The 72,089-nt window shown below is 44.4% G+C and overlaps 4 protein-coding genes and 1 pseudogene across 7 annotated transcripts; 3 read left to right on the top strand and 2 right to left on the bottom strand.

Annotated features, from left to right (window-relative positions):
• Positions 1-1,373: 1,373 nt before the first annotated feature.
• Positions 1,374-10,268, bottom strand: LOC306924041 (protein mono-ADP-ribosyltransferase PARP6-like; annotated as a pseudogene). Its single transcript has 19 exons — positions 10,246-10,268; positions 9,623-9,683; positions 8,940-9,030; positions 8,714-8,780; positions 8,479-8,631; positions 8,198-8,339; positions 7,918-8,049; positions 6,518-6,613; positions 5,842-5,934; positions 5,335-5,402; positions 5,175-5,223; positions 3,595-3,607; positions 3,226-3,283; positions 3,003-3,075; positions 2,596-2,665; positions 2,417-2,496; positions 2,241-2,304; positions 1,622-1,706; positions 1,374-1,509 (listed from the first exon to the last, which is right to left on the bottom strand). The product of its transcript is annotated as a protein mono-ADP-ribosyltransferase PARP6-like (transcript).
• A 3,131-nt stretch (positions 10,269-13,399) lies between these two features.
• Positions 13,400-16,712, top strand: LOC306924040 (protein transport protein Sec16A-like; the record flags this gene model as incomplete). The annotated part of the gene is made up of 3 exons (XM_079502383.1): positions 13,400-13,439; positions 15,105-16,041; positions 16,625-16,712. 3 exons carry the CDS (start codon positions 13,400-13,402, stop codon positions 16,710-16,712), a joined length of 1,065 nt encoding a protein of 354 aa, XP_079358509.1.
• A 747-nt stretch (positions 16,713-17,459) lies between these two features.
• LOC306924039 (protein transport protein Sec16A-like) lies at positions 17,460-24,787 on the top strand (the record flags this gene model as incomplete). Its single annotated transcript, XM_079502382.1, has 3 exons — positions 17,460-17,559; positions 17,937-18,052; positions 22,013-24,787. 3 exons carry the CDS (start codon positions 17,460-17,462, stop codon positions 24,785-24,787), a joined length of 2,991 nt encoding a protein of 996 aa, XP_079358508.1.
• A 5,690-nt stretch (positions 24,788-30,477) lies between these two features.
• LOC306922687 (pyruvate kinase PKM-like) lies at positions 30,478-41,232 on the top strand. Its single transcript, XM_079500462.1, has 11 exons — positions 30,478-30,547; positions 32,595-32,773; positions 33,019-33,110; positions 35,147-35,278; positions 35,481-35,667; positions 35,761-36,031; positions 36,381-36,531; positions 37,120-37,272; positions 38,074-38,240; positions 39,444-39,625; positions 40,582-41,232. Exons 2-11 carry the CDS (start codon positions 32,623-32,625, stop codon positions 40,686-40,688), a joined length of 1,593 nt encoding a protein of 530 aa, XP_079356588.1. The 5' UTR covers positions 30,478-30,547; positions 32,595-32,622; the 3' UTR covers positions 40,689-41,232.
• Positions 41,233-46,258: 5,026 nt separating this feature from the next.
• On the bottom strand, positions 46,259-68,761 carry LOC306922843 (potassium/sodium hyperpolarization-activated cyclic nucleotide-gated channel 3-like). 3 transcript variants are annotated; one of them, XM_079500706.1, is made up of 9 exons: positions 66,708-66,823; positions 65,678-66,441; positions 55,993-56,416; positions 54,421-54,582; positions 52,730-52,948; positions 51,423-51,569; positions 50,787-51,027; positions 49,035-49,199; positions 46,259-48,028 (listed from the first exon to the last, which is right to left on the bottom strand). In XM_079500706.1, exons 1-9 carry the CDS (start codon positions 66,798-66,800, stop codon positions 46,584-46,586), a joined length of 3,660 nt encoding a protein of 1,219 aa, XP_079356832.1. In that variant the 5' UTR covers positions 66,801-66,823; the 3' UTR covers positions 46,259-46,583. The 3 variants fall into 3 exon arrangements, with proteins under 3 accessions (XP_079356832.1, XP_079356834.1, XP_079356833.1); XM_079500708.1 differs by lacking the exons at positions 65,678-66,441; positions 66,708-66,823 and adding an exon at positions 68,633-68,761; XM_079500707.1 differs by having other exon boundaries at positions 65,678-66,832.
• Positions 68,762-72,089: the final 3,328 nt, after the last annotated feature.

Genomic DNA, 72,089 nt, shown 5'->3' with positions numbered 1-72,089 from the left:
TGAAACCAAACCAGGGAGGTTGAGATATGTGGCTGACACACAACACCCTGAGCTACTGGGGCACCTATCCCTAGCTCTGGTCCATAGCCTTCTACTGCTTCTACGATTCTGCCCTGCAGTATAAGGCTATGGGACTTTCGGTTTTAAATCTTAAATCGAAATCAGACCAGCCTCTCCTCTTTAGCGTATTTTAAAAGAACGTTTTTGCTACTCACCAAAACAAAGGCGGGTTGTGTCATTAGAAAACCTACTTTCCTTAGTGGATGCACTCTGAGCCCCCCACCACACGTATAAACGGCACTTTTTGGCCAGAAAGGGATTTATTTTCACCGGAGGAAAAATATTCTCTATGAGGCAGTTCTCTGGGCAATATCGGTAGAGGGCGCATTGGAGTAACTAAAAGTATTTTTTTTCCGGTGGAAACAAAACCCCTTTTTGGCCAAAAAGTACCGTTTATACGTGTGGTGGGGGGCTCAGAGTGCGTCCACTAAGGAAAGTAGGCTTTCTATTGACACAACCCGTCTTTGTATTGGTGAGTAGGTCAAACGTTCGTGAGATTTCCACTAAAGAGGAGAGGCTGGTCTGATTTCGATTTGAGATTTAAAACCGAAAGTCCCATAGCCTTATACTGCAGGGCAGAATCGTAGAAGCAGTAGAAGGCTATGGACCAGAGCTAACCTATCCCCATGATTTGGAAGTAGAACCTGCTCACAGAGATATAGCCTAGACTTTATTGATCATATGACAATGTTTATATCCATGGTGGATCTTAGACCACAATTAAAGCCTAGAGCTATGGGTTCTACTTCCAAATTAGAAAAGCATCTAAACCCTGACAAAAGAAAACCTTTGTATAAATCCTACACATACTGTATGAAAGGTTGTACAACTGTGACTAGACAATGTTACAGAATAAACCACATGCACATTACAAAACAAGATACAAAAGCTAAGACAGAAGCAGCATTTTCATGACTGTCAAATGATAGTAGCTTGAGAGTTGCCTCTTGTGATTGATTGGCCTAATTATAGAAATTGCATTACAAGGACGGACACTCGGACAGTCAAGGCATGCCAGAGAGAGAGAGATGAGCATAATGAACAGCCTCTCTGGCCAGTGTTTGCATGATCGTTTGAATTGGTAATCATGCAAAATGTAAATCACAACATGAGTCATGGACAAATATCATAAGTGTGTGTTTGTGTGCGTGCGTGTGCATGTGCATGTGCATGTGCATGTGCATGTGCATGTGCATGTGCATGTGCATGTGCATGTGCATGTGCATGTGCATGTGCATGTGCATGTGCATACCAGGAGATAGAAGAAGATGCATAGTTGCATACGTGCATGCTGGCATGTGTCTGGCCGCGTGAGTGTTCATGTGTATGTGTGTCTGTCCATACATATTTTCTCAGCAAGGCCTCGTTGCAATAACTCGCATAATCTCCCTCTCTATCCTGGAGTCCTGAGTGTTGACACTGGTGTCTCCTATCCGCCCGTTCTCATACCTGAGAGAGACAAGAGCAGAAGGCATTGAACGAGAGACGCTGATTGGTCCGTTATCTGATGGAAGTGGCGGATATTATTGTTTACTCTGCTGCTGTCATGTTGTGTACTTACACAAAGAAGAACCGCGTACACACGTGGTCAGATATCGGGCACATCCATATGTTCCCATGTTTTTGAAGATCCTTTGAAGTTATAACTGTTAATGATATGAATGACACATTTCATGAGACAAAGCCATGGAAGTGCAATTAAGCAGTGCGGTTTGTGGCACGACATTGTGATGTTTAATTTCTAGTCATACAACAAAGATACAGTTTACAATTCAGTAAAATATGGTTCCAAAATGCAGCCATAACTATTAACATGGATAATGTGTTTAGAAACAAGTCATTGAATTCCCTTTAACCACTTCGACTATACCCCCCCCTCCCCCCTCCCCCCCAAAAAATACATATATATGTAACGTGTTCTGAGCTTGTGAATCTGCTATTTTTGAGTGGTGCAAACCACTCCAATAACCAGCTTTGTCTGTATCTATGTATCTATGTATGTGTGTACCTGTACGTGGGGCCACGTACAGATGAGCATGGTTGCTATGGTTAGTGTGTGACGTAGTGTGTGAACAGTTGCACCACTCAGTTCACACGGGTGTGATTTTTTTTATAACATACCCAAAATAGGGATGCCAGGGTTGAAGTGGTTGGTTAAGCCAAGGAGTGTCATTACTTACCCTCACAGAGTGCAATGCAGTTCAGATTCTTGTTCTGAATAAATCTGGCTTGTCCCGGGCGCTCCTAGATTGAATGCAAGACTAGATCGGTGAGGCAGCTGAGGCTGAGATCAGACATTGTTGTGTAGGACAGTGTAGGATTTTGAGTGTACGATAGGAGCAAGCACACACTGTACCTGCTCAATTGTGTTGTTTCGGTTATATGTGTTAATAAGTTCTTCTTTGGAAGGAATTTGGTGTTGACCTTTACCCATATCTGAGAATAGTGGGGGGAAAGGCATTTACAAACTGTGAATTAACAGAAATACTCAGTTTCAGGGATTGTAGCAAAACGCTTGTGTGTGTGCATTCTTACCCGAATATCCAAAGGATATGCTGGAGATGGGGCTTAAATAGATGCCTTTTCCATATGCAGCCCCATTAAGCTTAAATAAGAAAGAATACAGGAGTGAATGATAAGTGCATGAATCATCTTTAAATTGAGAAAATTCAGGGTTAAAAAGCGTAACTGAACACAAATTATTTAATCTGTTCAAATCATCATCATAAATATGTTTGTGCCTGTCAATTGCTGGTTAAGATGCTTGCCTCTGAAACATCATGTGATTTCAAGCGAGTAAACCGCCTACTTTCCTTAAGACAAAAAACAAAAACAAAAAAACAAAGAAACCTGAACACCATATCTATTAAGCTGACCCTTAGGCTGTGAATACATTTGTACTTTTCATACCCAGGCTGTGAATACATTTGTCATTTTCATACCTGCAACTTTGTGTAGGAGGCATTAACTAGCCCATTTCTGAGTATCGAATGCCAATTTTCAATGTGGGAGCCACTAAAGAAAGAAACAGAAACAAATGAAAGACTGAACAGCAAAATAGGGATTGCATTATTTGAATATGTGTGGAGTGTAGGGGACAGGTAAGGTTAAGATTATACATACATACTGTATACAATATGTGTCACAAACAAGAATTTGACTCACTGAAACGCAAAGGTGCTGCCATAAAGTTTTTTGGCAGTTTGGAATCGAACTCCAGTTGCTATCGTACACAGAGAAATTGATATTATTAACACTTGCACAGGCATATACTTAAGCCACTTCTAACTAGGGGATGCAACAGTTATAATCGAACTAACCAATTTAATCAATTATTAAAAAAGGTATTGATAATCAATTTTAATAAAGTAAAAAGATTTTAATTTAAAGATGGAATGCTGTGATTGTAATTTTGTTAGTTAGTTTAGTTCGGGTTTAGTATATTGTCTTTTTGTTTCTTCCTTGGTTAGGGATACTTAGTTAGGGGTTAATCTTTTGTTTTCTAGGTAGACTATTTTTTATTGTAAACCACACCCTGAAGCCAGTTCTCTTTTTGAAACCCAAAAAAACAAGAATTGAAATTGTCTCTGCTACTGAAACTGTCTCCTCCTTTATTATGTTGTGACCCCCTATAATAGACAGGGGGCCAGTTCTGGCCAGTATGCCTGTTTTTCAGGTGGGTGGTGAATGGTGATCCACCTGAACTGAAGCCGCACCCAAAGCTGTTGTTGTATGATAAAGGTTAGGGGAGGGGTTGATATTGTGATGTCACTATAACGTGCTGTATTTCAATAGACATATTTCAATATTCTATAATAATCGTGGCAGCTCTATACTGTTATGCCGATGACACACAACTGTTTCTATCCTTCCCCCCCTCTGCCACCCAGGTGGAAGAGCGCATCACTGCTTGCCTGGCTGACATCTCACAGTGGATGTCCTCCAACCACCTCAAGCTGAACCCAGACAAGACTGAGCTTCTCTTCTTCCCAGCTAAGTCCTGCCCGATGCGGGAGCTAACTATTTCTGTAGACAACGCCCTGGTAACGTCTGTCCCAACAGCCAGGAACCTTGGTGTTGTCCTGGACAGTCAGCTCTCGTTCAAAACTCACATCACAGCTGTCACTCGATCCTGTAGGTTCACACTCTATAACATACGACGAATTAGACCGTTCCTCACCCAGGAATCATCCCAGCTCCTAATCCAGACAACAGTCCTGTCAAAACTTGACTATTGTAACTCTCTCCTTACCGGCCTACCGGCATGTGCACTGAAGCCTCTCCAACTGATCCAAAATGCCGCAGCTCGCTTGGTCTTCAACCAGCCAAAATTCTCACATGTCTCCCCCCTGCTCCGCTCCCTGCACTGGCTCCCGGTCGCTGCCCGCACAGAATACAAAACTCTGATGTTGGCATTTAAAGCAACCAAAGGTATGGCTCCCCCATATCTTGCCAGCATGATTGAACCCTACAAACCCTCCCGCGCACTCAGATCAGCCAATGCAGGGAAGCTGGAAGTACCCTCACTAAAAACGCCGGGACAACGCTCCACACGTCCCAAACTCTTCTCCCTTCTGGCCCCAAAACTGTGGAATGCACTTCCCGTTGCAATCAGAACTGCAGCATCACTCCCGATCTTCCGCCGTAGTCTGAAAACCCACCTTTTCAGACTCCATCATGGCCCATAGCACTTACCCTACCCCCCTTAGACAGCACTTCTTAGACTTATATAGCATTTGAAACAGACTTATAGCATGTCATGAAGACAGCACAATAAGTGCATTGTATGTAGTCATAGCACTTCATAGTATATATGTACAGCATAGTATAGCATATATGTATAGTTTATATGTATAGTGTCATTATATAGATATGTTCTAGTTATAGTTTATATGTATAGTGTCATTATATAGATATGTTCTAGTCACGTTCTTAGCTTACGCATGTTTCGCGATAAATGCATTTTACATATGTGATGTATTCCCATGCTTTTTGTTCTTGCTTAATGTAAGTCGCTCTGGATTAAGAGCGTCTGCTAAATGCCTAAATTGTAAATTGTAAATTGTATACAGCTAAGAAGGATCGCTACAAGCCTACAATCTATTCTTCCATACCCTGTCGAGTGGAAGCTTGACAATGTGGGATCTGTTGCTGGCTATAATCCTGTTATCAAACATACAAACACATGGCTCAGAAGCTAGTCAACATAACACCTATAATGGCATAAAGGTTTGATACAGTATGTGTACTACTGTAGCCCCATGGAGAGCTTACCATTGTAACAAAGCGTGTGCAAGGGGATCTGCCATGTCCATCTGTTTCTTTATTTCTGAATATGAACCCTGGAAAAGACAACATTTCCTTTCTGATTATTTCCACCAGAATTAATGATGTGAGACTGTGAATAATGAAGTCAGATCATGACCTGTGACGTCTTCTGGATCAACATGACACTGTCCAATAAATTATGCAGCCTATCGAAGCTCTTTCTCTGTGACAAGATAAAGATTGAAAGAAATATAAAAAAATAACTCCACATTGCATGAGACATTAGCAATGAAGTGGCAAGAATGCAGATTAGGCCAGTGTGATTACCCTGGGGCTGAAGGCCAGTGTCTTTGGGTCGCATGGATTGACCACGCACCTGTAAATCAAGGATCTCTTCATTGCAGTTGCATAGTGTGTGTGTGTGTGTGTGCGTGCGTGCGTGCGTGCGTGCGTGCGTGCGTGCGTGCGTGCGTGCGTGCGTGCGTACGTGCGTGCGCGCGTGCGTGTGTGTACCTCTGCACCGGTGGCCACGTCCTCCGTAGCACCAGACATAACACCCAATGTATAGAAGGAAAACACGCAGAGTTCCCTGGTGCAAACCGCTGGCTGGAAACATACAGAGGAGAATCATACAATTTACAATTTAGGCATTTAGCAGACGCTCTTAATCCAGAGCGATTTACATTAGGCAAGAACAAAAGCATGGGAATACATCACATATATAAAATGCATTTATCATGAAACATGCGTAAGCTAAGAACGTAACTAGAACATATCTATATATAATGACACTATACATATAATTATAAACTATACATATACTATGCTATACATATGTACTATGAAGTGCTATGACTACATACAATGCAATTATTGTGCTGTCTACATGACATGCTATAAGTCTGTTTCAAATGCTATCTAAGTCTAAAAAGTGCTATCTAAGGGGGTAGGATAAGTGCTATGGGCCATGATGGAGTCTGAAAAGGTGGGTTTTCAGACTACGGCGGAAGATTGGGAGTGATGCTGCAGTTCTGATTGCAACGGGGAGTGCATTCCACAGTTTTGGGGCCAGAAGGGAGAAGAGTTTGGAGCGTTGTCCATCATAATGGCAATGCAATGACAAACACTATATGGCAATACAGCCTACTATAGCAGGCTATGAAACCTATCTTGCTATCTGGCAGTGTACCTTTAACATAGGGCCATTCTGAAATACATGTCGCTCATCACAGACCACGCAGTATTCATTCAGGGTCGGGATCCTCTGCTCAGCATACTTCATTATCTAAAATAAACAAACAACAATATTGTCACAGGACACTGGAAAAAATAAGTAAGCGCCAGCACTCAATAAATGTCCTTTTCACATGTTTCGGCCAAATGGGCCTTCCTCAGACAACAGGAAGTGAGGTATGTAGTAGGCAATTATAAGCTTTTAGCTTCAGCCTACACCTTTTCGGGCCACACAAGTGTCTGTATAATGTATTATGTATTGTTGTCTCCACCAGGCCGAAGGCATGGGGAGAGAGTATGTTTTGCACTCCGTCCGTGTGTGTGTCCGTCCGTCCTTCCGTCCGTCTGTGTACAGCTAATCTCCGGCACCTTTACCCGATCGATGCCAAACTTTGCACACACACTCCCTGGATGCCAACGATGAACCTCTGCCCCGCATTTTCCAGAACGGCCTGTTATAGCGCCACCATGAGGCAGCTTTTCACATTTTTTACCTAAAACTGCACCGATCTGCGTGAAACGTTGCATGCACACTCCCTAGAGGCCAAGGACAAACCTTTGACCTGCATTTTCCGCATCTGCCTTTTATAGCACCACCAGGAGGCCGACTTTTGTAAAACACATTTTTTGATATTACTCCTCCAGATTCTGTCCAAAAATCTCACAAATCGTTACACAGTATCTCTATGGTCATGTGCTCAAGTCGGATCTGTCCGATATTTCATATTCCATCCTAATTGGCTATAATTGGCTTTCACAGTTTGCAAGATTCCCCCGTTTTGAACAAAAGCCTCAAATCATGAACGCAGCATGCAATTTACGTGAAATCTTTCACACATTTTCTTACTAGGCTGAGGAATATGTCCCACCCTTTTCACATTGGCCTGTTATAGCGCCACCAACAGGTTGATTTTTGCAAAACACATTTTTGGAACAAAATGCCTCAAATCATCCAATTGCCATCAAAGGCAAACATTTAGTTTATATTACTCCTAAACATTTTGCCAAACATCTCACACAGTCCTATCCTCCTGGTGGAGACCTGTGCCCAGAAGGGCACTTTTTCTAGTTATACATGTGAAAGGTCCGAAATGAACTAAACTAAACTAAACTATGATACATTTATTGAGTGCTGGCGCTTTCTTCTTTTTTCCATTTTGTATTACTGAGCCTTGCACCTACAGTATAAGGATATTCCATTAAACTTGGAGTGTTGTGGTTTGTCTGCTTTGGCAGTCTTTTTCTCACAGAACACTGGACCCATATAGATACCAGAGACATTTGCAACCCAAAGCACCCTTTTAATGTGTGCACTACTTCATATATATTTTTACCAGCATTTTATACATCCTTTACCTGTGCCAAGAAGCCATGCTGGAGGCTGGGGGGTGTCTTACAGTGTACAATGGCATGGGAGGAGAAAATTAACTCAAACAATTGTTTAGTTGTAATCTGTGCCTAGGACTTAACCGGAGGCACCAGCAACCTCTGGAGAGAGAGAGAGAGAGACCCCTTTTACAATATCATCCACTTTCATCAGTTATCCAGGAGCTGTGAATTTAGTCTACATAAAATGTAACTGTATTATTAGTATTGCCTTGACTGCCGCGCACGCCACGAAGAAGTGGGGTCTTACCTTTCCATTGGGGGTGTAGGCGAAGAGTTCTCCCTTGGGATTCTTGATGGTGTAGAAGGTTGTCCGATTCATTAGACGGTTCACTTTTAGCTCAGAAGAAACAATCTTACTCTTTAGATAAGGGTCCAGGAGCCCATTAGACCTGGTTCACAGCAAGTGAAGGAATGGTCTATTGGATTTGGACCCAACACACGCACGCACGCACGCACGCACGCACGCACGCACGCACGCACGCACGCACACACACACACACACACACAGAAAAATAAAGCGTTTCCTACTTTGACATATGTGGCCAGATGCCGAGTCTCGTGCGGAACTTCTTGATGGTTCCTGCAGGCCTGAACCAGCTGTGTGTGGTCTTCTGTTGGACAGCTACCACCCTCTCATTGGACAGATCTTTCCACTCCTGGGCTATGAACGTCTTGAGGATACTTGAGGGAACATTTGTATTTCATTAGTTGTACTGCCACCTCCATGTTAAGAGATTAGTATTTCAATGAAATGAACGCTCACTTCTGCAGCTGTTGTCCGACGCTGAAACCATCTATGTTGGACGGCTGGAATACCTCCACTGATGGTACTGTATGGACGACGGTACCGTTAAGAAATTAAAATATATCTCTTTTGTCAGTGCAGCAGAGAGATATACAGAAAATGGAATGTACATAATGAAAATCCAGACTCCCTATTTTACTGTGTAAAGATGTACTTTACACAACTGGTTGTAACTGTAGCTCACCAGGACCGTCCAAGTACCGGGATGGAGAGAAGTGCAGACGGATGACTATGGGTTCTGCTGGGAGGATCTTCCAGGCCCTGCACACGTCCTGCTGTGGACATACAGGAGGGGCCAAACACGGTGTTCATTTAAACACTTTCAACCCTGCATCCCTATTTTTGGCATATCATTATAGCTGAACATTTTCAAATATTTTCAAAAAATCCTTGACATTTATTGTGTTCTCTGTGACAATAATAATAATAATAATAATGAATTGCATTTTTATAGCGCCTTTCCAAGTGCTCAAAGCGCTTTACAATGGTTAATTCATTCATACATTGGGAGGTGAAGCGGCGAACAGTCAACGCCAGCGTCCTCACTTCCCACATTCACACACCAATGGTGGCAAGCTCACACCGACCAACTCATTGGAGGCAATGTAGGGTTCAGTGTCTTGCCCAAGGACACTTCGACATGTGGACAGGAGGAGCCGGGATTCGAACCGCCGACCCAGGGATCATTGGACGACCAGCTCTGCCTCCTGAGCCACAGCCGCCCAATACACAACAAGACACGTACGATGAAAACACTAACAGCACAGCGCCGTAGCCAAATTACACATGTATATCTACCAAAAATGTTTTAATTCAATTGAATGTTCAGTTACTGTTTGGACTGAAATATGTGTTAAGTTAGCTCACATCCAAGAAGTTGACGCTAATATGCATGTCAACGTCCACGTCATCGATCATCCTGTACTCCCTGCAGCAGTGAAAGAGGAGTGAGAGAAAACATCAATGAGGTGGAGAAAAGAGATATATGCCTAATTAATGCTCCGTAATATTTAAAAATCACACCTGTGTGAACTGAGTGGTGTAAGGTTTTATATAGCATGATCAGCTGTGGTCTGACGTAATGTCTGACGTAATGAAATAAGGTAAGGTATTATGTAGCCTGATCAGCTCTGATCTGACGTAATGAAATCACACCCGGATGTGATTTCACAACTGGCTTTTTCTGCGCAGAGAAAATGACCACGGTTGCTACGGTCATCCAGTTCACCCGGGTGTGATTTAATTACGTCAGAAATTATTTTGAACATAGCAACCATGGTCATTTTTTTATGCACACAAAAGCCAGTTGTAGGAGTGGTTTACACCACTCAAAAATCACACCTGTGTGAAGTGAGGGGCGCTCTTATCATCGTACATCATCATGCATCATCTCATACTGGCCAATCAGAATGCCTGTTGCCTGTCGCCACACATTTACGTCATATTTGGTGGACATTTGACCTAATTTCTCCTTTCATTGTCCATGTTACTGGGGGGACAAGATGACGTACATTTTCCCTTCATTGCCAATGGCATTTAATGTTTGTGTTGCAGACATTTGACCTAATTGTCTCCACCAGGCCGAAGGCATGGGGAGAGAGTATGTTTTGCACTCCGTCCGTGTGTGTGTGTGTGTGTGTGTCCGTCCTTCCGTCCGTCCGTTACCAGCTAATCTCCGGCACCGTTAACCCGGTCGATGCCAAACTTTGCACACACACTCCCTGGATGCCAACGATGAACCTCTGCCCCACATTTTCGAGAACGGCCTGTTATAGCGCCACCATGAGGCAGCTTTTCACATTCTTTACCTAAAACTGCACTGATCTGCGTGAAACGTTGCATGCACACTCCCTAGAGGCCAAGGACAAACCTTTGACCTGCATTTTCCACATCTGCCTTTTATAGCGCCACCAGGAGGCCGACTTTTGTAAAACACATTTTTTGATATTACTCCTCCAGATTCTGTCCAAAAATCTCACACATCGTTACACAGTATCTCTATGGTCATGTGCTCAAGTCGGATCTGTCCGATATTTCATATTCCATCCTAATTGGCTATAATTGGCTTTCACAGTTTGCAAGATTGCCCCGTTTTGAACAAAAGCCTCAAATCATGAACGCTGCCTGCAATTTACGTGAAATATTTCACACATTTTCTTACTAGGCTGAGGAATATATCCCACCATTTTCACATTGGCCTGTTATAGCGCCACCAACAGGTTGATTTTTGCAAAACACATTTTTGGAACAAAATGCCTCAAATCATCCAATTGCCATCAAAGGCGTATGAAGAAATGGCACCCTTTTCACATTGGCCTATTATAGCGCCACCAGGAGGCCACAACCTGACCTGCCCTGGTCAGGGGCACTTTTTCTAGTTTCTCCTTTCATTGTCGATGGCAAATATGAGACGTGTGGTGACAAGATGACGTAAATTTCCTTTCATTGTCAATGGCATTTAATGTTTGTGTTGTTTGTTGCGGACATTTAGTGGGGACAAACGCTGTATAGGAGGGGCTAGCGCCCCTCACAAATGAACTGTGAGATATTAAATGGTAAATGGTGCATTTATATAGCTCCTTTATCCAAGGCACTTTACAGAGATTGTGCATTACATTCACCCATTCACACACACATTCATACACTGATGGCAGCGGAAACCATGCAAGGCACCAACTAGCACATCGGGAGCAATTAGGGGTAAAAAATTTTACTTGGATACAGACACTCCTCTGTGTCACTGTCTTCTTCAGACTGGCTGTCACTCCAACACTGGGCTCTCCATCTCCTGTTGATCTGTTACAATCACAAGCAGTAATTTTATTATTCTTTTTTTCCCCAGAGGTGTTAAACAAGCTATATCTGTCTTTACAGTCTTGCCTTTGGATCAATCACAACCCACACGCCAAGTAGAGTGATGCTGACACTGGCACAGAATTCAATGAATAAAACCGCTATCATGGAATGTACTTTAATTATTACTGTAGCTGCAACAAGGACTACCCTTTCACAATATCCGCATCCATTGTAAAAGAAGGATATAAGATTGAAGTACCAGGGGTTTCATTGACATACAATACTGTACATGCAGTACACTGACACACATTGAGCATGAAACTGTCTGTTCTGTCAATTCCAATTATGGCTGTTATGGAAGAAAATAACAGGCTGTGCTAACTGAGACTTAACATAAAAAGTAATATTGGCTACATTTCTTGTCATTTCATCTATGAACATTTATTGGACAGCATGTGTCTGTGTAAAACACGCAAAACTAACATTTAAAGTCGTACCTTTTGTAGAGGGAAATTATCAAATTAGCATGTTGAAACAAGTTACGGTTACTGCTGCTGTGACCTGGTCCTGGCTGCCAGTGTGGGTGTGTGGCTGGCTCTGGCTGAAGATCAGTAGCACAGTGCATGCTTCCTCTAGACACCCAAGTCACACGATTGGCTGATCAGCTGATCAGAGAGGACACACTGGGGTGAAATAGGGGTATATACGTAGGTTAGGTGAATGAAGATGAATCAAGATAACCCGTCCTGTGGTCACACATGGTTTGGTTCGATGTACTTTGTAAACTGCAATGTTAACCTATGACCAAACTGTATGAATTAGGAATGCATTTTTGAGGGGCGTTATAGCCCCTCCTATATTCAGCTATTAGTGTAGATTTTCGTCTCACACAAACATTCAATTCCCATTGACAATGAATGGATGATGTACGATGATAAGAGTGGCCCTCACTTTACAGGGGTGTGGTTTTTATTTATTTATGAGAGATATAGTCAGAACAATGCCCTCGACACTGTTGTGTTGTGATGGATGTAGTGGTCATAGCACTTGTCAAACATCCCACTGGGACCATCTGCTATACTATTGAAAACGCAAGGATGTAATGGAAAGACACAGACTACTCTTCTCCGAGTTGACTCTTGACCGCACTCCGAAACCTATTGATCCGTTATGAAGGCAGGTTATAAAGGATGGTGATATGGAGGACGTTTGATACACGTCTGTCTGTCTGTCTGTCTGTCTGTCTGTCTGTCTGTCTGTCTGTCTGTCTGTCTGTCTGTCTGTCTGTCTGTCTGTCTGTCTGTCTGTCTGTCTGTCTGTCTGTCTGTCTGTCTGTCTGTCTGTCTATATTGACAATATATAAGGTCACAACACCAACTTTGATGAGGCAGTATTGTTTTGTTTTCAAAATATAAGGTTTTCTTAATTTCATGAAAAATGTATATTTTATGTATATTTTGGAGTTAGGTGGTTTCTTCCTGACAGCAGAGATATTTATATATAATACATTAGAATAGAAAAGAGCAGAATACAAACAGGTACTGCATGTACATAGCCTGACTTCTTGGCCAGACTCATTTATTTTGCCACCGGCAGATTCGCGTCTGGCCACTGTGAGGCTACTGCATACACAGGTACAGTATCTCCCTATAAATGGCTTATGTATCACAGAGGGGGCCAGAGGGAGAGTGGTGCCCATTTTCTTGCAGTATTCTCTGACACAGAATCAAATGTTTTATGGTTACGATTCACCAGGAGACTGGATGGCTTAATAAAATAACTAATGTGAAATCCCTACAGGAAAAAGGAATGGGATTTGTATCTGTTGAACCAGAGCCGGTAAACATAATGGCCATCACTGTGGAGATCCGATTGTCCAGAGCCACAGGTTCGACCGCCATGCGCTTATTTGGTCATGCTCATGAATGGGACTGACCGACTTTAAACTTGGTGCACCTCTAGAATTATTATCTATAAGTGCACCATGTCTGTCTGTCTGTCTGTCTGTCTGTCTGTCTGTCTGTCTGTCTGTCTGTCTGTCTGTCTGTCTGTCTGTCTGTCTGTCTGTCTGTGTGTACGGCTGTAATGCACATCACTCGAGAACCGTTATTCCCCCTTCAAATTCGACACACACGTTCCACACCCCCACAGGGAGTGCAGTGCCCGGTGTCGAGTCGGTCGGACCCACGGTTGTCCAGAACCACCACAAAAGGCCTCTGTGCCCTTGACAGCCACAGGACTTGCACGCTCTGCTTGCGCAAGTAATAACGGGGTGGGGCATCCATTTCCAACTTGCATCATTCCAAGTAGGCCAGTGCCCAACGGGCACCGCTGTAATATCTATAAAAGCACCAAGTCTCTGTGCCTATACGTACATAAGTGTGTACGTCTGTAATCCACATAACTCGAGAACCGTTTGCCCCACCGACTTCAAATTCGACACACGTGTTCCACACCCCCACAGGGAGTGCAGTGCCCGGTGTCGAGTCTGTCGGATAGCCGGTTGTCCAGAACCAGCACAAAAGCCTCTGCCCGGACTCTGGACCCGATCACCCCTAATATATTTCCATATATGGAGCTGGCCTGTTCTGACATCAGAATGATTGTTCTGACTAGACTCCATATTTGGGCATGCCTGACAAAGAACTCCATATATGGGCATAAAAGGGACACAGACATAATGGGTGGGGCATTCATTTCCAACTTGCATCGCTCCAAGTGGGCCAGTGCCCAACTAGCACCGCTCTAGTATATCTATAAATGCCACAAATCTCTGCATGTGTGTGTGTGTATAGGTCCTTCAAGTATAAATACACTGAACCAATCACCTTCTCACACTATTGGGTACTGCACTGCCCAAATATGGAGATGACTGACATCATAGACGCCATGGATGACTGACATTACTAGTCTTTAAGTTCTCTGATAACAGGTCAGCGCTATGCTGCCATATTCTTTTACAGCCAGAGTTGTTCAACTCTGTGTACACAATACCACACCATGGATGCTGCCCTACATCAGTTCAGACCTATTTCTGGCCTACTAGTGACCCCCCACCACTCAACACTCCCCGCCCGTCCACAAGCCACTTTCCACGCTCAGAAACCCGAAAGGTCGGCCAGCTTTCAAAGCTCGGATCAAAATCCACCGCAGCAGCATAGTTCCCACTTTCAGGATCAGAATTATTTTGATCAGAATTCAGCCCCTGAGGACTCCTGGTTCAGCCAACCCCCACAGGACCACCATCAAATGGGGGCTGGCACAGACTCTTGTCATGTCGATGCCGATGTATCTACTGCCGGTCCTGTGCCAACCACAGCCCCATGCTCACAGGAGTCGTCTGGTACTCTCTCCATGTTCTTCAAAGATGATGATGTACAAAATAAGGAAACATTGGTTGGAGAGGGACGCAAAGCTGTAAATGGTATTCAGGGATCCTCTCAGGTTCACAGCCACCCTCAACCATGTCCACAGGCCCACAGTGGCCACACAGACACTCCTTTGATAGGTAATCCACCCACACCTTACATCAACAATGGTAATTTTGTGTCAGGAAACAGCCAGAATCCCCTTGAGACCCAGTTTGAGCATGAAAATGGAGAGGGTGTGCCCAACCAGGGAGTGTTTCCTTGCTTACCACACGGTAGCCCTACTGCTGCCTCAGCGCATGTAGTACATCGATACGAGGCTGGGCCTAACCTGGAGTATATCCCAAGACCAATGAGATCTACCAATGTGTCTTCAAGCTGTAGCAATGTGAGCCATGGGAGTGGAACTGGCTCTCAACAACGGCACCATCTTTCTGAGGATCCAAACTTTTCTTTTGCCGGGGGATATGATATAGGCACTTCGTCAGCTGGGGGTGATGTGGGCACTCGTCCGAGTTCCCAGGAACAGATATACCATAGCCAGCCACCGACATTAAGTCCTCCCAAGCCAACTGGTATTATTCAGGCGCCTGCTAACACTTCTTTTGAACCTATATGTTCACATGCTGTTGAAGATGAGGCAAGAATGGTAGCAGATGCAGATTCTATTCCTGACAACCTGGAGCAGCAGCAGCCCTCCGATAATCTAGAAATCATCCATGGTCCAGGACAACCCATACCTGATGCAGATGGAGGTGGGGAGCCTCAGCTGACACCACCTGTTGTTCATTACCACTCCCGACCTTCATCCCATGCTTATGGATCGGATCATCCCCGTGAGAACCCTCACATTACACATTGGGCTCAGAATGACCCATCTACCGTAGGAGCTAGCATCCTTCTAGCCCCAGCTGCTCACAATGTTCCTGACCCCATTCAAGAGCTTACCGCCGAGGTCATCCAAACACAAGAGGATGGCCTTCGGGACCTCCACTCCCAACAGAGAGCCCAATCAACATACCAGCACCACTCAGCGAACCTAAAAGACCTGCCAAATGTGAGTGAAGGGGAAATGCCCGACTCTCAAGGCCACTGTGGCTTTGTATCTCTACTGGGATCAGAGTCACTCCACCAACCTTTTCCAATTGCTCAGCCAGTGTCCAATTACAGCACAATTCCCCCCAGCAGCTTTGTTCAACCAGTTAGTCTAAACATGCTTTGGGAGACCACTTCACCTGTGAGACCACTCGTATTTATCCCTGAACCATTGAGCTGCAATTCATCTGCCTCTGGTCAGAGCACAATCAACCTGGTTCAAGAAAACACAGAAGTGGTTAAATCAGAAATAACATATTTTCCGTCTCAGCCTTTGTCTAAGGTCCAGTCAATGGGTAGCCATTCTGCCCTTTCCATCAATTCACAGGCTTCTCCTGTAACTACTCCCATCTTGACTCATAGTCAAACATTAAATGATGAAGTACTTGCTTTCTCAACACACAAATCACAGAACCAAAACCAGGCCTCTGTCCATTTGTCCTATCTTCAAGGGTCATCACAGGCTAGTAATGCACCTGAATCTTACATGCAGGTCACCAACGATGCTCAACAGGGAGTAGTTAGACTTGAAGGAGAATCCCCTAACGTTAGCCAGCCCACGGCCACTTCTGAGACTGCATGCACCCCATTACCTTTAAACACCCATCAGCTTCCTGCTGATGTTCCTCCTGTTCCGGTCAGTGGAGGACCACCTCCTCCTGGACAGTTTCCCCCTCCAGCACAACGGCCTGCAGTAGGGAATCACTCTACTTCTGCTTACCTTCTTGGGCTTCGGGGGCCAGTGCTTTCACAGCTCATCCAACCAACTCCTTCAGAACATCCTGGACCACCTTTCTCTCCTAGCAGTATTCCTGGTGATATGGAGCAGCCCTCTGGTAACATAGAAAATATCCACAGTCCAGGACAACCCATACCTGCTGCGGATGGTGGTGGGGTGCAACAGCTGACACACCCCGTGGTTCATTACCAGAACCACACCCGACCTTCATCCCATGATTATGGGCACCATCGCCCCTGTGAGAACCCTGATAATACACACTGGGCTCAGAATGACCCGCCTAGCTTAGAATCTAGCATTCTCCTAGCCCCTTCTGGTCACCCTGCTCTTGCTCCTGTTCAAGAGCCCAGCGCTGATGTCATCCTACCCCAAGAGAATGGCCCTTTGCACCTCCAGGAGACCACTTCACTTGTGAGACCACCCTCAAATCAATCAAAACATTCATCATCAAATTGTGAACTACCTGATTTCTCTATACACCAAACAAATTCATCCTGTCTTCAAGGGTCACCACAGGCTAATAATACACCTGAATTTGACCTGCAAGTCACCACAGATACCCAACAGGGAGTAGTGAGACTTGAACAGCAATCTCCTTGCCAGATCACAACCACTTCAACCCCACAGACACCTGAACCTGCATTCATCCCATCAGCTTCAAACACAAATCGGTTTCCAACTGATCCCCTCAAGGTGCCAGAAATGCATGGTCATGTTCCTCCTGCTCTGGTCAGTGGAGGAACACCTGCTGGCCAGTATCCCCCTCCAGCACAAAGGCCTGCTGAAGAGAATCACTCTACTGCCGCGTACCCTCCTGGCCGTCAGGGGCCGGTGCTTTCACCATGCTTTCACCAACCATCTCCTTCAGAACCCCCTGGGCTGGTACCCCCCTCTGTTGGTAGTCAAGACATCGAGGGTGGTGCGGATTCAATTCCTGGCAAGCTGGAGCGGGCCGATAACTTCCACGCTCAAGGACAACCTATACCTACTGCAACTGGAGGTGGGGTTCCTCAGCTGACCCACCCTGTGGGTCACCACTACCGACCTTCATCCCATGATTATGGATCCCATTGGCCCAGTAAGAGCCCTGACACTACACATTGGTCTCAGAATGACCAATCTAGCTTAGGAGCTAGCATCCTCCAAGCAACAGCTGCTCACCCTGTTCTTGCTCCTGTTCAAGGGCCTGCCACTGATGTCATCCAACCACAAGAGAAAGGTCCTCTGGACCTCTGCTCCCCACAGAGAGTCCACTCAATATCTCAGCATCACTCAGAGATCCTAGAGAACACGCCAAAGGTGAGTCAAGGGGAAACATCTCAAGGCAACCTGGGCCGTGCATCTCTACAGGTGTCTGAGTCACACTACCAACCTGTTCAGATTGCTCCGCCAGTGTCCAATTATTGCGTGATTCCCCCCAGCAGCTTTGTCCAACCATCTAGTCAGAATCACGAGACCACTTCAACTGTAAGACCACCCTTACAGGAGCAGGGTACAAACCAGAAGCCAGCAACATCTAATAACCCATTATTTATCCCTGGTCCCTGCATCAATTTGTGTGCTTCTAGTCAAAGCCCACTAAACCTGCTTCGAGAAAACAGAGATGGGGTTAAATCAGAAATAACAGTTCTACCACTGTCTCAGCAAGCCCAACGCCCTTTGTCTACGGGCCAGTCAATCGCTGCAGACAGCCACCCTGCCCTTCCCATCAATTCACAATGTCCCCCTTCAACTACTCCTATCTGGAATCATAGTCAACCATCAACGTGTGAACTGCTCGATTTCTCTATGCACCAATCACAGAACCAAAACCATTCGTGTTCTCTTCAGGGGTCATCACGGGCTGGTAATGCACCTGGATTTTACATGCAGGTCACAGAACAATCTCAACAGAGAGTAGTGAGACTTGAAGGGGAATCCCCTATTAGCCAGACCACAGCAACGTATTTGATCCCACACGCACCTGAACCTGTATGCACCTCATCTTCAAACACCCATCAGCTTCCAGTTGATCCACCCAAGGTGCAAGAATGTCCTGCTATGCATGTTCCTCCAGTTTCAGTCGTTGGGGGACCATCTTCTCATGGCCAGTATCCTCCTCCAGCACAAGGGCCAGCTGTAGGGAATCACTCGACTGCTACTTGCCCTCCTGTCATCCAACCCCAAGAAGATGGTCATTTGGACCTCTCCCCACAGAGAGCACAGTCCATATCTCAGCACCACTCAGAGAACCTGCCAAAGGTGAGTGAAAGGGAAATGTCAGACTCACAAGACAATCTGGGCTATGCGTCTCAGCTGGTGTCCGAGTCACTCCACCAACCTGTTGTGATTGATCCACATGTGTCCGATTGCAGTGTGATTCCCCCCAGTACCTCTGCTCAACCAGCTAGTCAAAATATCCTTTGGGAGACCACTTCATCTGTGAGACCACCCTCGCAGGGGCAGGACAAAAATACTTCGCAGCCAGAGAAACCGCACGTACCGGTAACTTTTGATCAGAGCCCATTATTCATCCCTGGGCCAGAAATAACAGCTCCTCTGCCACTGTCTCAGCCAGCCAGTCCCCCTTTTTATACGAGCCAGTCAATGAGTGGAGACAGCCACTCTGACCTTCCCATCACTTCACAGGCTCCTCCTGCAGCAACTGGTCCCGTCTTGAATCATAGACAACCATCAAATTACGAACTACTTGATTTCTCTGTGCACCAATCACATAACCCAAGCAAAGCCTCTGGCCTTTCGTCCTCTCTTCAAGGAACACCACAGGGTAGTAATGCATCTGGGTGTTACCTGCAGGTCACCAAAGATGCTCAACAGGGGGTAGTGAGACTTGATGGGGAATCTAAAGTTAGCCAGACCACAGTCACTTCTTTGACCTCACAGGCACCTGAACTAGCATGCACCTTATCACATTCAAACACACATCAGCTTCCAGCCGGTCCTCCCAAGGTGCCAGAACCTTCTGCAATGCCTGGACATGGTCATGTTCCTCCTGGCCAGTACCCCCCTCCTGTACAAGGGCCTGCTGTAGAGAATCGCTCTACTGCTCATCACCCTCCTGGGCCTCAGGTGCAAGTGCCTCCAAAGGTCACCCTACCAGCGCCTTCAGAACCCCCTGGACCACCATCCCCTTTGGGACATCAACAGGGGTATGGCCCCACTCCTCCAGTGTCAGGGCTGATGCATAGAGGCTACAATGTAGGCGCCTATGAAGAATACTCAGACAGCAGAGCGCCCTATGCTCCTGACCAGTTCCCACCTCCCCCTGGAGATCATGGGTCACAGCAATCTTATCCTGATGATCCCTATAGAAGACCAGATAATATTAGCCAGACCACAGCCTCTTTGACCTTGCAGTCACCTGAACCTGCATGCATACCATTGACTTCAAACACCCACCAGCTTCCAGCTGATCCCACCAAGGTGCCAGAATCGACAAAGCATGGCGATGTTTCTCTGGTTCCAGTCAGTGGAGCCCCATCCCCTCCTTACCAATATTGCCCTGAAGCACACAGGCCTGCTTTAGGAAATCACTCTACTTATGATCACCCTCCAGCAGTCATCCAACCACCGCCTTCAGAACCCCTTGGACCAACCTCCCCATTGGGCAGTCAACATGGGTATGCCTATGGAGAAAACTCAGACAGCCGAACCCCCTACCCTCCTGACAAGTGCAAACTTCCACCTGGAGACCATAGGCCACAGCAATATTATCCTGATGACCCATATAGAGGACCAGATCCTTGTTATGGCAGATTTCAAGAAGCTCCTAACCCAGTTTACAGAGACCAAAGCTACCAATACAGAGATCCTCAGTCTGACAATCCCAGCTACAGGGCCATTCAGTATTCAGACAGACCCTTGTCCAGGCAAGGCTATCCTGACTACAACAGTGCTAACCAAAGTGCTTATAAATATGATGCTGATTATTACAGACACAAAGAGGATTCCGCTAATGTCAGCCAGAGCACAGCGTATTTGATCCCACAGATACATGAACATCCATGCACCCCAACAGCTTTAAGCAACCAGCACCTTCCTGCTGGTACCCCCAATGTGCCAGAATCTGCAATGCAAGGACAAGGTCATGTTCCTCTACATTTGGTCAATGGAACGCCACCTCCTTGTCAGTATCGTCCTCAGGGACAAGGGAACCACTGTACTGCTGATAACCGCCCTGGGCCTCCAGGGGTCATCCAACTGGCTCGTTCAGAACACTCTGAACCACCCTCCTCTTTGGACAATCAGCAGGGGTATGGGTCCACTCCTCCAGCAGGTAAGATGTATGGAGGCTACAATGGAGATGGCTATGGAGAATCTTCTGGCCAGTTCTCAGCTCGACCTGGAGACCATGGGCCACAGCAATATTATCCTGATGATCCCTTTAGAAGACCAGAACCTTGTTATGGCAGATACCTAGGACGCAACCCGGCTTACAAAGACCAAAACTACCAATACAGAGATCCTCAGTCTGACGGTCTCAGCAGCTACAGGGCCATTCAGTATTCAGACAGACCATCATCCAGGAAAGGCCTGGATGAGTACAACAGAGCTACCCAAAGTGCCTATAAATATTTTGCAGATTGCACACTCGAAGGGGAAGCCCCTAACATAAGCCAGACCCCAGCCTCTTTCACCCCACAGTCACTTGAGCCTGCATGCACCCCAACACTTTCAAACACCCAGCAGCTTCCAGCTGATCCCCTCAAGGTGCCAGAATCTCCTGCAATGCATGGACAAGGTCATGTTTCTCAAGTTCCAGTCAGTGGAGCCCCACCTCCTCCTGGACAATATCGCCCTTGGGCACAAGGGCCTGGTTTAGCGAATCATTCTACTGCTGAGTATGGACCCAATCCTCTAGCACCAGGGCAGATGAATGGAGACTACAATGCAAGTGCCTATGGAGAATACTCGGACAGCAGAGTGCCACACCCTCCTGTCCAGTTCACAAGTCCATCTGCAGACTATAAGTCAAAGCAATATTATCCTGGTGACACCTATAGAATATCAGATCCTTGTTATGGTAGATACCAAGAAGAACATAACCCAGCTTACAGAGACCAAAACTACCAGTACAGGGATCCTCATTCTGACCGTCCCGGTTCCAGGGACATTCATTATTCAGACAGACCCTCATCGAGGCAAGGCTATCCTGATACCGTTGATGAAAAGTATGCAGATTATTACAGGAAACAATATGAATATGTTGGCTACGATTCTGGAGTATATGATCCTTACTACAAACGATACCAAAATCAGTCCTACAGAGGCAGAGACCCCTACTACAACCAACAGACATGTCCTGACAGGAGTGATGGCTATGATGACCAGTGGAATGATGACGACCATTGGCACGGAGATACATTTGAAGATGAGTTTGTGGGTCAAGATGAGTTGACCCACAGTCTGCAATCCCCTCCACCTGTGGACTACTCCTGTAGACAGTACCCAGACCAGACTGATGTTACCCAGATGTACAGCCAGTACCCCACCTCTTTGGAGTACACTGCAGAAAGTACCTGGATCACCCCTGAACAACCGCCTCCTCGTCCACTTACCCCAGAGAAGTTCACCATACCTCATCGCTGTGCACGTTTTGGACCCGATGGTCATCTTGTGCAGGTTCGACCCAATCGTCCTTCTGACGGACAGCCTGCTCTGGTTGATATCCACAGCTTAGAGACAATGTTGCAGGACTCTCTTGATCAGTCAGAATTGCGAGCCTTCCCGGGGCCCCTTGTCAAAGAGGAAACCAACAAGGTAGATGTGATCAAGTTCTCCCAGAATAAAGCTGTGGAATGTTCCCGTAACAATGACCTCTTGGACAAAGACTCTGCTTGCTTGCTTTGGGAATTCATTGTGTTGCTTTGTAGACAGAATGGGGCCATGGTCGGTACAGACATAGCAGATTTGTTGCTGAAGGAGCATCGATCTGTGTGGTCACCAAGTAAGAGTCCAGATGAAGGCAAATTGATTGACTTTAACGATGAACCACTAGCCAAAGCTGAAGGGGAGCCTGGAGCAGGACCACTATGCCTCGTTTCTGATACCTCTATGATGGTTCCAGAGAATATGCGAAAGGAAACAGAGCGGTTCACGGAACTTCTACTGTTTGGTCGCAAAAAGAATGCACTGGAGGCAGCTATGAAGGGAGGTCTCTGGGGCCATGCCCTACTGTTGGCCAGTAAGATGGATAACAGAACACATGAATATGTCATGACCAGATTTGTGAATAGTTTGGCCATCACTGACCCTCTTCAGACAGTATACCATCTAATGTTTGGGCAAATACCTGCCTCAGCCACTAGCTGTGGAAAGGAGAACTGGGGTGATTGGCGCCCTCACTTGGCCATGGTGTTGTCTAACCTCACACACAACCTCGACCTGGATACCTGCACTATTACCACCATGGGTGACACTCTAGCCTCAAAGGGACTTATCGATGCCGCCCATTTCTGTTACCTGATTGCTCAAGTGTTTATCAAAAATATTTCCAAGATGGTTCTGATTGGCTCCAACCACAGTTTGACCTTCTACCAATTTGCTACCAATGAAGCAATCCAGAGGACTGAGGCCTATGAGTATGCCCAATCACTATGCTCCCAGCCCTTCTCACTACCCAACTTCCAGGTGTACAAGTTTATCTATGCATGTCGACTGGCTGAAGTGGGGTTGAGTGCCCAGGCCTTCAACTACTGTAAAGTCATCTCTAAGAATGTCCTCATGGAGCCTTCCTGTCACTCACCTGTCTTAATTAGCCAGCTCATTCAGATGTCTGAGAAGCTGCAGGTTTTCGATTTCCAGTTAAAGGAGAAACCAGAAGAGCTGTTCAAAGAGCCGGAGTGGTTGATCCACCTCAGACAACTGGATGACCAAATCAGGAAGGGGATGATAACCTACAATGCACAAAAAGAAACTCCTACACAGTATGATTGCGGCAACATTAGCTCTGAGCTGGACAAGCCCAGTCCAAATGAGTCTCATACCATGCCACTGAAAATGGATGCTACTGACAACGCTCTGAGGACCTCATTATTACCTGATCCACCAAAACAGGAAGTACAGTTAATGTCTCCAGCTCCCACTACCATCCTGAGAGATAGGATTGGTCAACCCCCACACAGGTCTTCCACTACTCCCTTCCAGCCTCATGCCCAACACCAATCTTGTCTCCCACTTCCACAGATGGGCCAGATGTTGCCTCAAATGTCCCCTCAAATACATCAGACACATATTCAGATGAACCAGCCACCACCCCAAATGTCCCCACCACACATGACTCCTTCTGTGCATATGCCACATTTAGAGAAGCTCTCACTCAGGAACTCTTTCACACCTTCGGTGGACTTTTATGACAAAATGGATTATATGTGTCCTGGAAGAGAAGATAATATGCCCTCCTGCACTACATCCGAGTCCTCCACAGATTCTGGGGGACGAGAGCAGACGAACTCAGCCGGCAGACATTCTTCGCCGCCACCACCCTCCATCCCTGAGCAGTCCCGTAAAGAGGAGCCCAAAGATATCAAGAATGATTCTCCTAAAAAGGGGTGGCTACCTGACTGGTTAACATACTTGCTCCCAACAAATGGAAAGAATGAGGCTCACTTGCCAGATGACAAAAATAAATCTATTGTGTGGGATGATCAGAAAAAGAAATGGGTGGACCTGAGTGAGCCTGAGGAAGAGAGCAAGCCTCTTCCACCACCTCCGTCAGGCTTCCCTGAGATGGTTCCTGTGCCTGGAGGACCTGGAGCACCACTAAGTGGTGGGCCTGCTGTCAACAGGTTCTCCAGAAAAGCAGGCACTAAGAGCACATATGTGGATGTGCTGAACCCCAGAAGAACTACTAAGCCTGGTGGATTGGCACCTGCTCCAGCTGACCTCTTTGCTCCTCTGGCACCAATGCCCTGCATGACAGACAATCAGTTTCTGTTTGGTACCGCTCCAGATGATCAGCAGCCTATAGAACGCAGTGTCCCGGAAGGAGGAAACCATGAGCAGTATTTACCAAACCCCAGTGTTGTTCCCTAAGGTACAACCCAAGGTACAACCCAACATTGCTACCCTCTGGTTCTGAGGAGGTCATCCAATGACCTAACCTGAGGAACCCAGTGTACTCTCTGCTGCCCCATCTGGCGGAGTCAGGTTACCAATGACCAGTGCTGGGTTAGATCATCATGGGGCTGGAGCTATTCCTCTTTGTAGGCCCCCTCCCCTATACACCATCTTGAGACGCTTTATCCATAAGCAGAGCATTGCAGTTTGAGGACCATGTTATCTCAAACACAGCATCCCTTAGCTCAGAAAGTGACAAAACTCACCAGATGCAATAAACTATAGGCCTTTAAAGTCATTGTATTGGCAGGGCAACAATCTGGAGTCTGGACATGTGGTGAAGATCATATTGTCTCCAAGTGTCACATCGCAATGCACTGATTCGTTATTTTCGGCATGTGACCCCCTCCTACAATGGAGTATAAATTAAGCTTTTGATGGTTCAGTCTGTATTCTGCTGTGGACATATAGGCTGTCTTCAGCCTATTTTTAATAATTACCAGCTTGGAAAATGATCTCTTCCCTGCTGGGGAGCGAGATGTCAACATTAGCATTAAGAGCGATGATTGTTGTTATTCAGATGATAGTAAACATGTCAGTTTCACTACATGGCTCCAATGCCATGAGTGCTCTCAATGCCTGCCTCAGTGATATTAAAACCCCCTAACCCTAACCCTTACATGAAGGGTAAAACGGAAAGAGTAATCCACTCAAGGTTTGTCTGGCTTAACATAAAAATTATGTAACGGCTTGTGTAATCCATAACAAAATATATTCTCATTTTAACAAGGCCATTTTTAGGAAAATAGCTACTGTGAGACCTTTTTTTTTTATCTGAAAAATGCACAAATACAACCTTTTATTACAAGTTGGATTACTGTAACTCCCTTTTCAGAATTCAAGGATTTTAATGAAAAGGCCTACTAACTAGCTGAGATCTTATTAGTCCACTTCTGGCGACACTGCACTGGCAACCCATGTCTTTTAGAATTGATTTGAAATCCCTTTTATTTCTGTTTAAAGCATTTAATAACCTGCCACTTATAGCATATACACACTATACAGTATTACAGACTATAGTATAGTCTGTACTATAGTATAGTACTATAGTACAGTATAGTCACTATACTATAGAACACAGGTCTTCCTCCACCATTCTCTTCTCTCAGATGTTCTCAAGTATTTCATAGTCTATATTCTTATGGCATTTAATTAAGCCAATGTTATGCCAATGGATGTTGTTTTTAGTTTTAGTTTTTTTAGTTTATTATTTTACTAATTTTATTTCAGTAATCATTGTCTTTTTTAAGGGGGGTAAGGGCATGTTTAAGCCCTTATTGGAGGAATTGAACCGAGGACTCACTGCTCAGGGCATTGGGCCTTGATACACTGTGACCATCATAATTATATATCAGTCGTTTTTGGCCTGGGCCGTGGCTCAGTGGTCCAGGCACCTTGGCTGGTAATCCAGTCTGGCAGTGTGCCGCGGGTTTGACTCCCGATCCCTACGGCCTTTACTGCATGTCATCCCCCCCATCTCTCTCCCCATTTCCTGTCAGCCTACTGTCTGTCCCTCCATAAAAAGTATAAAAAAAAGGCAAAAGCCACAAAAACAAAACTACTTTCATATATCAGTCGTTTTTGTCATGAATAACAGAATAGAATAGAATAGAATAGATCCGGATAGAGCACAGATTATATAGAATAGAATATATCTTCACTCCATGCGGATAAGATATCAGGCAGCTGCCGAGTGCTTTGCACTGCTAACTATACACACACACACACACACACATGCACAGACAACTGCGAGCTGTAACAGAGCGGTGTCCAGCTATAGGGATGCTAAACTTAGATGGGCTCCCACTGCTCCCAGTGTCCATCGCTGCCCCTATAAGCCTACTGCCATACTGTACTTTATGTACTTTCTGTCCACACTGGACGATGATTGATATGTGGGTCATATCAAATGGTACAGGGATCAGACTAAATATGGGCACACAGTACCGTATATCTTTATGGTTGGCATTAGCATTATGGAATTGGTCAGTTTATAGGAATAAACCTGGGTGTGTGCATGCAGTTGTCAAATAAAACAACAATTTAAGTCCACAGAAATAACGGATTCAGTTTGATTTTAATTGATTTTAATTGAATGAATGAAATTGTTTAATGTTGTATAAGTATCAGTGAGATAAATGCATGAAATTTAACAAAAGTATGTATTGGTATTATTCACAAATTGCCAATAATGATATTTATGTTCAGCCCTGGACCAATCAGTCACTGGACTTAAAGATTGGGGAGTCAGGGTGGGAGTTCAGGGAGTTCAGGGTATTCTATTCACCCTGTGCCCATAACACAGTAGCACTGTGTACAAAATAGTTAAAAAATGCTCACACAAATACTCCTAAAGATCTATAACAATAATCATAACACATTATAAAGCATTTTGTAATGACATATATGGTTAAGTAAGTGCACGCTAATATTCTTATAACACTGTATAATTTCATTTATAAGCACTCATAAGTACTCAATCATACATAGACCATGACGCTTCCTAGTCTGAAAACTGCCTGAATCTACAGGTGCTTCCTCCCGCTGACCATTTATAAGCATTCACTGACACCGCAACCTCTTATTTATATAGTTATCCAACTAGTCTATAGGAACAGAGCAGAGAAGAGATGTTTTATTCTGTCTAGCAACAGGACATGAGTACTGGGTGTATAGGCTAACTCATCACACTGATACAGTAGCACTTCAGCTCTGGCTTATCTGGCTTTTTGGTGGGTCTGGGGGTGGGGGGGGGGGGTCCTGCCTATTGTTGGAGTTTCTACTCTGCAAGGGCCTAACTATACACCTCTCATCCCCATATAGGCATAGGGCTTACTGTACATTCCATGTTAGTCATTGTACAGTAAGACATTTTACTCATTTTATAATGCTTCATAATCACTGTTAAAATGTATGTGTATGCAAGATTATGTATTGCTTATGTATTGTGACTATAGTATGAGTGTTTCTGAGTGATTGTAACCAAATTGTAACCAAATTATAGTGTTATATAATAATGCATTATAAGTTTATAACGCATCATAGACATGGGATGCATAGAAAGTGCGAATTCAGAATGTCTACAAAAGATGCCGGTGTCTAAAACTCCCAACAGGCAGAGGAGAAAAGGCTGAACTCATGATAGTGTCAGGCATCAAGGCGAATTCAGTGCATTATTTTGAGGGGCAGAACTGAGGGGCTTTTTGATTGATTGATTGAAAATTGTATTAACAGTTTGCAGAATTACAGTACATTTCAAGCACAAACTCAATACAAAGGCTGTTAACTGTGAGTGGACGACCCAATTAAGCATTACACTTGTTTACAACAGGGTCCACCATGTTCAATTCATCAAAACATTTAGAGACGTACAAATAGACACTTCTATATAGACAAAGAACAGTACAGGAATTCATCATAATGGAGGTAAAAAGGGAAAAGAAACATATACAGTGAGGGGAAAAAGGGGGGGGCGGTGGGGGGGGATTCAGATTTTACGGGGGCCAGTTTCGAATTGCAGCCATCCGTAGGTGCCCTTTGAGAGCGGTTTTGAAGGAGTCAAGAGCCACAGAGGGCCACAGAGGTTAACTGAGGAGCACTGCTATATGTCAATTACAGTTCTGCCATGTTAGCATAGAAAGCAAGTGTTGACTTGATGCCATATGTAGTCAGTCCTGAAGAAAGCAAGGATGTTACAGAGACACTGGAGATGGAGTCACTTGGAGGGGGGAGGGAGGGAAGAGGGGCGAAAAAGAATCCTGGGAACTGCACTTGTGTCCTATGTATACATAGAAATGCTGTTATTGTACTGCTTTTCCCAAATAAAATAAATATTATTAAAAAAAAGAAAGCTCCCATTAAGCCTATAGGACAGGTCATTTTAGATAGGCAATTTTCAATAAATGCATATATAGCTACTGTAGCCAATGTAAATAAATATGAAGGAAAGCAATTCACCCACTGCAGTAAGACTGAAGACATGTTTCCATTTTCAATGGCTAGTGATGTTACCAGGATAATTTCCACCAACCAATGTATTGATGATGTAGGACTGTGGTTCCTACATCCTACTAAAAAGTGACAGACGACTTTGACAAGTCAGGTCATCTCCCACAAGGGGGAGCTGTTGTTGTCTTTAGAAAAGGAGAGGGGCACTGCAGAAGATGACAAATGACAGTACAGTCCATGAAACTGTCAACTTAAGTGAATTGGCAATCTTTGTATCCTGTATTATATGGTTCTACACAACAGAGCATTGCCATCCTTAGATCATAAAGAAGACCTGGATTCTTCGCGTTGTGTTAAAGTGACTTCTGACATGCACACAACCAAGCCTGCCTAAACAGTTCTATATGGCACTGTAATATAAAGGCTATCTTTTCAGATTATTGCTGAATTACATGGGAGAACATGGAAGGACATAGCCATGTAAATACATTCTGGACCAAATGACAGAACATATTGGACCAAATCATGCACTGACAAAAGAAATGTTCTTGCTTGGGGTCCCAGAGTGAAAATCACATTTTCAAATTAGTCTGTGACCCAATGCATATAATTATCAACTTGGGGGGCCTAGAAATGAAAAGGCTTGAGAATCACTGTAGACCCAAGACCCTCTACAGTATAGGAGTCGAACTTATATAGACGACCAGTTGCTACCCCTTGGTACAGTACAGCCTGTTCATAGGCTAGTATGTTCAACACATGTCACAGAACATAAATAATGCATGTCATGTATACTTTGGCATGTGTATACTTTGGCATGTACCCAATGTGGGACATCACTGCAGTGAATCATTTCTTAAAATATACCTTTTATGTTTTTTTTGCTTTTCTGAGAAATGACGTAGTATTTTGGAAACTATTATGTTTTTCAGTATAATTATTTTATTATTGTATTTAATGCTCATGAAGTCCCAGGAAGCTCAGGAAGTTTTAAAGGCTATAGGTCTATAATATATGTTGCTCTCCACACAATTCTAGCTAGCTTTTACCCATAGTTTATTTATTTATAATGTGGGGAAAGTTTCATATTTGATCAATTAGTCATTCAATATAACTCAATATGCTCTTGAAGTGCTATTTAGTAAGCTGTAACCTATAGTTTAGTCTAACTTGCATGAATAATTGTATGGGCCATACAATTATTCATATAGCCATACAGTATGGCTATAATATTGTTATGTTGTTATTCATAATGCAATGCCTGAAAATAACGGGCAACGATCGATCCTCGTCCATTAGTGTAACCAGAAACTTCAGGGCGCCAAAAAAACAAGTTTGTCTGACTCAGGCAAGTAAATTAAGTTTAAGTACCACCGTGCAAAGTTTCTTTCACGATTGGTCAATGACAGAGACGTTTCACACATGGACTAGTCTGTATCATTGCCCCAAGTTTGTTCATACAAGTAGTTCTGTGTTTTTCTATGATGGGAATTAGGAAATTGAACGATGGTATTACGTAAGACAATGTGAATTCCCCGCCCAAAGAAATCATGAATTCAACTCACTGTACAAACAGCCAATATAGTCGTGATTGATGAGACGTCCTATTTTCCTCTCGTGCGGATGGATCCTTAAAGAACACACCCCAAAGTAGTTCCGGTTGCTCTGAGGGGTTAACTTGGTGCCGTGCGAACTGCCGGGCTCATTGGTCCCTGCAAAGTTCACCTGGTAAGTGACTAGGCTACTATAACTTCCTACCATCTTCTAGTGAAGATGGAGAAATGTGATTTCTTTGAATTGCCTGATTTTGACCAGTTTTGAGGGGTTGTGCAGATATTATAGGCTATTTTTGACGTTTGCATTATTTGCACTGGGCTTGTAGGCTACTATAACTAATTCAACTGAAGGAAATGTATAATGTGTTTCAATATCTAAAGTCTAAGATAAATCAGCAATGTGGACTATTGTCTGGAATAGTACATTTTAGGTCTATTAGTAGACATTTTGGTGGAGGTAGATGACTGTCAATATATAGGCAACTTTATTTTACAGAGAAATTGTGTTTTTTAAGTTATTGTGATAATGAAATACCCTCTCCCTCTGTACAAAAATCATATTGCCTTTTCTGTATTCTCTTATGATGAAGCACGTATGTATTTTTTTGACACGTTTGATAACATAGAGGTAATTATGGTGTAGAGTAGAGCTACTGTACATGAACCAAGGACAATGGGTTTTAGAACATAAAGAAACGATTTATTTTATTTCTTGTTTTAATCCATGAAGTCTATAGTGCTCATGTCAATATCACTTAGATGTGTTACTTTACTTTGGTAAACCTGTGCATACGGCAGACTCCAAAAATTCTCTCAAGTGCATGTGTTCTGTAAGAGGAATGTTCATCGGCATGGCTACAATGCCATAGCTTTCTATATAAAGTGCATTACAGGCATACACGCACGCACAGGCGCACGCACGCACAGGCGCGCACGCACGCGCGCACACACACACACACACACACACACACACACACACACACACACACACACACACACACACACACACACACACACACACACACCTTGCATACCACTATAGGTGGAAGCTAGCACCTGTTATTTTATAATATAGCCTATTCATACGTGTACAGCTGTCCTGTACTGTACAGTGACAGAATTCCCAATCACCTGTAACATGAAGGAATTGGCAATAACCCATGCAGTTCTCAGGTTTTCCTTTGAGTTTTGTGGTCATTTGTTACGTGAGTCACATTTATATCCTGTCAAATGCGCCGGCTCCTCGTGCACTGCCTGAACTCCTGGTGATACAGTGGGAGTGTGCCGCCTGTGACTGTGTGCAGTCATGCAGGCTCATATGTTGTCTGTGTTGGTCTTTGCAGTGCACACTGTTTGGTCAGCTTGCACAGCTTCAGGCTGGCAGCTAGGGGCTTAAAATTAACTCCGCCATCCACTGGGAGGGCACATTTTATTACGAGCAATAATTGAGTAAATGACTCGACTCAACCGACGTTGAGTTGCATCCATCCATGCTGTTGTTCCTAATGTATGTTATTTCATCTTCATGTGTTGTCATCTTATAGTGAGATATTGTTGTTCTGCTGTAAGTATTCATCCAAAAGTCCTTGTATAGGCCAATATTGTGGTGTGTTGTGTAACATATTAACAACAACTGTAAAATTAAGATATGGCGTTTTGGTGTACACATGGATGTCTATTTCTGACTTCAGCTTAATATGATGGTGTTGCTCTCTGCTTTTCATAAACAATGACATATCTTAGGTGAGCTATGCTGTCGTGCAACAACATAAATGATAGGCTTTTGGATGGGTACTGTACTGTACTGTACTGTACTGTACTGTACTGTACTGTACTGTACTGTACTGTACTGTACTGTACTGTACTGTACTGTACTGTACTGAGTATAACTCAGTGGTTCCCAAACAAATGGACAAATGTACAAATGGAACCATTTGGTTCCATTTTTACACTTTCAGAGTTAAATTAACTTTGATTTTACAATATAAATTGGGGTCCCAGTGATAGAAATGCCATTAAATGGGGGGTCCATAGACTAATGCAGGTCAAACCGGGGGCCCTTGAAATGAAAATGGTTGAAAATCTTCTCTTATGGGGTCCCTGGCATATGTTTTCAAATGGAGGGTCCATAATTAGTGTCAATTTGGGGGTCCTTGACCTGAAAAGGTTTGGGAACCACTGTCTTAACTGATCACACATTGCCTCACTGTCTTCCTCAGGACGTTTCCTGCAGATACTGATCCAGTCATGTCGAAGTCAAAGGATATGGGTTCTTCCATCATTCAGACCCAGCAGCTGCATGCTGCCATGGCTGACACCCACCTGGAGCACATGTGCCTGCTGGACATCGACTCTGAGCCCGCCGTGTCTCGTAACACTGGCATCATCTGCACAATCGGTTCGACATATTTCCCAATGGCATATTATCTTCTGTATCTCACATTGTATTGACATTGGCATTGGGTTAGACATTATTCCCCAATACCATTCTTTTTGTATCTTCATGTTGTATTGACATTAATGAAAGAGATTATTCTGAATAGGTCTTTCGACAGCCTCCACATTCCGTTGTACATTTTAGTCCTGTCCTGTGGCTACTGGCTGGCCCCTGTAAGCTCTCCTTGTTCTGCCATCTGCACGCAGGACCTGCCTCCCGTTCTGTGGACATGGCCAAGGAAATGATCAAGTCTGGGATGAACATTGCAAGAATGAACTTCTCTCATGGCACACATGAGGTCAGTTTGGGATGTTGCACCATAGCCACCGACAACATCTTAGTTTCATTTTAAATGAAGTTTCCAAATAGGATGTCTGACCCAAGACAACATACAGTTTACATCTGCTTCATTCATGTTGAGCTGCAACAGTTGCCGTGACATTTTACTCATCCCCTGGTAGCCAATTGCTGTAAGGTGATACCTAGACTCATACTTGTGCCTCCCATGTCTTCTCTATGTTATCAGCAGCTCGGCCAACTGGAAAAGACCAAATGTACATATTAGATTTCCGACCTTTTGCCTTTTAAAAGTCACGGACAACTTTTCTCAGCTGGTGTCACCTTAACTGCTTTCAACCCGACGTCCCTATTTTGGGCATGTCACTATATCATTATATGTGAAAATGGTCTTAATATAATAGCGAAAATAGCCGATCTACAGTCTCACAGTGCATCACATTGTGAGCTTGGGCTTAAGTGGTTAAGGGCCAACAAAAATCTACAAATATGGATATAACCAGCTGGAGTATGCCTAATTTGCCTATCCAGTGTTCAAAGTGTCACAACAGTGGCCGTGTATTTGTGTGCTCAGCTATAAAGAACCGAGTTACTGTACCATGTCATTGATGCTGTTAAGGACACACATTTTTGACCGCTATGCTGGCAACAGCAAGGAAGGAAGAAGCCAGTCTTTGAAACTCTTAACACTAACAAGTATTATAAGTAGGATAAGGTTATACACACAGAACAGGTGAAAGTTGACCAAATTCTTTTACTTTATTTGTTATTTATGAAACTATAAATAGTAAATAGTGACTTAAGAGATTTGTTTGTAAGAAGGGGAGCAGACATTTGACCTGTGTCTCTTTGGTGTCAGTTGTCAGTACAACTAAAAATAGCTCTTCTCTTATGCCAGTCTCTCAGCAACAGTATGACTGGAAGGTATTCACAGGGACGAGGCATAGGTCACTGGCTAAAGAAGAGTAGATTTGTCCTTTGTCATTCCTGTATTTCCTTCTGCCATTTTCAGATTCATTTATTTTTCTTATTATTTTTTTAAGATTGCATGTGACCTGTCATTCTCCACTCTGACCAGTTGCATATGTACAGTATATGCAACTACATAATAATAATAATAATAATACACGCACCTAAAATAAGAGTAAGCTTAAGTATAAATCATAGCTGGAAGCAATGGTACGGTACATATTTAATCTGGGAAAAACAACTAGTCGTAAGCAGCTTAATAGGTCAAAAGAATGTGACACCTGATATGGTCAGTGCCGCTCGTCGCCATGTGCCAACTGCCAATGTGTCGCTTGTGATTCCATAAAGACATACTAGTTATGCAATAGGCACTGTGCTGTTCAACGTGAGGGTGTGTGGCCCAATCCTGTCTGCTTACTACGAGTGTTACCAACTTAATTCTTTGTGGGTGCCGGCTTAAAGAGATGTCACATTGAAGAGGTAGAATTCGCACGCAGAGAATATGGTAGAGACTGACCACGTTTCGATTCGATCCAGTGTGGATCGTCTTCAGGTCAGGGAATGTTCAAACTGATCGAAACGATCAATTTGTTTCAAATAAAGAAGTGTCTGCCATGTTTCGGTGTGAGGGTTCTACCTCTTCAACCAACTTAATGTTTCACATTAATTCTTCTCATTAGCTTGACACCACCATATACTGTGCTGTTATACATTTTTCATGCGGTATCGTACATATTTTAGCATGCAATTATGACATCTGTATATTGTATACCATACAGAAAGGATGAATGAAATCCACTTGGATTATTGTGTGCATTGAGTTATTGTAAGGTATGTTATATAATTTACTGTATGTCATATACTGTAAGCCATTTTAAATGGATAGTTTGAAGCATAGAATGCATTGCATAAAATGCATGAAATGTATACACATACACCTATAATACACATAATACCTATACACCTTTAAGAAAATAACCAACTTCATGTACAGTAAATTCAAGGAACTGACTTCATTTATAAGAATGTTCTAAAGGCTTTTTAACTGTAATATGCCACCCCATACAGTACCATGCCGAGACCATCGCCAACGTCCGTGCAGCTACCGAGAGCTTTGGACCAGGAACCATCGAGTACAGACCAGTGGCCATCGCTCTGGATACCAAGGGACCTGAAATCAGAACTGGACTCATTAAGGGCGTGAGTACTCTCCAAACGGCAATTGTTTAGTACAAATTGTGCATCCCATAGCCTACAGGTCATGAACGCTCACTCCTGTGATTGTTAGCTCTACCACCTTTTCCCTGCGTTTCTGCAGAAGTGGAATATTTGATGCTGAGCTTAAATGCGTAGATGTTTGTTTACTTTTTGACGTTTGGTGTTTTCTGCCGTTCCTGCTCAGAGTGGTGAGGCTGAGGTGGAGCTGAAGAAAGGCGCGATGATCAAGGTCACCACGGACGACAAGTACAAGGACAACTGTGACGAGACACACCTGTGGCTCGACTACAAGAACATCACCAAGGTCGTGCAGATGGGAAGCCACATCTACATCGACGACGGTCTCATGTCCCTCATGGTCAAGGAAATTGGTACGGTCACAAACCAGCAGTCGGCGGTTTTTAAACCCATCGTTCTTTGTTATTATTGCCTCTCTGAGCAACTTCATCCTCCTGCATCCACAGGTAACGACTTCCTGATGTGCGAGGTTGAGAACCAGGGCATGCTGGGCAGCAAGAAGGGCGTCAACCTGCCCGGAGCCGCCGTGGACCTCCCCGCCGTGTCGGAGAAGGACATTCAGGACTTGCAGTTCGGCGTGGAACAGGGCGTCGACATGGTGTTCGCCTCCTTCATCCGTAAGGCTGCCGACGTCCATGCCGTCAGGAAGGTGCTGGGAGAGAAGGGCAAGGACATCAAGATCATCAGCAAAATTGAGAACCACGAGGGTGTGCGCAGGTGTGTTATACAAGATCATATAACCCATTCTGACCTGAGATCAGATTCTAAAAATGTCTTCTACATCCTGACAGTTTTCTGAAAAAGCTATGTTTCTATGTCAGTGGTTCTTCGATTTTTCAAAAATAGCAGATTTACAAGCTCGTAGCGCGCCACTCGGTGGCGCGCTACGAGCTTGTAGATCTGCTATTTTTCAATAGCTAAAGCATAACATAATGCTAACAACAAAAGGGGTTCCCGCCCAGAATGGGATAAGACAACCCAAAACGCCATACATCTTCCCCAGTTCGCTATAGTTAGCAAATCTCTGAAGAACACCTTTTGTTTCATGATACCCGTTGCGATGCAGATTCGATGAGATTCTGGAGGCCAGTGACGGTATCATGGTGGCCCGTGGTGACCTGGGTATCGAGATCCCCACGGAGAAGGTCTTCATCGCCCAGAAGATGATGACCGGCCGCTGCACCAGAATTGGCAAGCCCATCACTTGTGCCACACAGGTCAGTCGCATTATCGACGTGTAGATCGGTGCCAGTTATCAAGATGCATGTTGTTTACCTGCTCACAAGTTGCTATGTATTTATATAGATGTATGCTGCGTAATTGTACACAGATGTCAAGTTTGTTCTGTAGATACTGTGTTATTTAGATAGATGCTAGGTTCGAGGTCTACCTGCTGTCCTAGTTACTTTGTAGCACTTGACTATTTTCTCAGTGCTATTTACTTGACTGCTTACCCTGTTGAAAGTACCACAGACAAAAAACAGTCTACGTCCAAATTTCAGACTGACCCCTCCACGAAAAGGCCTCGTTGTCCTGACCCCTTATCTATCATTTATACATTATGGTTTATGGATAAATAGTGTGGACTTAGACTGTTTTTCGTCTGTGGCATTCAGTTGATTAGGGTCCGTGCTGCCAACTCACTGTCAAGTCACTCTGGATAAGTCTGAGCCTGCTAAATGTCAACGACTGAATTGTAAATCAGTGAGCACAATTAATCCTCACGCGGGGGGAGATTCAGAGCGTGGCGCTGTGAGCATGGCAGTAAACGGCGGTGCAATCTCTCATGTCTTTTTCTCCATCAGATGCTGGAGAGCATGATCAAGAAGCCCCGCCCTACTCGCGCAGAGGCCAGCGACGTGGCCAATGCCGTGCTGGATGGCAACGACTGCATCATGCTGAGTGGAGAGACCGCCAAGGGAGACTATCCTCTGGAGGCCGTCCGCACTCAACACAAGGTGAGAGGGCATGTGTTGTAGTAGTGTTGACTTCGGCGACTAAAACGTCGTCGAAAAATGTCCGTCGACTACCTTTTTTCACTGACGAAAACGAATTAGAAACTAAGCTATGATGACTAAATGTCTTGACAAATTCGTCCACAAATAAAAACTTTTATTATGTTATATTTGTTATTGGAGGGACTAGTGAAGAAGAGATCCAGTTTTTAACGTGCAACCAAGTGTAACCAAGTGCGACCAAGTGTAAAATCAGGCTATCAAGGCTTGCCGAAATACATTTTAGTCAACAAAGCACAGCCTGCACAGCCTCTGCGCATTCCTGTCTCTATCCCATACCTGCTACTAAACTGAGCGACTGCTCAAGTCTGTTTGGATTTCGCCGTTAACTGATAGTGTTATCTAAACTAAAATCTAACTGGAAAAAGTATAACTACCGGCCATCTCCAGGCCAAACTAAAATAACAATGAACTGAAAAGAAAGGCTCTCTAGCCAAAATGATGAACAATGTGGGGTTTGGCGCTGTTGTTGGGTCTGTGTATGGGACGAGAGAGGAGAGACAGTGGGGGTATTGGGGACAGCACAGTAATTGAATGAGTGATTTGGTGAGTGTGTGAGTGATGTCATGGCCACCACACGCAACACCATTGTCAAATATGACTTCATGGCCAGCGCAAAAGTTGTATGCCAGTGCAAGATCCATGATCATGTGATGATGTATATGTGCTTCTGAACGTTTTAAAGCCAGTTGTACGAGGTAAAAAGCCTGACTCTAACTCTCCCGTCTGTCTGCGCATGCTCAGATCGCTCGCGAGGCAGAGGCAGCCATGTTCCACAGACAGATGTTCGAGGAGCTTCGCCGCACCTCCCACCTGACCCGTGACCCCACTGAGTCTGTCGCCATTGGTGCCGTGGAGGCTTCCTTCAAGTGCTGCGCTAGCGCCATCGTCGTCCTCACTAAGTCTGGCAGGTAGGAAGCGATGACCGCCTCCCACACTATTTACATCCACATTACCGGTAATTATTAAACAATACAAACCATGAAAAGTTGAATCACACAATTCAATGCTGCCAGATAACATCAAATCAGTCTTTCTGACATGAAAATATATATATAAATAACACTTGTGTGAAGTGAGGGGCGCTCTTATTGTCATACATCATCATACATCACAGTCCGTGCAAACACACAAAGTTGGGCATAAGAGGGGCTAGTGCCCCTCAAAAAGAATATAAATAAATTGCAATATTTGAGCGAATCTATTTTTTTTACCACCCCTACTTCTCATTATCACTTTTACGATGAATTGAATAACGGAGAAGCATGTATTTTTATTATATTTTGTCATTTTTTAACAGATCAACGTGAACAAATCATAATCGATAGTTTTTGAGTGGTGTAAACCACTCCTACAACTGGCTTTGTTAGTCTGTGCAGAAAAAATGAGCATGGTTGCTATGTTCACCCTGTTCACCCGGGTGTGATTTCATTACGTCAGACATGATTTCATTACGTCAGACAGTCTTTATAAGACCTTACACCACTCAGTTCACACGGGTGTGATTTTTATTTTTATAATAAACTATATCTATTAGTCTGATTACTGAAACTACTCTAGTTTATATTGCCATACAACAGTGTCATTTAAAAACAGCCAATCTACTGATTATTTATTTAAAATCAATTCAATGGATTATTTTCATTAGCTGTTACACCCCCTAGAGAAGACAGAACGCTGTGTCTCATGTGACCAGCATCTACTCTTAACTGTAGGTCACAACCTCTGGTCCATTCCTGACCTTCAATAATGCACCCTGACATTTCACAAGTTAATTTTATCTCCTGCTTCATCCCCTCTTTCTGGGCATACGATAGAGTGAGGCCATGGATTTGGTACATACTGTAGCTTTGAATTGAATCACAAATCAGGTTTTCATTCGCATTTCGAATTTAAAAACACTAATAAACAAACACTAATTGAAACTGCACAACTGCACACACACACACACACACACCCACACACACACCCACACACACACACACACACACACACACACACACACACACACACACACACACACACACACACACACACACACACACACACACACACACACACACACACACCTAGCTATCCATCTATCTATCTAATATACAAATTGTTTTCTGCAGGTCAGCTCACATGCTGTCCAGGTACAGACCTCGTGCTCCCATCGTTGCCGTGACCCGCTGTGGTCAGACTGCCCGCCAGTGCCACTTGTACCGTGGCATCTACCCAGTGATGTACAGCAAGCCTGCCAACGACGTCTGGGCAGAGGACGTTGACCTGCGTGTGAACTTTGCCATGGAAGTTGGTGAGTAATCGATCCCGCCAGTCAGTCGTTTATGGGTTTAACCATTTAGACCTGAGATCAGATTCAAAAAATGTCTTCTACATCCTGACAGTTTTCTGAAAAGTTTCTATGTCAGTGGTTCTTCGATTTTTCAAAAATAGCAGACCTACAAGCTCGTAGCGCGCCACTCGGTGGCGCGCTATGAGCTTGTAGATCTGCTATTTTTCAATAGCTAAAGCATAACATAATGCTAACACCAAAAGGGGTTCCCGCCGGCCCAAAATGGGTTAATGCAGTGGTTCTCAACCCTTTTCATGTCAAGGCCCATTATTTGTTCGGCATTTGAGCCATTATTAGCCTCTTGGAGCCTAAATTAAAGAATATTTTGTTGTCCGCCTGGGCCGCTGGGCTCAGCGGTCCAGGCACCTTGGCTGGTAATCCAGTCCGGCAGTGTGCTGCGGGCTCGACTCCCGATCCCGGCGGCCTTTACTGCATGTCATCCCCCCATCTCTCTCCCCATTTCCTGTCAGCCTACTGTCTGTCCCTCCATAAAAAATATAAAATAAAGGCGAAAGCCACAAAACATTTTTTTATTTTTATTTTATTTTTTAAGAATATTTAGTTGTTCCATGCTGTATTGATGTGGTACCATAGGAGAGATAAAGGGCAAATGGGACAAAATAACAATTCCTTATACATTCTGTATACAATTGTGTACTGTAGACTTCTTGTAAATTAAAGAATGCAGAAGTTTAACAATAATTTAACTCCTGAGAACGTAAAATGAAACCAAATGGTTTCATTTTACGTTCTCAAGAGTTAAACATCTATGTGAACCCCCTATCTATATGAACCCCTCCAGTCCTTTCCCCCTTTTAGACAACAAAACCGTTGACTTCTTGTACGTCTCAATAATCGTTTCGATATCACCTTTGTTTGGCTCTGTCTCTTAATATCCTTTTCCTTGTCATCCACAGGCAAGCACCGCAAGTTCTACAAGTCCGGCGATGTGGTCATTGTCGTGACCGGCTGGCGCCCAGGCTCCGGTTACACCAACACCATGCGTGTCGTGCTCGTACCTTAAACACCATCAAGGGACATTAGTAACCAACCCCCCCCCCCCCCCCCCCATCCCCTCTCCTGCAACCCCCCATACACACCAACCTCCCAACCACCTTGACTTAGAGATATATGCCATCTCAACTTTAAGTAAGGCCACATAATGAAAGGACTTTGCACGGTGTCATTCACCAACCCTCTACACTCTACTGTATTCCCTGTAGCCCAGGTGCTCCATCCAGTAAGTCGTTGTACTTACCAGAGGCATTGGTTTGACAAAAAAAAGCCTTTCTTTATGCAAATTCCTCTGTCACTTATTATTTGCACGTCGCTCTTCTTTATAAGAAAGGAGTCAGACGAGCACGTTCCAGTAACATATTTTGTCAGTTTTTGTCATTGTCTGTTCATTTGTAGTTTGAATAATAAGTGCAGCTATAATAAGTGCAGCTCTGCATTGTTATCGACTTCTCTGAGACAGGCGGCATCAGGCTGACATGAAAAGTGTGGTATCTGGGTTGTGACGTGAGCTGGTATGACTTCACTGCCATTAAACTGAACACCTGAGTCAACTGAGTGTTGGTTTTCTCTCTTATTCACAGTTGCACTACACAAGTTCTACGAGAATTGAGTATTTCCTGCATTGGTCTGGTATTTATATATATATATACGGCCTTTTTCCTAAGCACTACGAAATGTGCAAGGCGTTATATTAACACATATGCCTAGTTTGACCACTTTCAATCTGGCCTGCCTATTTTGGATATGTCATTATTTCTACTTAACAAAGAATTGTTAAGTAGAAATGTTAAAGGAGCATTCAGTGATTTGGGAAAAAAACCCGGTCCGCCCCGGTAACAAGATGTGCACATGCACACGCTCTACAGTGGGGGAAGTACAACAGACCAACAGCACGTGCACCAAGGCCCGACCCACTCGATCATGATTGGATGAAGGCCCCTCTCATCCTGATTGGATGAAGGCTTTGCCACCCAAAGCCCAAACCGAAACTAGGGTTTTTTGACCCCAGGGGCTCACTGGGGACAGGGAGGAACTCCTTATATGGTCAGCACCCTTTATAGTAGGGCGGATTATCCAAAAAATAAGTGATATTTGAATTAAGTGAAATCACTGAATATACCTTTAAGTAGTGAAAATAGCCAATCCCACGTGCCAATAATGCAGGTGTGAAGAGGGATATCGAGATATATCTCTTCTGTGTCTCTTTACTCGACCCTCCAGACCTATGATCCATATAAGGCAGAAGAACTGTTCAAATATTTGCCCATGCCCATACAGTGCATAATTTACAACACTATGCGATATTACTCTCCGTCGCTATGTGTGGAGCATTGTATCCACACTTGAAACTAGTTTAATAGTCTATATAAAAGAAGAAGATTCATAAAACAAAATGCAAATCAAGCTGTTACAAGAACAGCTGAAAAATATTTACCACTCCACTCAACAAATGATGCCTGCCAATCAGTGCCCCCTTCTGTTAGATTGAACACACTACACCAGTGGTTGCCAATCCTTTTAGCCCATGACCCAAAAGAGAAACTTGATGGCCCAGGACCCAAACTATAGTGAAAATAGAAGATGTATTTATTGGCTATTGTCACTACTACTTAAACATTGGTTTTATAATTTATGTAATTTATTTTATTTTTATTTTATTTCTTCATGAAATTACTGAAAAAAATAATTGATTTTTTTTTTAATTCGTGAAAAAAACATTGGATTTGGGGTTATTTTTTTGAATAATAATTAAAAACTAAATGTAGGAAACACAACAAAATAAAAGGGACCCATACACATGTGTCCGCGACCCACTAAAGGGTCCCGACCCAGTGTTTGGGAACCAGTGCATTACACCATCTGGTGGCAAACAGATGGTTACTGATATCAAGGCTTTGTGGCCATTAGCTAAATATCATTGAGAAAACTGTGTGTCCATAGCATGAGACTGAGGAAATGGAATTATTTCTCACGTGTTGGCCTGGCCCAGCAGCTCAATGTATTGTTAAATCAACAGTCAATATTCCACTGTCTGTGGCTTGGGCGGCTGGCATAGCCGTCTGGGCACCTGTGCTGGTAATCCAGCTTTACAGCGCGTCGCGGGTTCGAGTCCCGATCCCGGCGACCCTTGCTATGTGTCAGCCCCACCCCCCCCCATCTCGCTCCCCACTTCCTGTCTGATTACTGTTCATCTATCAATAAAGGTAAAAAGAAATATCTTTAAATAATTAAAAAAAAAAGATTCTACAGTCTGTGTATAATATTTTCTCACACAAACAATATTTACTTGCATGCAGAGGACAAATAAACGTAATTTTGTGGAGAATACACATAAAAACATAACGGCACACTGTATAATCCTAACTATTTTGTATGAGCACTACTAGACAACGCTTGTTACAAATTGTTCATAATCCGGCTTAAAGCGCTGCAACTTCCACATAGTTTTATCCGATTGCCCTCACGCCTTCTTAAAAACAACATGACAACACAGAGGCTAAATGACCACATGTGTTTTTTTTATTGCATTTAATTCAATAGCTAAAATAAAATATGCCTAACATACATTGATGATGGAATCTGTAAAACTGTTGGTTAAAAAGGTAGAATAATGCAAAAATGAATAGATAGCTAGATAGATATGAATGAGGCCCCACCCCCAACACTTAACCTCAACCTTGAGTATAGGATACACTCAAGGTAATACAATATTCAATCTGTGCCTTTGTGGCAGTGATGTGCGCACACGTGCACACACGTGCACACACACACACGTGTACACGCACACACACTTGTTAAGTTTGTTCATTTGTGTGCGTGCGTGTGTGGGTGGCATGGGGTGAGGCAGGGTGCATATGGGGAGAGGCGGGTTGGGGGAGAATAGTAATGAGGGATTGATCCGGCCCAGTGTGGCAGTGAATGGCTAGTTGATGTTGATGTTATCTCCATTTCCCCGTAGGGTCAGAGTCAGACAGTCAGACTATGGGGCAGGAAAAGCCTCGGTGGCTCTCTGGGCCTCGAGCTAGCCGTAACTAGGCAACTGGAGCCTCGGGCATCAGACCCTCCGAGATGTGTGACCCTCACAGCTAGTTGAGAGGGAGCAGAAAGTAGGTGTGACCTAAATAGATGGAATTATAAACACAGGAAGCAGGATTTCAGATCCCTACAGGTCTGGTTCAGTGAACAAAAATGAAACAAACAAACAAACAAACAAACAAAAAAGAGAAAGCTAACAGTCCAAGACTGCTTATTCCTTATTGGTTCAGCATAGCATCACAAGCAGCAGTTGTTCAACAGAAGTCAAATTGTATGATCGATACAATGAAAGAGGTATAATATGCAGCAATAATACTTGACATTCTTTCCCAAGTAACCACTTTGTTAGCCCTTTGATTGGTGCAAAAACATTCAGATCAAGCTTAGTGCATCGCTGGCTTCAGGATGTTTGATTATCCACATTCGCTATTATTTACCCAGCTTGAAATCTGTCCTGTTTACAGACAAATCATTTCACTCGTGCACGTTCGCTGCTGAAGGGGACAGTGCTTCGATTCACAGTACCTTTGTGCACCCATAAAAACAAACACAAGAAAACTAAACCACAAAACCACAGATTATTGCATAAGGGTGCTAATGGCGCACACACAACCTCAGCTCGGGGGTATTAACAGTATGTGCACCTTCATTGTTCTCATAATAAAATGTGTTGCCATTAATTGTGCAGGTCTCCAAATCCCAGAGCTGCTTTGGAGGACAAGATGGAACTGTGTGCATACAGTGTCTCTCTAGCAACAACCAGCTCCTCCTGTTCAGATTAGTTTCACTGCCCAACAGTTACGTAATTGGAATCCATGTTGTTCTGTGGTCTTTCTGTCCGGTACATTTCACACCCGGATACAGCAGTGGTTTTCAGCCAGGGGTCCGTCCGGGGACCTCCAGTGGTCCCTGAGGGGGGTTCCAGGTGGTGCCTATATAGCTACACGATGGAGAGATGGTAACCAAATGGACCCTTATTAGATCTTTAACCCTTGCTTAAACAGCTGCATTACTTAATTCACAAGAAGTCTACACAATTAGAGAATGTAGAACAATTGTTATTTTTGATCAACGTCTTGCCTGTTATCAATGGCACCACATCAATACAGCATGTGTTGTATTAATTGTGGACAAAATCTTATCCAACGTATCCAAGATTTTTTGGGTCTGAGAGGCTAAATCTCATCAAATGGTGGTCCGTGGCCCAAATGCCGAATAAATAATGGACCTTGATATGAAAAGGGTTGAAAACCACTGTGATTATACAGGGATTAATTCCTAGACAAAAATCACACCCGTGTGAACTGAGTGGTGCAACTCCCCCCCTTACACCCACCCCCCCCCCCCCCTCTCTCTCTCTCTCGCTCTCATTAGCAGGCAACAGTGCAGCACTATTTCTCTCTCTCCGTTTCTGGCACGACAGCGCCCCTACTGGTACTCATGAGTCACACATGAGTCACACACAAACATAGGTTAACACGAGTAGAGAACACACACCTGGTCTGGTAAACAGGTGCGGGATAGACAGAGAATCAAATAAAAAGTAGGTCCACACATAACCACTTCAACCCTGGTATCCCAATTTTGGCTATTTCATCATAGTTGAAAATAAAAAATAAGAAAGGTCACACAAGCCCACAACACGCCACTGTTGTTGAACTTGTGACCTTGTACATTGGCTATTTTGGAAAATATTTTAGAACATTTTTGTGGTTAACCCATTTTGGTGTTAGCATTATGTTATGCTTTAGCTATTGAAAAATAGCAGATCTACAAGCTCATAGCGCGCCACCGAGTGGCGCGCTACGAGCTTGTAGGTCTGCTATTTTTGAAAAATCGAAGAACGACTGACATAGAAACATAGCTTTTTAAGAAAACTGTCAGGATGTAGAAGACATTTTTAGAATCTGATCTCAGGTCAAAATGGGTTAAGGGGTAAAAGTAGTTAAACATGCTGCCAGGTGTATTATATTGAAGAGAGATCATCTCTTCATCTTATGTCAATTATCTCTTGTCAATAAACACACACTGTGCGAGCAAGCTTACAGTAACGGTGTGCAGATTAATTCTTAGAAACCTATTCCAATAACTACTGATGTTACATTAGATTCATTACAATTTGTTTAATATGGACTCATTTGGGGTCCCATAATTTGTAACCCATTTGGGAATTGCTAAAACATAATCTTGGAAGACATACCATCGTCTAAACTTTAGACCGATTTAGACTCTAGCCTAATTTATACTCCATCCAGTGGAATAACATTATATTCAACTGAAAGTCAGCATATTTTTCAGTCATTGAGCGATACAGTTGTGTGACAAAGTATAAATGACCCCTAACGGTAGCTGTTCTCTCACAGTCCATTTCATCACTGAATCTCTTTTTGGGGTAACCTTTCACAATCACAATACACTTATAAAATGACAAAGGACAAATAAAATAGGAAAGTGCTTTTTGTTCAAAACTGGATACAATTATTTCAAGAGTGTCAACTAAAAAGAATGTAGCTCAAAGTTTACGCAAAGAAATTGTCAGGATGAAAGTACGTTTTTTTTTAAAGAAAGGACTATAACAAAGACCAAATTACAGAGCTGGGGTTATAATATAACACATATAATGACTGACTGAAAGTTATACATCATCTTCCTCAATTCAATACCATATTCAAAGTAGCAATGTCCTCTAGAAAAATACCCAAGATTGTCCGTTACTACCTACTATCCATTCACGCTGAATACAAAAGGTCTCTGACCTCCCCATACTGTATATAAGCATTCATCCCACACTCACAAATTATGTCCTGGAGGAAGTCATCTTCCTGCAGTTCTGTCACCAAAAGGTGACAGTGACAGTGTTTTGACCTCACAAGTTGGACGGGAGTTTGGAGTGTTTGTGTTCCGTCCCTGACATCGTAGAGGGAGATCTATGCTGAGGGGACCCATGGGTGGGTGGTGACGAGTAATGAGTGCCCATGGGCGGGTTTTGAGGTTCGGGCCCGGCGTGCGTCCGACTCAGGGGCGAGGCTTGGCCTGGGACAGAGCTGAAGGGTTTACTCGCAGACACGGAGGAGGGAAAAGGGCTTAACGTGCCTCGTGAACCATCGGAGGAACTGCCAATTAGCAGATGCGCTTCCTGGGCGATGGAGCTCCGAGAGCCTGAGATAGTCTTTATTTCCTGGGTAAAGAGATCCGCCGTGCCCTCTGCCCTCTCACTGGAGGGACTGGCCACCCTGACGGGGCACGCGGTCGGCGGCTGGGGAGAGTAGGAGCTCACGTTGGGGAGCACACTGCGGTACACAGTCCTGCCCGCCGCATGGCTCTGGAGGTTGGGACTGGCACCTGGAGGTGTGCAGCTAGGGGAACCGTCTACCGAGCCATACTGGGCAATGGAGGCCAGGGCAGAGTGCTCTGGAGGAACTTGTGGCAGGAATACAGATTGGATCCCAGTCAGACTGTGGTGCACCAGGGAGGAAGAGACCCCAAACCCGGCCGCCAGCTGCTCTGGCTGATATCCACCGGAGGACTGCAGGGTGCCGGAGATGAAGGGACAATGGTGCCTCACGCCGCTGCTTGTCCTGGACACTCGGCCATGACTGGGCTCCATCTGCTGAATGTTGGCGTGAGAGAACTGCTGCAAATGGCTTTGTATGGGGCTAACTGTGCTGGCAATCAGAGGGCTAATACTAGGAGCCAAGGATACTGGGAATCTCCCAACGAGTCTCCCCGCTGCCCCCTGCTGGAAATAACCTGCCGTGTGGCCCTGAGGTAGATGTGATGACTGAGAGTGTGAGCTGCTGGTGAAGACAGGCTGAGAGGTGAGCGCGTCCAGGTACTGCGTCCTGAGGGACGCCAATATGGGAGTGTCGATCCCAGAGTGGAACTTGGTGGAGCTTTCAGGAGAGCCGGGCCCAGAGCCGCAGCCACTGGCAGTGTTCGCCCCGGCGCGGACTCTCCTCGAAAGGCTGCACGGGTCCTTGAATGAACCGGAGACCGACGGCAGCGGTTGGTGCTGGAACAGGATGGGAGGCAGCTGAGGGTGGTGAGACAGAGCCAGGGCCAGCGGCATGGTGGTGGCGGCTGCCTGGAGGGGTGCCTGCACCAGCGGCGCCCAAATGACCGAGGGCGGTGAGGGCGGAACGGGGCCAGGGTTCAGGCTCTGGGCAGCAGTGGTCTGGAGCAACCGGGTGCACTGGGCCATGTCTCGGTCATGCTGCACTATTCTCTGGATGATCTCATTTTCTTCGAGGTCGAGGGTGCCGGAACTGTGGTGATGCTGAACTTTGTGCTGTAGCTCCGAGTCCCTCTTTCCTGTTTAAAAGAAAGGACAAACTGGCCAAATGCATCTTCACCATGGATCTTATATTGTGCAGTGTTCCTCAACCAGTGGACTGTGGTCCAAATCCCAAGACTGTCTAACAGGGAACATTGAGTTATCTTATAGATGCACGCACGTACATTGTTCTTGTATGTATGTTTTATGCTTTGTTTCCTAGTGTAATGTGCTTCACTGACTCCCCGTTTAGTTTTCATGTTTTGTGTTGGGACTGCGGATGTAAACTAGCATCTTTGCTAAATCCGGTGTAATGTCCATTAATGTGCAATGTCCCTTCAAAATGAACAAATAAAGTAAAGTAAATCTTAGATATGGGAAAAGAGACATTTGTATTAGCGAATGCTGGCATGCATGTAGTAGTAAATATATATTTATCACATATACCCTGTACCTTTATTATAATATAATAACTTTATTTTCCTTTTGTGAGGAGATGTGCGTGTTGCAAACTATGTGCGTGTGCGTGTTGCAAACTATGTTTGTAACACGCACACACAAGTTTATTTTACACCATGACACCTAATTATTATTAAGCCATTTCAAATAGGGAGTGCCACCAGTGGCGGTCCGTGCTGAAATGAACTAGGCCTTCTACAATCTAGAAACCGTCCGAGGGACGGTCGCGGAACGGCTGCGCGCGTGCACGAACCACCCAAGATATAATATTTCTTAAAAAGAAAAAATTATAAAATATAAATTTCTGCAACAGGCAAGTGCAGGGTCAGCAGAGAAGGCCTTGCTGGCCCTCACGGCCCACCACTGAGTGCCACACAGCTTCAGTCTGGCTTCCAAATGCTGAGTGCACAGGGAAGCCGTGCTGTTATTATAGATTTAATTTTTCAGATTGAGCGTCTACTCTAAATGCACCAACACGATAGATGTGTGTCTCTTCCCGGCAAAGTTCACATGTGTGCTGTAAAGTGCTACTATACAGTCTGAAACGGTCGATTCAGCGTTTCTCAGCGGAGGAGGAGGGCTCACCTATGCGGTCGAGGCGGTCGAGAGCCACGGTCTCGAAGGCCCTCCTCATCATGGGATACTCCTCCAACACCTCGTTGAAGTTGTCCACGGACAGCGAGTAGAGGCGGCAGTAGTTATCTGCTCTCACGCTGGCTGTTCGTCTCCCTCGTGTCAGCAAGCAAATCTCTGACAGGGGAAAGAGAATGAAAGCACAGCACATCACTTAAACCATCATTATTACCGTTTCTTTTAAAACATACTGCATGGACATGCTGTCCGTAAGAGATTAACACCGAGGATTAAATACATAGGAATCATCATGTCCTCCTGTGTACAAAACGTTATCCTGAATGTGAGTAGCATAGTTTTTTGGTTATACGTACATTGCAACCTCAGTTGGATCTTTTCCGAACATTTTATTACGAATTCAAGATTATGAAAATCAATTGTGGTCTTTTGTTTTGTAGGTGAAAATGGGAATCAATCAACTCAAATGCTCATAAAAACACAATACTGTACATCACATTCCAATATGCTCAGCAACAATAAGTCACAATATGACAGGTAGAATGAAATAGGACAGGCCCTGCCATGTCTTATTTCATTCTACCGTAGGCTGTCATATTGTAACATAACAGCAATAATACTGTCACGGTCACAGACTTTGCCCATCTAGATGTTGTATTTATGTTATGTATTAATATGTTCTTGTTCTACCTATATTAAAACACCCAACCATGGGTTTGAACTGAATGACTCGATCAGCATGGACCCAGCAGACAGCACCCTATTGAGGTGTTTAAATGGACATCAATGAAGCTCTGGCTAGTTGACTGTTGGAGGCGCAATTCATGTGATGTGGCAGCTGGTTTGACTGTTGGAGAGAATGCTACTGGAACACCGGCTGGTAGGTAGGCGCTCGTGGCAGGACACTGTCTGACTATAAGCCCCCCTCCCCAGCAGGTTGGCCACAATGACCCCTCAATACCAGACAGACTCAATGACTTTTATGCACGGTTTGAGGTCAACAACATCACCGAGGCACCGATGCCCCCACCATCTCCCAGTGAGCAGAGGCTGCAGCTGTCGGCAGCTGGGGTGAAGAGGGCCTTCGCCAGCGTCAACCCACGCAAGGCGGCGGGACCGGATGGGATTCCTGGGCGCGTGGTGAAGGAGTGTGCAGAGCAACTTAAGGATGTTTTTTCAGACATCTTTAATATATCGCTCAGCCAGGCAGTTGTGCCCACCTGCCTCAAGAGCGCCACCATCGTGCCAGTGCCTAAAAAGCTAGACGTTGTATTTCTATGTTCTTGTTCTAGTTGTTTTGGTTCTTGTTGTCTTCCCCAGGTGTTTCTCATATGTAATCAGCCCTCATGTGTATATTAGTCTTGTTCCCCAGTCAGTCCTTGTCGAGTCATTGTTTGGTGTCAGTTCATCATGTTAGTTTGAGTTATCTGTCTCTGTTCACCTTTATTAAAACACCCAACCATGGGTTTGATCACCACCTGCCTGGCTGTCCTGCCTTTGGGTCCTCACCTCACCAGAACGTGACAAATACCACAGCTTTCAAATCTGTCCCAAAGCAATGTACAGTAGCACCTGATATGACCTGCATAAAACCTTGTTATAATGGATTTTATGTAGTGTTCACATTATATGTGAAAAAATGTAATGCATTGTCAGTTTTAGCAAACAAGTCTTATGTTATAGCAGTGATAATAGAGAACAATGAACATTGTGTACCACCCAGAGAGAGTGAACAGTTGAACTCACCACCAAAATAGGAGCCATCAGACAACTTCATGTCCTTGCTGTTCTTGGTGATGACACTGACCACCCCGTGCTGGATGAAATACATCTTCTGGCCGATGGTGCCCTCTCTGACAATGTGGTCGCCCGGCTGGAACACCTCGAAGCGCAGCTTCGTAAGCATGGAGGTCACAAAGTTGGGGTCGGCGTTGGCAAAGAGAGGCATGGAGGCCACCAGCTTGCGACAATTGAAGTTGACGATCTCCTGAAAGAGAGGGACATTTTAGCCGTTTAATTACTGGCTGTGTTGTTATATTCTACACGCTTATGAAAGCTCTTAATACAGCCTAGCTCTTTGCTCACCAAGTTGCCAGTCATTACTAATCTCCCCCCAAAAAAATTAAAACGACTATAAGCATATTATTGTGTGAGGATTTTGGATTACATGTGGCTCAGCCAGCCAGCTAATTCATGATGACCAAAGTCAGCTACGTCCTTATTACTGTAGATATTAACAATCCAGAACCATTCCACCCAATTATAAGGTTAATAATGTCCCACAAATAATAAATGAATTTCTTCTCAAGAAAGTCAGCTGAGAAATCATCAGTAAGGATTAGGATTTCTCGGAGGGAGATTTTCATCATAATGAGATGTGACCTCTCGCAGTGGCTCGTTGAGTTCCTCCAGGATGTTCTCTTCGTCGAACATCTTGCCCTGGTATCGGTGTTCATAGTAATCGTGGATCCTCTGACGCATGCCAGCGGGGAGTTTATGGAAAGACATGTACTGCTCCACCTGTTTATACTGCGAAGCCAAAGAAAAGAGGAGTTATTTCCTTCATAAAGGACGTCACGCTTATCTCTGAGATCATTATTTGTGTAGACAAGGTAATATTTCTCATTAGGTTAGCAAACAGCAGGCTTTGTACAGGTTTATGTCCCTGTGGTGCACCAGACTTCTAAAAAAACTGCTCACACTGCAATATTCCACCTCTGCCCCATCTGATAAATACAGTTTGTGCTCGGCAGGTTGCAGCTAATCAAATTAACTACAGTGTCCTTCAGGAGCAGACAAGCAACAAGGGCCTCCCGGCCTCCAGAATGCTTTTGTCCTGTTGTTTTTGAGGGCCCCTCCAACACTGGCTTTGTGTGTGCCGCCCGTGACGTCATATGAGGCTTCGTACGCACATATCAGACGAACATGCTCTGTGCTGTCCGTGTTTCATGGCCGCCTCAATGCTTTTCCAATGGAAGTCACGTGGTTTGACCAAACAGTTGTGTGTGATGGGGGGAGGGGGGGCAATCAAACACAAGTGTTTGGTCAAACCACGTGACTTCCATTGGAAAAGCATTGGGGCGGCCATGAAACACAGGCAGAGCACAGCACAGTTGTTCTTTATGTGTGTACGAAGCCTGAGTGTGTGGCCAAGTGTATGAACTTTTTTACAGAATCATTTCTTCCGTACAAACTTTCAGGCCTAGTCAATGGCAAATATTTTCCTATATATTTCTGTCTCTATTAGACAATTTTGTGTTCCTCTTGACAGTCCACAATCACTTAGATTGATTTAGTTTCTAACCACTTAAACGCTAAAAGTATATCATTCTCTGACCAGAATGCACCAATAAGGGTATATTATATTAATAGGGCACCTGCTTTTCTCTCTCTACTCCAAATGTCTTCACTGGAAATAACAGATCTACTGTACAAGCTCACAGTGTGTTGCAACAAGCTTGTACAGCAGGTCTGCTATTTTCGCAAAATGTTCGTCCCAGAAGAGGGACGCTAATCAATTTTTTGTGTGTGTGTGTGTGTGTCTGTAACGAATGCATTTAGTTTCAAACCAACGTCACCGTGATGAGCCCAGCTCTGTATAGCACTTTCCATTCCTGATAATAATTTATCTCATACCATATGCAGCACAGAGATCGAGCACACACTTGGGATAAGCCACATATATATACCTTTTCCTGGTACTGCCTCCGAGACGAGTCCAAGGACTGGATGAGTGCGGTGGCGTGTCCGACAAACATGGCAAAGCAGGTAGCTCCCACTATCATGCTGAGGATCGTCAGCCACACGTCGGCCATGCCTATGGGGGGGTACAGGCCGTATCCGATGCACAGCATGTGACTCATGGCCTTAAACAGGGCGTAGGAGTACTGCTCCTGCCAAGTGTCATTCTGTAGGTGATAAACATGACATGAGGAGGAGTGACAACATCTCTGACGATCGAGGCGAAACCTCCAGCCTTGGGATTTTGGGACAACCCCGCATTATTATTGAATCGAATATTATACTACAACTATGTTATGAATCATTTTTGAGTGGTGCAACCACTCGAAGCAGCAATGTCCATGTTAACATTGTGGCAATGAGGGGAGAGGGGAGTTGCACCACTCAGTTCACACGGGTGTGATTTTTTAATTATATCAGTACACTTATATGTGCACTTATTACCCAAAAGAGATTCAAATAAATCACACTTGTGTGAAGTGAGGGCCGCTCTTATCATCATACATCATCACATTCTGTGCTCAGCCAATCAAATCATAACATTCCATGGTACACACAGATACACAAAGCTGATTTGACCTACAATATAGAATCCAGGAATTGTTGGTCATAATGTATGTTGATGCTCTGTTTGATCGTTGGTTGTTTTAAATGTGCTTAAATTTGATAGCTCAGTTTGTAGAGCTCTCGCCTTTGACCACAAGTTCATGGGTTCATGGGCACCGCCAACTCAGCATATGAGTGGCACGGCTTGGGTGCAGCTGTCGTGCGATGGTAGGTGTGGCGCTCCACCTCAACATCCATCTCCCAGGGATCTAGACTGTTACAATGCGCTAGAGTAGTCTAGCGCATTGTAACAGGGACAGAACCCCTCGTGTTACCGAGAATAAGCCACTCCCGACCTACTTATAGACTTTTGTGGGGTTTTTTGTTGAAAGCTTATTGTAACTCATGTCTCAATGTTAAGGATTGATTGATTGATTGATTGATTGATTGATTGAAGTATTTATTAACAGTTTGCAGAATTACAGTACATTTCAAGAACAACTCAATACAAAAACTGTCAACTGTGAGTGGACGACCCAATAAAGTATTACACTTGTTTACAATAGGGTCCACCTTGTTCAATTCATCATAACATTTAGAGACGTACAAATATACACTTCTATATAAAAAACAGCAAATCATCATAGAGGGGGTAATAAGGGGAAAAAAACATATACGGTGAGGGGAAAAAGGTGGGTGGGGAGATTCAGATTTCACGGGGGCCAGTTTCGAATTGCAGCCGTCGGTAGGTGCCCTTTGAGAGCGGTTTTGAAGGAGTCAAGGGATTTGCATGTCTTAATGACTGTTGGTAGGGTACGTGTTCCACATTTTGGTGCCTGAGGAAGGTCCGGAAGGACCGAAACGTTGCTTCATTAAATAAGACAATACTCATGTACCGAGAAAATACACAGTGTGCGGGTGTACCTTATTGCTTTCATTGGTGGCATAGGAGCGAAATGAAAGGACTGTGAAACTGATATGTGCTACATAGATGTAGTGTAGATAGTTCATTATATTATGATCGTTTTGGGAGGTGGGGGGGGGGGGTATACAGAGACACAGGTTATTGTGTCATGATGAATAAACCACTTACCACCATCTTGTTTCTGGTGACCCAGCAGTCCGCGGGGAAGTCCTGCAGCATGGGAACCAGGAACTGCAGACATCCGTCCCAGTGGCACAGCAGCAGCATCATACCAATCAGGTTCATGATGCGCACCACGGCGCTGGCCAGATCATAGGTCATATGAAACACCTGTGACACAGAGATTATACAGGCATTACTGTGGCCTCACAACAACCAAACCCAAATCCCTTGATAGACGACACATAATACATTGTTCATCTTTTTTCATTTTGTTCCCATGCAATCACTGGATTTGAAGCATGCAAGAGTATGCGTGACGGTAGGAATTCCCTCAACAGACCACCCATACTGCCACAAGCAATTGTTTGCAGTATACGGTAATCATCTACAAACATCACTAATGGCCCACAGGGGTTGTAGTAGCCATGGTAGGAATTACAACAAAGATCGAAACCTTGAACGGGATATAAACCATTCGTAACCAAAGTGAGACGAGTGATTATGGGTCTGGGCTCTGGGGGAGGGCATCGGCATCCTGTGTTCAATGTCCCTAGTGTTCACTTAATTCTTGTCAGTGTTAACAATTGTCCAAAATGGACCCTTGTCGACTCGAGAGTTAAATCAATACTGGGGACTTCACGTGTCACAGATCTGATTTAGCATTTTGGGGCTAATAACAAGTTCAATGTCACAAAATTCTAACACACTGATGACATATTCTGACTTATGAATGAAAACACATGTCTGTACCACAAATGGTGTTAACATGAGTTAGGTTACAAAGTGCATTGGGGATGTGTCATGTTGTGAGTTTGTAGTTTGTAGGCTATTTTTCTACAGTGTGTATATACAGGTGTGCCTTGACATTTCGACATGTCTTGCCCACTGGTGTGCCTTGGCCACAAAAGGTTTGACTAGGTACAAGCCCTGGATACATTTCAAATCAAAATGTTTTTTGAATTGTTTGTTATTTTAATTATTTAGTCATGATGACTCTATAACTGTGCCAGCTTTTAATTGCTTCTACAAATAATGCAACAAGTTAAAAGTTGAAAAGTCCCTTGCGTACTGTATGGGCGATTCGGCCTATGAACGTTGCTGTTTTGGGTTGCTGTTGTGTTGCGAGTGACAGTGACCCAACAGCAAAGTTGTGGAGAGGGCCCTCCAAAACGTTGTAGCACACACTCCTGTATGGCAGGGGTTCTCAACGTTTTTGGCCGGGGACCCCCGGAAATGCTTTGGCAATGTCTCGGGACCCCCGCCCCGCCCCCTCCCGACCCCCAATATAAATTGACTGCTACAATAACCTTAAACCATTTTGGGCGGGAACCCCTTTTGGTGTTTTAAGCATTGTTATAATTTAGCTATTGAAAAATAGCAGATCTACAAGCTCATAGCGCGCCACCGAGTGGCGCGCTATGAGCTTGTAGGTCTGCTATTTTTGAAAAATCGTGAAAATAAAATAAAATGTATTTATTTATTTTTTTGAAAATATTTTGGGGACCCCCCAAAATAATTTGGCGACCCCCCGAGGGGTCGCGACCCACGGGTTGAGAACCCCTGCTGTATGGGGCCTACCTCCTCCCACTGATGGATGTAGCGGATGAGCCTGGACAGCCTCAGCAGCCTCAGCAGACTGAGGATCTTCGTGAAGCGAACGATTCGCAGGGCGCGCGCCGTCTTGTAGAAGTCCGAGTCTATACGCGTCTCCACGATGAGGAAGATGTAATCCACAGGGATGGAGGAGATGAAGTCCACCACGAACCAGCTTTTCAGGTACTTGATCTTGATTCTCTGTGGGTCCAAGATTATCTCCGTGTTGTCCTCTTTCACTATGCCGGTGCGGAAGTTGAGCACCAGGTCCATGAGGAAGAAGGTGTCGGAGACCACGTTGAAGACGATCCAGGGCGGGGTGTGCTCGTCCTTGAAGAAGGTGATGCCAACTGGGATTATGATGAGGTTTCCCACCATCAACAGAAGCATGATCAAGTCCCAGTAGAACCTGCAACACCCAGGAATACACGGCTGGATCACATTGTAGTCTACGCAGCCCCCAACATTGGGAAATCACACAAGAATTTCAAGATGCAGTACCTCTATAGTGTCTATCTGTGAGTTGGTGTTTAAAACCACCACTTATCCAAGCTTGATTTAAAGGAGCATTCAGTGATTTGGGTGATTTGGAAAACCACCCAGTCCGCCCCGGTAACAAAATGTGCACATGCACGCTCTACAGTGGGGGGAAGTGCAACAGGCCAACAGGATGTGCACCAAGGCCCGCCCCCACTCGATCATGATTGGAGGAAGGCCCCTCTCATCCTGATTGGATGAAGGCTTTGCCACCCGCCACCAAAACTTAAACTAGGGTTTTTTGACCCCAGGGGCTCACTGGGGACAGGGAGGAACTCCTTATATGGTCAGCACACTCTATAGTAGGGAGGATTATCCAGAAAAAAAGAAAAAACAAGTGATATTTGAATTAAGTCAAATCACTGAATATACCTTTAAAATTGCCACACAAATCATGACATTGAATGCATTGAAAGCAGCACTTTCCTCTTATACCCCCGATTTGAACCTGGTTTCCTGCTTAAAAGTGCAGAGATTTTTACCATTGAACTAATAGTGCCGGCCTGCTTGCTCGGCGGATGAATTGAGTCTTGTCCATCAGGTCAAAATGTGTGTCTAGGCAAGACATGACCTTTGACAATCTAAATGTCTCAGTAGAAGAGCAGGGACACAAAATACAACCACCAAAATTATATTATTAAGTTATATTGTATTAACATACTCTACCATTCAGGTTGGACAAAATTGCATTATATTCATGATTGAGAAAATGTTACATAGTGAGGCTTTAAGACAACATAAAATGGTATTTTGACGTGCATGTGACGCATTTCCTAGTGGTGTTAAACTGAATAGCCTAATTAGAACACTAAGCTAAGCGTTAATTCACATGTGAGTGTGAATCCATATGCAGTTTCTCATATGGCAAGAAGCTCAACAGGTTAATGACTTGACTGCGGGATCCGGGTATTGTGCATTAGAGACAAAAAGGAAATTGTTTGTTTGAAATTTTAGAAATGTTCCCTCTCACTCTCTCCCTCTCTCACAGCTGATTTAATCTAAATTGCAGGTGTAGTGAGTGACATCACCCCGATGATCACATGGGGAGCAAGGTTTCAATGTGTCAAATGTAATAGCAATTGCAGGGCAGGGTTAAGAACACAAAGGGCCCTATAGGGCTACACAAAATCAACAGGGTCCCTCAAAATTATGACATATTTTCAGGGGCTCTCTCATATGTCCATTTTTTTAATGAAAAACTAGTAGCTCAGACCCAGGCATAAACCGATCAAGATGATGCTTTGGGAGCACAGAAGGGAGACTATAATGTAACTGGCCTTTGAACTCAATTATCAACAACCTTTTGCCTGAACCTGTGCCTTTAATCAGAGTTTAAACATATATATAATTCATAAGCAGGCTAAGGATCTTCATGAATAAATAAGAGTATGATGAACTAGTAAACAATTAGGCACTTTCTCAACTGATATAAGGACAACATCAAGTCTACATACAGGAAATCACAACTATAACATAAAGAGGCTATATGTCATTATACAACACAAATTAAACAGGTTCTCTACAAATAACAACACATGCACACACATTTTACAGCACAATAATAATTGTCAAAAGAAACACCCAGCACCACACAAAAATATAGAGGTTTGTGATTTACAATCCACCGGGCTACAAATACTGTACAGTACTGCCTATACTGCAACTAAATACTGCTTCTCAAGCTGCCACATTGATAAATCGCTCAGACTGCTTAACAACAAGAGTAGGCCTAAGCACAATTGTTCACATGGTACACGGATACAATCAAGTTCTTTTAATAGTGCAAAATGCAAAATGAACTAGAAAAAGTGCCCTTCTGGGCACAGGTCTCCACCAGGAGGATAGGACTGTGTGAGATGTAATGTGTAATGTGCGTGTATAATTTCACGGAAATTGCTCACTGTGTTTGTGATTTGTGGCATTTTGTTCGAAACGGACCAATCATGTGAGCTTTGGAAGCCAATCTTAGCCAATCAGGATGGAAGATGGGAAATGGTGCAGATCCGTGTTGATCACATGACTATGGAGATAGTGTATACCGAATTGTGTGATGTATGGATAAAATGTGTACGAGTAATCTACAGAAATGTGTTTTGCCTAAATCGGCCTCATGGTGGCGCTATAACAGGCCGTTGAAGAATATTTGGGGCAGAGGTTCGTCATTGGCATCCAGGGAGTGTGTGTGCAAAGTTTGGCACCGACCGGGTTAACGGTGGCAGAGATTAGCTGGTAACGGACGGACGGAAGGACGGACGGACACACGCACACACACACACACACACACACACACACACACACACACAGTACACACACACACACACACACACACACACACACACGGACGGAGTGCAAAACATACTCTCTCCCCATGCCTTCGGCCTGGTGGAGACAATAACACAACATAACTCCGGCCTATGCCATGCATGCACCCTTTTCAGCACCATGGACAGCGAAGCAGGCCAGAGTTGAGAGAAGATATACGCCAGTTTAAATTGAAATGGATTAGACACAGCAAAAAAGGCCACCTATAATTATTCAAGTCGGCCAATTGCTTTTAAAAATAACGTTGTGCATTTGTTTAACTTTTGTTTTTTTCAATAATCAGTGCAACTGCAATCGCCTGGTTGTTGTACAGAATCTCCTAAACATTTGTCGTTCTCAATTCTCAAATCAGCTTAACTTTCCGAGGAACAAGTTCTCAGTTCTCACATGTTGCCATAGAGGCCCCGAATGTGAGTCCAGGTTTCTATGCAATAAACGGTTGGGCAGCAAGAGTATTACGGGAGAAGTTACACTAATTTGAGTGAAGTCCATTTTTAAGTAAACTCTGCATTCCAATATATGGGCATATACTGATGAAATCAGGGATCTCCATGTTGTATTGGGCACAAAAGGACCACAGTCAGACCGGTACAACTCGGACAAATCGCCCAACACTATGACTGACATATTGGTCGGATTGGCAAGGTTCGGGCTGCATAGCACCCCTAACCTCTAGTCTAGTGTTTAGAAATAGTCCTAAAGTAGGCTACAGTACATCAACATAGGCTACTGAACCATTGTAGGGTTACTTTAAATAATAATCAAATCAATTATATAAAATACAATCCACGTCCTCAACGAACATTTCTAGTTCTCTAAATCAAGCCTGTACTATACCAGCTCACTTCTTATGTTCCTTGATTGTTAATGTTATCTTGTGTTTCATGCTATGACTCGCTAGCCTCTGTGTTCATATGCGTTGCATTTAGAGCTATGTTACTCTCGATTTCCGCCACTCGCATTGAATGCAGACCAGCCTCTCGTCTTTAGCGTAAATAAAAAGAACGTTTTTGCTACTCACCAAAACAAAGGCGGGTTGTGTCATTAGAAAGCCTACTTTCCTTAGTGGAAGCCCTCCGAGCCCCCCACCACACGTATAAACGGTACTTTTTGGCCAGAAAGGGATTTGTTTTCACCGGAGGAAAAATATTCTCTAGGAGGCAATTCTCTGGGCAATATCGGTAGAAGGCGCAGTGGAGTAACTAAAAGTATATTTTTTCCGGTGGAAACAAAATCCCCTTTTGGCCAAAAAGTACCGTTTATACGTGTGGTGGGGGGCTCAGAGTGCTCCCACTAAGGAAAGTAGTCTTTCTAATGACACAACCCGCCTTTGTTTTGGTGAGTGGCAAAAACGTTCTTTTTATTTACGCTAAAGACGAGAGGCTGGTCTGCATTCATGCGAGCGGCGGAAGTCGAGAGTAACATAGCTCTAACTGCAACGCATTAGAGCTATGGACCAGAGCTACTGCTGCCCAGGATTCCTTTGCCTGCATGTTGGACTGCTGCCTTCCTGGTTTTGACCCGTGCCTGCCTCACCAATCACCGTTCTCTAAGACTTGTACCTCGATCCTGCCTTATTAACCCATTTTGGGCGGGAACCCTTTTGGTGTTAGCATTATGTTATGCTTTAGCTATTGAAAAATAGCAGATCTACAAGCTCATAGCGCGCCCTTGTAGGTCTGCTATTTTTGAAAAATCGAAGAATGACTGACATAGAAACATAGCTTTTTCATTAAACTGTCAGGATGTAGAAGACATTTTTAGAATTTGGCTATATGTTTGGGTCCTCTAGCCCTTTGTTGCTGCTACATCACCAGCAGACTGACTCAGACCTTTTTTTCCCCCCTCTGAGATATTTTAACATATTTTCAAAGTGTCACGGTATGACATGTTGAAGCTTGTGGATCAGCTTTTTTTGCTTGGTCCATGAAAGCTAAATAACTTGATTTATAATGTGGTATAGCCTTCACATAATAGTCTTCACATAATGTACATTTATAGTAACTATACTGCAACTGTAGATCGAATGATGATAAGTGTCTGTATAAAGGCCTATTCATAGTCTGGATTTTCGGTGGTGAGGTGACCACCGCAGCGGTGGTGAGGTGACCACCGGAGCTGAAATAACGTTGAGCGGTGGTGAGTAAAAACAGAGAGAAGGGCTGGAGCGGTGGCGGTGGTTTGCTCTTCACCGCGGCTCGTGACGTCATGTTGTAGTTCGGTGGTCACCTCACCACCGAAAATCCAGACTATGTATGAGCCTTAAGTCTACCACACAACAAAATGTTGAATAGACATCTATTCAGCCTGTGGTGGGCCAACCTCGGCAGAGGGTGTCTTGTGATAAGTGGCCGAGACATCCAATGAGGTCGGGGCACACAACTGAAGATGTGTCGTACTGGTTGCACCTCCAATCCAATTGTTGTGCTGAATATTTAGGGATCTTTAACAACCAGTCCTATTAAGAATCCTACAAAATACATGGTGTTCCTTTAAAAACACTAACATTAGTAACCTTCACAAGGGCATGGCACAACATGGAAGGCATTAATGCAGGGCTTAAAGCCCCAAAAAATCCCAAGACTGAAAAAGATTTTTTGCAAATCTGCACTGATCTCTTTAAATGACCCCTATGAAATCCTCAGGACTGAAATCAGTCCCCAGGACTGAGAACTTTAAGCCCTGCATTAATGTACCAAATATGGCTCCTGTTTGTACATGTGTGTGTGTGTGTGCACATGCTCATGTACTGTACTGTACTGTACACGTGCAAGGATGTGTTGTGTAGTGAGTGAGAGAGAACTAAAGTGTGTTTGTGAGTTCCTGTCCATTGCAGCGTTATAATTAAGCAGTCACCTGCCACTTATCTCATATCATGCATGCATTACAGCAGTGAGGATTGTTCTGGCCTGCATGTGCCATAGCATAACCACACCATAAATACTAGCCTTAATAATCCCAGAGGACTGATAATGATGCGTGTTTAAAAAAATATATATATTACTGAAAGTTTCACATTAACAGGACCATACAAAGCAGAACTTTTGAAAACAGCAAAAAGTTAATCAAAGTAGCAAAACCTTCATTAATCACGCTCGCAGTATAAACGCGTAAAAAGCACAAGTGTGTAATGTGTGTGTGTGTGTGTGTTAGTCACAGAGGCTGTAACACAGTGTGCAACATATTGTAATCACTTATACGGCAGCAGAGGATCACAAAACAGGCAAAGCGGCGAGAGAGGGCAGGACGGCCATTTGTTCTAATCAGCTTTATGTTCTCTCTCTGCCAAACAAAGCATTTGAATTTCTCTGTTCATCTGCCTGTTGGCTCTGCGCTGCGCATGCAGCGACACACTGGTCTTAATTGCACTTCCCCTCTCCAGCTAAATCCACCGTTATCTCCCGGGAATCCATGTCATCTCCAGGATAGTCAGCTACCATCAGCCAGATGTTGAGTAGTTAGCATTACTGCTGTGTGCACGTCACTGTGCCCGCGTGGACACTGGAACAGCTGGACCAAAAAAGGGACAGCACGTTTTAAGCCCGCTACTGGCAACACAATAGCCTAACTGTACTGTACGCACGCGGCGGCATCCATAAAACCCCATTATACCCTTTCAAAAGAAGTTATATGCAGTGTGTTATGAATAATACAAACAATGGCCAGCCATGCAGGTTTAAAATATATGGGATAAAATAATAGACGAAATATATCCAAAACATACTGAGAAACAATGTGTTTGCAGGGTCCAACATCTATTTACAAATCTGTTTTGTACAGAATATATTATGAAACACATGTAAAGCATTGCATGGATCTTTGCATTTTACCCCTGAAACGTCTCCAATGTTCATGGTTTTGTTGATCACTGGAAAAGGAACACTGCTGTCACAGACAATGGGTCAAAGTGCAACTACTGTACGTCAAAGTGCAGAAGAGAGCGAGCAAGAGACAGCAGTAACCAACACAAAAAGGCTTAAAATGAGGAAAAGGGCTTAGATAAAATGGTAAATGGTGCATTTATATCGCGCCTTTAGCCAAGGCGCTTTACATAGATTGTGCATTACATTCACCCATTCACACACACATTCATACACCGATGACAGGGGAAACCATGCAAGGCACCAACCAGCACATCGGGAGCAATTTGGGGTTCAGTGTCTTGCTCAAGGACACTTCGACACTAACTCTAGATCAACCAGGACAGCTGAAAAGGGGATCATTCCTACTGAAGATACTTATCACTTGCTGCCAGAATGCAGTTGAACATCCTACTACTTTTAAGTAAAATCCTCAGTGTTTGTTAACTAAGCTAAGAAATGAATTTGGCTTAGTTAAAACACACACACCTGTACTTATTTACTTTAACTTGTGCCTATCGCTCCTTTTGATGGAGCATATAGCCAATTGATCACAGTCAACCAGAGTCCTCTATCCTAGGCTTTACTTTCCAGCCGCTCTGCTTGATGTCCTGCACTATTTCAATTTACAGCGTACCACTTCAGTGTGCCTGGTGACTTAACTTAATTACAAAGAAGAAAAACAACAAAAAAAGTGTTGTAACCTGCCGTTTTTTTCTCTACGCTCTATAGCATCACTATTCTGGGGTGAATATTTGGCAACAACAGCACATCTACAAGCTCAAAACAATGAAAACATGTCACGACACATATTTGGCAAACTTAGAATAGAGTGGTGGCCAGTTGACCCACCAGTCACAGCCAATGTCAAAATGTTTGTTTAGGCCTGCTAGGAGTTGTCCCATTTCCCAGTTTCAGCCATTTCTGCACGAAACAAACTACCTCACTGATATGATGGTTTTGTGTAGTTCATGTACAGTATTGTCTTGGTGTTATGCTGCTGTTGTTGTTGTTGTTGTGTGCTATGTTGTTTTGTGTTTTTTTCTGTTGGAACAGATTCTGAAGATGAAAATCCCTAACCTGACTCCGCCGGACGGAAGAAGCTTGCTTCACACTCGTTTCATGAGCTACTTGTGAACACAATACCGCCCCATCCCTGAGGGGTTTAAGGGGTTAATAATAGTGGACAGTTTACACTTGGTTAAAAATCACAGCATCCTGCACAACTACACCACAGGTGAATGGCACTGCAGGTTATTGCACAATGTGAAGCGCTTTGGACAAAGTTATTGTAGAAATCCAGACCGGTTATACCACGGCTACACTAAAGTCGTCCCATAACTAAAGCTGTGGCACTGAGTTGGCTTGGCACTGGAGATGCATGTTCTTGTACTGAAAGCGTTCCTTTACCCCTGCAGTCTCACGATTAAGGGTCCTGACCCCACCATGGGTGAACAATGCTATTCCAGAATACAATGACTTTCTCTTTATATAAAATTTTAGGCCACAGACAGGAGGATGCACAAGTAACCTATAGTAAAATACGCACATCACTTCGTGGAGGTGCTGGGTTCAAAAAGTGACATATGAAAAGAGAAGGGAACCCGCACACTCATATGCTCCAAAATATACATTTATTGACAACGTTTCGAGCCAAGGCTCTTCAGAGTTTGACCAGATGAAGAGCCTTGGCTCGAAACGTCGTCAATAAATGTATCTTTTGGAGCATATGAGTGTGCGGGTTCCCTGCACAAGTAACCTGACATGGGTTCTGCAACTGAAACACAGGTATTAAAGCAAGGCACAGCCTCCCCTGAGATGTGACCCAAACTAAACAAAGCATCACATCATGACACCTCAAACAAACACGGCACACAGAGAGTTGACAGCTGGCTGTCCTGATTCCCTACAACATTTTCATTTCATTGTCTGCCATGTGTTTGTTCCGAGCATGCCTCCCCACTCCCCAGTCTTCACCATCTCTACTCCATTAGACTAATTGTACTGTAATAATCTCCACTGCATGGATAATGTGCTTGTAATAATATCTCCAATGGTCATGTTACCCTGCTATTTTGATTAACCCATTTGATTACCACAGGTCCCTGATGCATTCTGGATGCATTCTATGTAATCCACTGAGCTCGCTAAATGATAAAAAGTGTAATTCGGATGAGTGAAGGAAAAAAAAAAAAAGCTGCAGAGACAGACTGTACATACGTACATCAGTGAATATGATGAGAGCAAGCCCTCAAGGTTAAATTGTATGAAAATCCCTTTCTGGTGGTGAAATGAATGAATTCTGTGCATCGAAATGTGAAACATAGAAGATGGAGATTGTCCCGCACGCACACACGCACGCACACACACACTAGGGAATCATTGCTGCATGGGCTTTGCCTTTGTGTGTACAACAAACTATACAACGAAAGTTACACAGCTTTCATCTGCGATAGCTATACTGTATATAAATATTGGAGTATTATCATAGACATACAGGTGTGTGTGTGTGTGTGTGTGTGTGTGTGTGTGTGTGTGTATACCTGTATGTCTGATAGTACTCCAATTTACACACACACACACACACACACACACACACACACATTTCTCAATTTGCCCATGCAGTAGAAGCAGAACAAGGAGATGATATAATGTTTTCTCAGTCAATGCGGATTGAAGAGGATTTTGCATGCTGGCAGCATATCCTCCTACATCATGCTGGCCCTGCAATAAGTGTGATCAAATCCCTCTTTGGAAAATGTTACAAGGCCTAATCATTTTTTACCAAACAAGGGGTCAATTGCTGCTTTGGCCTAGGCTATTTAACTTTTCGTAGGCTATAAATTAAACTCCTGATTTCAAGTTAAGGTCCCAATGGGCCTGCATAATCAACAGGAGGATATTTGAGAGCGTGTTCACGTAGAGAAATTGTTTCTTGCACACAAATTTACCTAAAATCACTGTAGGGGTGGATTATCCAGAATCCTGCCGACTTGACGCGTTCTCTCTCGTGCTCCACGGCCGTGTGACTACCTAACATACGCAAAGAGAACTTGTTGACTCCCGGCTGAAGCATCGCTCCGAACTGCCGGTGCATGAAACCGGCTTGGTACAGCGCCCTGTCGTCCACCTCCGGCATGATTTGTTCGGAGCCCTCCAACTTGATGAAACTTGACTGGTCACCACTGAACACGTTATTTGTTGTTCTCCCCATCATCATCATCCCCCCGCCGCTCCAGCAGCCACCACCACCCGCCGTGGCTCCTTGCTCGGCCGCCCGGGGGCCGGGTGCACCCGCCTCGGGGAGGAGACGCCGCCGCTCCACCGGGTCCGACCCGAGGGGGTGGTGGTGTCGCCCCCCGGAGATGGAAGAAGAGACGCTGCCTCCTCGAAACAAGCGACAGTCTCCGTTCAAGTTGCTCGTCCTCCTCACCTCCGTGGTGGTGGTGGTGATGTCCGTCTCCAAGTCAACTCCGCCCTCCTCGACGCTCCGGCAGCTGCTCGCCGGAGACAGAGAGGCCAGATGTTTTAGCCCAATACTTTTCCCACTAGTGTCCTTGTCGCTGTTGTTGTCTCCTCCTTCGTCAATCACGCAGCCGGGCTTTTGCACAATGTTTAGCGGAAAGCTGTACAGCCGCTTGCGCATGGACGATTGAAATATGGACATGTTGGAATGTTTAAAACGGCAAAAAAAAAAAAACGTTCTACGAATAACCTGTAAAAAAAGAAAGATGGATCATTAATCTCTTACTAGTACCCGGGGCTGCCTGGCGCTGTAGGCAAGACATGTATGCATGCAGACAGTGACGGCGCATCCGATCCGCAGGACAGGTCGAATAAATTTATTTGACACTTCTGGAAACCGGTGTCTCGTTCCCCGGTTTCAAACAATGACATGCGTCAACAGTAGGCTATATTATACGTGCGTGGTGCCCCTCTTCAATCCGGCGGTCGTATACAAACAGCAGGGACCGCACGTACAGATCCATTCCAGGTGGCTATTCCAAATAGGTGAGAGCGCATCAGGATGCAGCATGCTTTGCTGACTGACTGTCGGGAGCTCGGGACGTGCATGCAGTGGGAGAATGCTGGCGAGGTCCTCAATGACAAAGCATGATCTACCTACCTACGTATACTGTCTGTGCATGCAGGCTACCTAGTATATACCTACCTACCTCCATACCTACCTATATACCCACCCCTCAAATACCATCTGAGCTCTGGCTGTCAACAGCTCTCTCTCTCTCTGAGACGAGACTATATAGCGCTCAAACACTGCTGATCGAGTGCTGACATCACTGACTGATCCATCATCCTCTTTAATAACGTTAATATTAATGGAGTTAATCTGTTTGGTTGCCATAGAGTAACAGGATGGACCGGTCACCCCACCCAGTCGGGACATTGGAATTAGGAGTCGACATTCTTTTCTCTTTTTTGCGTTGATATAGTAAAACAATATCAAATGCCAATGTTATGATTTCCCACTGCTGTGCAGAAGGTGGCAACAGAACTGTAGACTTGCAGATTTTCAACTATAGCCAATGTTTGGTTAGTCAGATACAATTTGTATTTTTGTTCATTTGCCAAGCCTACTGTAGGTCTATATAAACAGGTGGTATTATAAATGTCTAAACCACTTAAAAGGCTATAGGCCTACTAAAATAATAGCAAACTCACTAAACTTTGCAAATTACTTTTTACTTGTTTATATAGCAGGAAAAGCAACTTAATTTTGTTTGAAAGTGAAACAACTTAAATTAAAAAACCAAAACTGTAAAAGAAGAAACAAGACAAGAGTATGTCACGGTGTGGACACGTACAGAGGTATAGGAATAGGACTCAAATGCAGAACGACCAGGCCAGGCAGAGAAGTGAAGGTTCAAGAGGTTTTAATCTCAAAGAAATCACAAGGAACAATAAACTTGGAAATAACTACGACTTACTACAAGGTACTGACCACATCATATGAGACAACGAACAGACAAGGAACTGAAAACACTGGGGCATATGTATCTAAAGACTAACTACACACAGGTGAACTGAAACACACAATCAACACTGGGATAGGCTAACAGACAACAGGACACAGGTGGCTAGGGTTACACTAAGGGGCAATCCAGACGAGGACGATTTCGGTGTTTCTCGGGCAAGTAATTAGCCGATCTGCCCTTTTTGTCACACGGAGACGGCGTTTTGGGGGACTTTAACGGCTAATTTTGAAACTACCTTCCAGAGTGGGAAAGTTTGGAGACGCGACTTTCACGTCTCCGTGTGTACAGCGAATGCCGCCTAATTTGCTGAAACGGTGATGTCATAGTCCCCTCGCCCCCTCCAAACTAACCAGTGTTAATGGTTTATTTCACCATAACCACTTACATATAAGTATCACAGCTATTTTATATTTGCACATAATGTCTATAAATCTCTTCTCCAAAAATAGCCGATCTGCAGCCCGCACGCACGCAAACAATTGAGCAGGCATGCACGAGAGAGGAGTTGTGTGTGAGGAGCTGATCACAGATAGAGGGAAAGTGTTATATTTGGCCTATTATTTATGCTATATATTATTGACCGCGTCTGTGTCAGTCTCACAGTCACAACGAGAGAGAGAGAGAGAGATGCTGCGTGTTAAAAAATAGGCAATGATTAGCACTGTGCTGCCAGCAGGTGGAAGGAATCAAGCAATTATCTGACATTCAGAGGTGTTGCGCACCAGCGAATATATATATTTCAATCTCCAAAGTCAAACTCATAAATTCACAATGTACCATGCCGCTCCTCGTTGTGAGCTGTGTATGATGATCTGACCGAGAGAAGGGGCGCGCGCGCACGCGCACGCTCTCTCTCTCTCTCTCTCTCTCTCTCTCACACACTCTCTCTCTCCCTCTCTCTCTCACACTTACGTTGTGCTTGCTGCTGTTTTCAGAAGAATTAATCCAAGGTTTGTCATATATTATGGTTTAGTAGGCATACACTTTAGCTGGTCAGTCAGTGTGTGCAGACTCAGAGAGAGAAGCAGCACTGCTCTGCTCATTAAATTGATATGACGCATATGCGCATCTGATCAAGATAATTAGTTATTTGGCAACACCTGTGTGAAATACCAACGCTTTCATATAGCCTACTTTTAGAAGCTTTTTCTTTTTTTTATGGCCATCTACAGGCCAGCCATGTGTACTTCATCTCTATCTTGAAAACGGAGCAGTTTACCGGTCTCGAGTGGACGTCGTACATAATTAACATAACCGCAATGTAGACGCAGTGAAGTTTTATATCGTTCGCAAAATTAGGCGGGGAACAGCCCGCGACGTCCTCGTGAAGGCAGCCCCTAATACAGGGAGGTGAGACAAGGCAGGTGACAGAAAACAAGGCAGACAGGAAATCACAGAACACTACTACAAAATAACATACAGAACACAAATACAAGTAATAAGTCCCAAAACACAGACAAAGTCCAAGGGCAGAGGAGCGTACCGTGACAGATTATGATATTACAGATTGCGAAAAACCTGAGAGTTCTTCTAAAAAGTACATTTATTCTTGAAATTATGCATTAGCCTATACTGCATCCGTCAGGAGACAGTAAGTCTCTATCCCAGCCAGTAGAGTCAAAGTGTATACTCCTGCGGTGAAATATTAGACAATTCCTGAATTCTCCACACATCACTTTGTTCTCTTGTCACTGTTTTTTTGTTATATTAGTTTTTATTAGGTTTTTTATAGACACGACAAACAGGACATACATACTGTAACAATGACACATACCGGTACACCAGACTGGGCAATGTTCTCTTGTCACTGTTGACCTTGTACTGGTTCACCTGTCAGTGAGGATCCTCATCTGAGGATGCATGTGGAGAAACACTTTACCCCTCAAAGGCTATTCATACTCCAGTTTTAGGTGACACTGATAAGGTGACCATGCACCGCGGTGGTTGGGAAAACAGTGACAACCAATTCACCGCTCACCCGAACACATCTCTTTTACTACAAGTAAGACGCGTGAACGCGGGAAGCGAACGCAGCTGTTGTGGCCAGCGGCAGTCTGACACACACACACATACACACTGAGTTATTTTTTCCTTTTTTAAAGTTTTTTTTTAAGTTCATTTTTTTGTTCTTAGTTTTTATTGTTTTTATTTTTATTTTTATTATTATTATTTTTTAAGTTTTTTTTTTCGTGTGCGTGCGTGTGTGTTTTGTGTGACACAGCTGCGCCCTCTGGTGGCGGGCGGGTGGTGTTACAGCGTGACACACAGACAGACAGACATGTTCTCTCATAGTAAAGGCTCACTGGCGTTCGCAACTATAACCACCAATTCGGTGGTACTGGTAATCACCTAAAACGTATAGGCCTTCAGTTCAACACCCACCTCTCTGACAGTGGAGAAACAGTCTACTCCTCACAGTTCAACACCCACCTCTCTGAGAGTGGAGAAACAGTCTACTCCTCACAGTTCAACACCCACCTCTCTGACAGTGGAGAAACAGTCTACTCCTCACAGTTCAACACCCACCTCTCTGACAGTGGAGAAACAGTCTACTCCTCACAGTTCAACACCCACCACTGAGAGTGGAGAAACAGTCTACCCCATCACAGTTCAACACCCACCTCTCTGACAGTGGAGAAACAGTCTACTCCTCACAGTTCAACACCCACCTCTCTGACAGTGGAGAAACAGTCTACCCCTCACAGTTCAACACCCACCTCTCTGAGAGTGGAGAAACAGTCTACCCCTCACAGTTCAACACCCACCTCTCTGAGAGTGGAGAAACAGTCTACCCCTCACAGTTCAACAGCACCTATCTGACAGTGGAGAAACAGTCTACCCCACACAGTTCAACACCCACCTCTCTGAGAGTGGAGAAACAGTCTACCCCTCACAGTTCAACACCCACCTCTCTGAGAGTGGAGAAACAGTCTACCCCTCACAGTTCAACACCCACCTCTCTGACAGTGGAGAAACAGTCTACTCCTCACAGTTCAACACCCACCTCTCTGAGAGTGGAGAAACCGTCTACCCCACACAGTTCAACACCCACCTCTCTGAGAGTGGAGAAACAGTCTACCCCTCACAGTTCAACACCCACCTCTGAGAGTGGAGAAACAGTCTACCCCTCACAGTTCAACAGCACCTATCTGACAGTGGAGAAACAGTCTACCCCACACAGTTCAACACCCACCTCTCTGAGAGTGGAGAAACAGTCTACCCCTCACAGTTCAACACCCACCTCTCTGACAGTGGAGAAACAGTCTACCCCACACAGTTCAACACCCACCTCTCTGACAGTGGAGAAACAGTCTACCCCACACAGTTCAACACCCACCTCTTTGACAGTGGAGAAACAGTCTACTCCTCACAGTTCAACACCCACCTCTCTGAGAGTGGAGAAACAGTCTACCCCTCACAGTTCAACACCCACCTCTCTGACAGTGGAGAAACAGTCTACCCCACACAGTTCAACACCCACCTCTCTGACAGTGGAGAAACAGTCTACTCCTCACAGTTCAACACCCACCTCTCTGAGAGTGGAGAAACAGTCTACCCCTCACAGTTCAACACCCACCTCTCTGAGAGTGGAGAAACAGTCTACCCCTCACAGTTCAACAGCACCTATCTGACAGTGGAGAAACCGTCTACCCCACACAGTTCAACACCCACCTCTCTGAGAGTGGAGAAACAGTCTACTCCTCACAGTTCAACACCCACCTCTGACAGTGGAGAAACAGTCTACCCCTCACAGTTCAACACCCACTTCTCTGAGAGTGGAGAAACAGTCTACTCCTCACAGTTCAACACCCACCTCTCTGACAGTGGAGAAACAGTCTACCCCTCACAGTTCAACACCCACCTCTCTGAGAGTGGAGAAACAGTCTACCCCTCACAGTTCAACACCCACCTCTCTGAGAGTGGAGAAACAGTCTACCCCTCACAGTTCAACACCCACCTCTCTGAGAGTGGAGAAACAGTCTACCCCTCACAGTTCAACACCCACCTCTCTGAGAGTGGAGAAACAGTCTACCCCTCACAGTTCAACACCCACCTCTGAGAGTGGAGAAACAGTCTACCCCTCACAGTTCAACACCCACCTCTCTGACAGTGGAGAAACAGTCTACTCCTCACAGTTCAACACCCACCTCTCTGACAGTGGAGAAACAGTCTACTCATCACAGTTCAACACCCACCTCTCTGACAGTGGAGAAACAGTCTACTCCTCACAGTTCAACACCCACCTCTGACAGTGGAGAAACAGTCTACCCCTCACAGTTCAACACCCACCTCTCTGAGAGTGGAGAAACAGTCTACTCCTCACAGTTCAACACCCACCTCTCTGACAGTGGAGAAACAGTCTACCCCT

Source organism: Electrona antarctica (genome assembly GCF_951216825.1).
Source record: "Electrona antarctica genome assembly, chromosome: 5".
Lineage (NCBI taxonomy): Eukaryota > Metazoa > Chordata > Actinopteri > Myctophiformes > Myctophidae > Electrona > Electrona antarctica.
Note: the sequence above shows the minus strand (reverse complement) of the source record. Positions and strands in the feature narration are given on the sequence as shown.

Bases quoted from the DNA above. Each gene is read 5' to 3' on its own strand.
- LOC306922843 (XM_079500706.1), bottom strand. From the start codon at position 66,800: ATGCACGTCCCGAGCTCCCGACAGTCAGTCAGCAAAGCATGCTGCATC. The intron at 56,417-65,677 runs GTAAATTTGTGT...TGGGTGTTGCAG, and splicing joins CACCCCTACAGTGATTTTAG to GTTCTACTGGGACTTGATCA. The intron at 48,029-49,034 runs GTGAGCCCTCCT...TCTTTTAAACAG, and splicing joins CGACCGCCTCGACCGCATAG to GAAAGAGGGACTCGGAGCTA.
- LOC306922687 (XM_079500462.1), top strand. From the start codon at position 32,623: ATGTCGAAGTCAAAGGATATGGGTTCTTCCATCATTCAGACCCAGCAG. The intron at 32,774-33,018 runs GTTCGACATATT...ATCTGCACGCAG, and splicing joins TGGCATCATCTGCACAATCG to GACCTGCCTCCCGTTCTGTG. The intron at 37,273-38,073 runs GTGAGAGGGCAT...GCGCATGCTCAG, and splicing joins CCGTCCGCACTCAACACAAG to ATCGCTCGCGAGGCAGAGGC.